This window comes from Prunus persica, chromosome G4, assembly GCF_000346465.2.
Source record: "Prunus persica cultivar Lovell chromosome G4, Prunus_persica_NCBIv2, whole genome shotgun sequence".
NCBI classification, from domain to species: Eukaryota; Viridiplantae; Streptophyta; class Magnoliopsida; order Rosales; family Rosaceae; genus Prunus; species Prunus persica.
In genome coordinates, this window is record NC_034012.1 from 6,488,752 (window position 1) to 6,555,307 (window position 66,556).

A 66,556-nucleotide genomic window follows, 5' to 3' on the forward strand; every position below is an offset into this window, starting at 1 on the left:
ATGCGGACGTCCGGATGAGAGAACAACTGTATATATCTAATCTAACACTTGAAAATGGAAAAGAGCAAAATAGTATTATCTAATTGATCATATTCATTGCCTATATACATCCAAAAATAAATATTGGGTGCAAGAGAGAAGCAAACTACAAAAATGAATAATAGCATAATGATGACCATGCAGAACATTACTACTTAAATATCATGTACATCCTGGTTATAATTGCAAAATGATTGTCTGAAGGTTCTGTCTAGAAAATTATAATAATAAAAATTAAAAATAACATATAATTAAGCTGTAGTGATATTACTGCACTATATATAAATCAAATGGCAGAAAACACAAACCACAAAGAAGGAGAAAATCAGAGACTATATGTTTTTTTTTTTCTTTTCCTTTCTTCATCATATATCTACTTCGATCACTTTGTTTTGCTAGCTTCCACAATACTCCTCACCTATTTGAAATGGGATTTGGACCACTTGGAACTTCATGTGCACCAGCATTGAACATATTTTCTTCCCATGGGAATGGCTGCCTCCCTGGACGAACCCGAAACCCTAGCCCTCTCCTTCGACTCGATTCGCCTGTAGATTCATCAGCCTTTGAATATCTGGAGCCATGTGATGATGATCTTCTTGTACCAAGCTCCATGACATTTTTCTTAATGGCTCCAACTCCATGTGATCTAGAGGTAGAGGAAGAAGTAGCAGATGGGATTGGGAAGCTATGATGTCTAGCCATGGAGATGTGGAATATCATAAGGAGGAAGAAGAAGAAGAGGGTTGCTAAAGTAGTAGGAGATGATTTTGCATTACAAGCCATGCAAAATGATTTTGTTTCTTTTTAATATTCAAATCATTCAACAAGTTCTAGTTGATAATCATGCAACAACAACTAGGTTGGTAGGTGCTAAAATGAAGGCTTGGCTTTGCAAACTAAGGCTGCTCCATAGCTCAAGATGGAAAAGAAAAAGAGACGCTACAAGATTTGAAATACCCTGTAGGGGTTTATATCATGAAAGTTCAAATGAGAGAGAGAGAGAGAAAGAAAGAGGTCTGAAAATAAAAAGGGGAAAGCAAGGTGTTTGTGGACTACTTTTACATGTCGTTGGGGATGATTCATTAAACAAGTATATAAATAAACAAAACAAAACCCCCCAAAAAAAAACAAAAAAAACAAATCAACTCCTGTGTTCTTTAAATTATTAAAAAAAAATTCGTAAGCATGTGTATTAAATTCACAAAAACTCATTAACAGGTAATCACTTTTATGAATTTTTGATAAACTTACAAAAATTAGATGTTAATATGATTGAAACATATTAATTTATTGAAGATATATAATATTTTGTTTTTGGAGGACATTTTCTATTGAGAGGGACGATAATATTAAATTCACACACACTACACGGATGCTAGAGCTCGAACCCAAGATCTTACCTGAATGAGCAATTACTCCAAATCACTACATTAGTAGCTCCTTGACAATTTTATTTAGATATTTGATGTCTTATAACAGTTTGAATAAGTAAGATTATTTAGATATTTGATGTCTTATAACAGTTTGAATAAGTAAGATTAGATTTAAAGAGAGAGTATGCTCCTTTTCTTTTTGGGGCAGGCCTGATAAAGTGACAGTTCGCTTGGTTTGACCTTTTTGACACAGTGAGGGCGCGCTTTGGAAAAATCCGTAGTTCCTTGAAAAGAAGACAAAATAGAGCCCACAGAGTATGAGTCACAGATGCTAACGCTTGAGGCAGATAAAGGTCTCAAAATATTCTTTTGATATATCATTTTAGGTCCACGATGGTGTTTCAATTAATATCAGGCCCTTCTTATATGATTTTTCAGATCCATAAAGTTTCTCACAACAGTGACCTTTCACCACTACCCAGCTAATAGATGAAGGGAAAGGAAAAGAGAAGAAGGGGCTTGAGAGAGAAGATTTCCTTTCTCATAGGCCCATTTTCTGTCTATTGAACATGAGTGAACAAGTAAATTCAATATCATATCAAGCCAGCTCTGTTAGCTGTAAGGTGGTGCATAAACATTCAAAAACAACAACAATTTCAAAGATACCATATGGTTAAGTAAAAAAAAAAGAGAACAAGGTAAGGATTTGAGGCTGCTTGTCATTAGAATTAAAAGGTCACTTAATAAGAGTTGACAAAATTGCAATTGGTTCGAATTTCGCCTTCGTTTTTCTCGGTGAGGACTTGAACATTCCCTAATTTGGCCATGGACACTCCAAACTGGTGGTAGAAGACTGATGGCTGGTAAGCAAAAGCCTTGATAAGAGGTGAAGTCCTTGGATCAGAATACAACAGTTGGTCTGTGGACAAAAGTCCCATCTTCTTCTGCAGATTGGTGTAATATCCAATGTCAAATTTATGTGGAGTTGCAGCATCAAGATCAACATAGTCCGATGCCCATCTGCATTTTCTTTCCAAGTAGTTCAAATACTGTGGATCAAGGGATGGATCAGGCTTGCCAGTTCCACTGAAGTTATAGAGCCTGTGTTGTACAGAACCGCATGAAGACCTTCCTATGGTGTGTGCCCCTGCAGATCAAAACCATTTATTGCAACAAAAGCAGTTAGATTCGTGTTCTAGTGACTAGTTGTAGGAAATTTTTGTTGTCGTCACACACTAGTTATGTTGTCACACTGTCAATTTGGACCTATAATTAAGTTGATTCATGTTTGAACATGCGGCCCAAATTGACGGTGTGACGATATAATATGCGAGCAAGATGCATGTGGACTAGATGGTTCACCTGAGAGAACGACCAAGTCAAGTACATTCAAGCCCTGTGATTGGAAAAACTCAACCAAAGCAGTGATGTTTTCGTGACCCATTGGCACCATTTCAGTTTCCTTGGCAATTGAAACTTTCCCATCTCTCCTCCCATAGGGGACGGCCCAGTATGGACCTCCAGCTTGAACAGTAGCATCTCTGGTAGCTGCAGTCAAAATGTCTGCACAAGATACTGTCTTTGGGCACTTCTTCTCAACCTCTGCTTTAATATCATCTATCAGTTCAAACCCTCTTAGTGTCTTGCTGGCCGCAGCTGTCCTCTCACTTCCCTCATGGTATAATAAGATGGAGGCATCACATCCCTACATATATTGCAAACCACAAATGAATATAAGGCACGTTGTGATATAAGGCATGTAATATTACTATATGAAATTGGTTTGTTAAGCAATGAAGCAAACTATTTTCCTCTTTTTCCCAACTTTGTCACATAAAGTGGATCGTTGAAATAATATCGCAGTATCATAGATCTCACTTTATGTAATTAGTTAAACGAGTTGAGAAAAGAGTTGAGTTATGAAGTATTTTCCAACTACTTATTATTAATCACGTGCGACGTACACATGTACGTGCAAGTATAACATGGTTAATATTCTTACCCTGATGGCACAGTCATGGAAATGCAACCTCATGAGGCTAGCAGCAAGGCTGAAATCCTGCTTAAGCCATTCCTTGACCTTCCTATTGATAATGCCTTCAAGGTCAGGACAACTCTTGCGGTAGAAACCAGAGGAAAGAAACTCTCCAAACGGCAAGTCGTCTGACAAACTTGGAAGTGTTAGAGTGGTGGCTCCCTCCCAAGACTCATGTGTTTCTTCTTTATGGTAATCATGTTCTGGGTCACATGAAGATGGATTTAACTGCACAACAACAAGAACAAGGAGCAAGGAAACTATGGAGTTCATGATTCTTGTGCAGCAATTATCTGCCTTGCCCAAAAATGAAGACTATATGCTGCTTTGCCTTCCAATGAAAGGGTTTTGACAAAGCTTTGATTTATATATGTCGCATGGTGTTGCTGATTAGAGAATCTAATTGGGATGTTAGTTAGGTTAATTATTAATTAGTTGCAGACTACGTGGGAAGCACCCCCTGCAAATGGAGAAGACATGCCAGCATGTAGAGCTTGAGAATGATATTGCTGCTTTATTTTTATTTATTTATTGAAAAAAATAACATTGACTTTCGTAAAATCTCAATGTACAAGCATTTGATTTGCATTGAATATTTAAAGATAATTATTGTACTTTTTTTGTCATGGAAACTACAAAAAGATATTAGTCCAGATTTCTTTTTTCTTTCTCCTCTTTTTTTCTTTTTGTGAGGTAGAAAATAGAAAAATGCTGAAAGAAGTAGGCAATTAGTTGGGTTGCACTTGGGCCCAAAAAAAAAAAGTTGTACTGCATATGGAGTTTGGGTCAACAAAATCTAGCCCAATTACGACTGAGTAAACAAGTACGGATTGGGTTTGATTGACCCAAATCCGAATCACTGTGCTCCAACTGAACAAATTTTAATGCATAAGAAAATATAAAATAGGAGGAAGTTTTTTAACCAATAAGGAAAAAGAAGAAAATGGGCAAAGTTGAGGTTGGTGAAGGTGCTCTGGTTAGCTCTTTCCCAAAGACCACAGATCATGCTTTTGGTCCATCGGCTCCATAATCACAGATGGCGGAGGCAAGCCTCACAAGTTGGGCTAGCTGTATACTTGTCATCTCATTACATTTGCCATGCATGTGATGAGAAGATATAATTATCTACTCGAATGGCAATTGATTTGGGGTTTATGTATCATTTTTTTGGTTTTTTTAATGAAGAAAAGTTTAGGGGGAGGGGAGGTTACTCTATCTTAGGGAAAGGGCATATCGAAGTCTCTTTGAGGACTTAAAGAGGGGGTCTTAGTCCTTTTTTTGTTTTTACATATTAACTATCAAGAGGAATTCTCAGCAGCTAGATTTGAACCTAAGCATGAATAGCAAAAAGAACGATTCTTACTAACTCAATCAACCCCCGTTAACTAGGTTTATGTATCTTTGAATTAGAACAAAATCAGACAAAAGTAAAGCTTGTCTATTCCATATACTTCAAAACAATGACATAAGGGAGGAATTGATATTACAACAGGAAGCGTTGGTCTTAGCTGTCCCTGCATCATGCAAGCAGGCTTATACGTATCCATCATTTTTTCTATAGCTATCTTCATCATTTGCCAATTAATTGAAATCCTCTAGGAAATCCAGTCTTTAATTAAAAACTAGACTGTTAATATGCGTATCGATATTGTATCTGTGTTGACAAAAATGTATCGATATAATCGTCATATTAGCTATATATATATATATATGTATGTATGTTCGGATTATATACAATAAATTAAACTTTGTGTGTGTATATATATATGTTATGGGTCAACAACAGAGGATATATATTGTGAATCAGGTGATCATGGTTTAAGTACTCTTTTTGTTATCGTTAAGTAGCATCAGAGAGATGTCGTATTCTCTTGGACAAAGCATATACATCAAATTCCACAATTAAATTATCTCAACCATTTTGTAATTGTCTAACCACTCATGAAATCCTCCAAGCTAGCCTTCACCCTCGTGGGGTCATGACTCTAGCGAATACACATACATTGCATAGCTTTGCTTAAACTAATTATAATGCTTATTATTATTAATCTATGGGGGAATCTTTGCATGCATATCCAGAGCCTTGTTTGATTTTAGAGATAATTAATCCATGAAAAGTTAATATTCCTCTGACCTTCACGTAATATGATTTAATTAGGGATCGATGATGGATAAAGTAAGCATTCTTTTTGTACTTATTACCTCAGCATATGATTCACGGGTAGACTTTAAACTCATTTGATTGACAAAGTGGCTAGTTGGTGTTGCAATCAACAAGCAAAACGACTATATAACTTTTGTGAAACTCAAGCATACACTTATATCAGCAATCAGTCCCACTATTTTGAGTAAACAAGAATCAAAGAAGAAAAAAATTCCTTAAAATTTTGTATTTATCTAGAATAATATATCCTAAAGAAAGAGGCTATATTGTTTAAATAAGGGTTGGTTTTGTTTAAGTTTTAGGAGTTTGGGGATGCGTTTGAAATTGCATTTCCATGTTTTGTAAGTGCAATCTTGAGAATGCAATTATAGATTCGTGAGAATGGACTTCTCATTAAGGCTGAATAATGTTGTCAATTTGGACCAAATATGTAATCCATAGTTTACACGATCAATATTCAACGGTTCAGAATTTTCATAATCTTACAATATAACATATAAGACATCTGATAAAAAAAACATATATTTATCCATTTTAGTAAAGTCTATATGAAATACAACAATCTCTTTCTCTTGTATATGTGGCAAAGTTTGGACAGGATTGGAATCCAATCCAAATGAGTTCACATGATTTTCAACTCTTAAGATGAAACTTGTAAAACACAATATGTTGAACTGTTTAATTTAATAAATTTAATTTTAGAATTTATAACAAATATTAATCTGATCTAATTGGAATAATTTAGTTCAAACCGAGTCATCCAACGAAGGATTTCGAATATCCCAAGCTTGGGATAAGGAAAAAAGTGATCACATGCATGGTTTACAGGCTTGGTCGTATATTTTATACAAGAATAAATATCTCAATGAATTGGAGTCCGAATTCTGACAATGGTTATTAAATGGGCTGAATTAGAATTAGTTGTCCATATCAACTATCACCTGTTGTTGAACGCTAAGGTGAAAGTAGGTAAGAGTTGAAGAGATATGTGCGTGTGAGCCTTCGAATCAGCAGCTTTTATTTAGGTTTGTACAAAGTATAGAGAGTGGTTGTTTACCAAATAATTAACACGTCTTATTAACTTCTAAGTTATAACTGCGTTTTCTTAATTAATTTTCAACCACATGGAATTAGTGATGTAAATTGGAGGCAGTGCCTACTGTGATGACGCTACATCTCTATGTTGAAGAGAAGAATTATGAAACCATTATCTTTGCCAATATAATTTGCAGAAGTAGGTTGGATTTAATTTGTTTGCATGCAGGAGTTTGAGGAAGAGTTTAGCAAAGTTTGCATCATTGAGTGGGGAAAAGAGAAACGAAGGATATACAATTTTGGAGTAAACATAGGGTTTACTTGCAAACCAATCAAAGCTTATCAAAACAACTTTGCATGGCCACAAAAAGACACGAGGATTTGGTATCTCAAACCCAATTAGCATGACATAAACCATATATTGTATTGAACTTTTAAAAGGGTATATGATACATGTAATCCTCAAGCTAGCGATAACCAAACGATCTGTTTGCGATTGATTCTAGAATGATTAAACGTTTTCTAACAACTTAAAGTACTATTTAGCATTAAAAAAGTGCTTCTTCCGGAAAAACTTATAAAATGCTTTTAATAAAAGTGCTTCTAACAAAAACACTCGTGAACAAAATTGCTTCCTCCATAATTAATCAAAAAGAGTTAGATGGATGGAATTTTAGAAGGTAAGTTGGGTTACGTAGGGAATGACAGGGGTTTGGGGGGACTGTGTTGACTTTGTAAAGCTTTTCAATTTTCTAGTGTAGAAATGTTCTTAGTTTGATTGATTTTAAAATGGGAAATTCAACCGCTCACTTTCAGAGTAGGGACTGAGTCATCTTGAGCTAATACACCAATTCTGTAAAACCCACAAACAACGTCCCTTGTCGGTCACCCAACTACTGTATCTTCTCCATGTAAGCCCATATCTTCTTTAACTTCATATTCAATCAAACAGAAACACCCCACTCTGTTTTTCTTCTCTCTGTTTTCTATATTTTCACTGCAACTTTGTGCCTTTCTTAAATACTCTTGACCTTTCGTGTACCTATTCTCATTTATGAATTGAATAATTTTCTTACTTTTATATATAAATTATTCTGATGTTGTTTCTCTGACCCAGTTTGACCTTCTCAATTCACAATCCAACTTTATCCCATTATTTAAACACAAAACTTGTCAATAGCACAGTGGAAACAGGGTGGTCTCATTGATGGGAATTGTTGCAGCTTGACAGCTGACAAAACTTGTGGCCTCATTGAAACTCTCTTATCTCTCTCTCTCTCTCTTGATGTGCACCAATTTTTAGGCATCATAAACACAGCCTGCAAAAACCCAACTTTTCAATGCATGCAATTTGCAGCAAAATTCAATCTTTGTACACTTCAAGAACCATATATTACATGCACACCCTCACATGGCAGCTCAAAACCACGCGTCTCTTCTCAACCCAAGACCAACATTCAACAACCACCGTCATATTGATCACTTCTCTCATAAAGATACAAGCTTTCGACTTGCCCATCAATGAAACAGTTGGTTTCAAGTTCATATAGCATTTCGTATATATCTTGAGCTGCTCTGTTTTTCTTTGTTGAAGAGAGAAATGGCTGCCGCGGCAACAAATATTGTTGTGCCATTTTTACTTGTTCTGTTCGTGCATCTTTCATTTGGTCTTGTGTTGTCTAAGGCAAAGCTTGGTGGCAACACAACTTTAAGTGTGCTTTTGGAGGTGAAGAGGTCATTTGTGGAAGACCCAGAAAAAGTGTTACATGCTTGGTCTGAAAGTAACCCAAATTTCTGTACTTGGAGAGGAGTGTCTTGTGGGCTTGACTCGGTTGATGGCTCAGTTCAAGTGGTGGGGCTCAACCTTTCCGACTCGTCACTCACCGGGTCAATATCACCCTCACTCGGTAGTTTGCAAAACCTGCTCCACCTTGATCTCTCTTCTAACGGCCTCACGGGTCCCATCCCACCAGCCCTCTCTAACCTGTCTTCCTTGGAATCTTTGCTTCTCTTTTCAAACCAACTTAGTGGGCCCATCCCGACTCAGCTTGGCTCGCTGTCGAGTCTCCGGGTCATGAGAATCGGTGACAATGAACTCACTGGGCATATTCCCGCCTCATTTGGCAATCTTGTCAATTTGGTCACTCTTGGTTTGGCCTCATGCAGTCTCAACGGTCCAATACCACCCCAAATCGGCCGACTCGGCCAACTCGAGAATTTAATCATGCAACTCAATCAACTCGAGGGACCAATTCCAGCCGAGTTGGGGAACTGCTCCAGCCTCACTGTCTTCACAGCTGCTCAAAACCATCTCAATGGATCGGTCCCTGAGGAATTGGGTCTTCTCCAGAATCTCCAACTACTGAATTTGGGCAACAATAGTCTCTCTGGGGAGATTCCGGGTCAACTCGGCAGACTGAGTCAACTCGGGTACCTGAATTTGGTGGGAAACCAGCTCGAAGGTCCTATACCCAAGTCCTTAGCTCAACTGGGTAATCTTCAAAGTCTTGATTTGTCCATGAATAAGCTCACAGGAGGAATTCCAGAGGAAATGGGCAACATGGCTCAACTGGTTTACTTGGTTTTATCAAACAACAATCTCTCTGGTGTCATACCAAGAACTCTATGTTCCAACACAACCAGTTTGGAGCACTTGATGATATCAGATGCTGCAATTTTTGGTGAAATCCCAGTCGAACTGAGCCAGTGCCAATCAATGAAGCAACTTGATTTGTCCAATAACTTGCTCAATGGATCAATACCAGTTGAGCTTCATGAGTTGGTGGGGTTAACTGATCTCTTGCTCCACAACAACAGCTTTGTTGGTTCAATTTCTCCTTACTTGGGCAACCTCAGCAACCTGCAGACACTTGTCTTGTATCACAACAACTTGCAGGGTCCTCTGCCAAGAGAGATTGGAATGCTTGGGAAGCTTGAGATTTTGTATCTCTATGATAATCAGCTCTCTGGAGAAATCCCAATTGAGATTGGGAATTGTTCAAGCTTGCAAATGATTGATTTCTTTGGAAACCGTCTCAGTGGGGAGATTCCAATCACCATTGGAAGGCTCAAGGATTTGAACTTACTTCATATCAGACAGAATGAACTGGTGGGTGAGCTTCCCGCCACATTGGGCAACTGTCATCAACTTACTATTCTGGACTTGGCAGACAACCGTTTATCTGGTGGCATTCCTATAACATTTGGATCTCTCCAAGCAATGGAACAGTTCATGCTCTACAACAATTCCCTTGAAGGTAATCTTCCTGATACATTAGCTAACATGGGAAATTTGACCAGAGTGAATCTGTCGAGAAACAAGTTGAATGGAAGCATTGCTGCATTGTGTAGCTCAAGTTCATTTCTTTCTTTTGATGTGACTGACAATGCATTTGATCATGAGATTCCTTCCCAGCTGGGAAACTCACCCTCTCTTGAGAGGTTGAGATTAGGGAACAATCAATTTACTGGTCCAATCCCACAGACACTGGGAAACATCAGTGAACTATCACTGTTAGATGTCTCGGGAAATTCACTCACTGGACCAATACCAGCTGAGCTTTCATCCTGCAAGAAACTGGCCCATATTGATTTGAATAACAACTTTCTTTCGGGTGCCATTCCGCGGTGGCTTGGAGGTTTGCCTCAGTTGGGAGAGTTGAAGCTCTCCTCAAATCAATTCACCGGGCCTCCTCCCCAAGAATTGTTCAATTGTTCTAAACTGCTAGTGCTTTCTCTGAATGACAATTCTCTCAATGGAACTCTCCCTGCTGAAATTGGTAACCTTGAATCCCTTAATGTCCTAAACCTCAACCATAACCTATTTTTGGGATCAATCCCTCCAGCCATTGGTAAGCTAGGAAAGCTGTATGAGCTTCGGCTCTCACAGAACGGATTTGATGGTGACATACCCTTTGAGCTTGGACAACTCCAAAATCTTCAGAGCATTTTAGACCTCAGTTACAACAATCTGAGTGGTCAGATCCCAGCCTCTATTGGGACACTGACAAAACTTGAAGCACTTGATCTATCGCACAATCAACTTGTCGGAGAAGTCCCTTCCCCAGTTGCTGGGATGATTAGTTTGGGAAAGCTTAATCTGTCTTACAACAATCTGCAAGGAAAATTGAGCAAGCAACTCTCACACTGGCCAGCTGAGGCCTTTGCAGGAAACTTGCATCTATGTGGAAGCCCTCTTGGTAAATGCGGTGTCAGAAGGCAACAGTCAGGCCCGAGCGAATCGGCAGTGGTAGTCATTGCTGCAATATGTACTTTATCTGCAATTGCTCTACTGATATTTGGAGCTGCTTCTCTCTTGCAACACAAGCAAGAAGTTTTTAGAAAAGCCAGTGAAGTGAACTGCTTGTACTCATCCAGCTCTTCCCATGCTCAGCGAAGACTGCTCTTCCCAAACGGTTCTGTCAAGCCAGATTTCAAATGGAAAGATATTATGGAAGCCACAAAAAATCTCAGCAATGAGTTCGTAATTGGCTCAGGAGGGTCAGGGATAATCTACAAAGCTGAGTTGTCCTCTGGAGAAACTGTGGCAGTCAAGAAGATTTTGTATAAAGATGACCTTATGGCAAATAAAAGCTTCACAAGAGAGATCAAGACACTTGGGAGGATAAGACACAGGCATCTGGTGAAGTTAATGGGGTATTGCAGCAACAAAGGAGCAGGCTCCAATCTGTTGATATATGAGTACATGGAGAACGGAAGCGTGTGGGACTGGATACACCAGCAACCAGCCACCAGCAAGAAGAAGAGCCTTGATTGGGAGGCCAGGCTAAAGATTGCAGTTGGATTAGCTCAAGGAGTGGAGTATCTCCACCATGACTGTGTGCCAAAGATCATTCATAGGGACATCAAGTCAAGCAATGTCTTGCTAGATTCCAACATGGAGGCACATCTTGGGGATTTTGGCCTTGCCAAGGCGATTAATGAGAATTACGAGTCTAACACAGAATCAAATACGTGGTTTGCTGGCTCCTTCGGTTACATAGCACCAGGTACTAAGCAGTTATGCTTTGATTTGTATTCTTTCTAACTACTTTGGATGCTGATTTAGCATTTGATTTCAACTTGAGTGTTTTATATGATTGATTGTTAACCGCATTTCATATGCTTTCAGAGTATGCTTATTCACTCAAGGCAACAGAAAAGAGTGATGTCTACAGCTTGGGGATTGTGCTAATGGAGCTTGTAAGCGGGAAAATGCCAACGGATGCATCTTTTGGCATGGAGATGGACATGGTGAGATGGGTCGAGACACATATTGAAATGCAGGATTCTAAGCGTGATGAGTTGATAGACTCTGCACTGAAACCACTCATATCTGGAGAAGAATGTGCAGCGTTCCAAGTGCTTGAAATAGCACTGCAGTGCACAAAAACCAGCCCAGCAGAGAGGCCTTCGTCCCGGCAAGCATGTGATCAACTATTACATGTTTTTAATCATAGGATGGCGGAGTTTGAGAAGACGAATATAGATTCTTATACTACATAACTAATCAAAACATGTTTCAGAAGTTTGATGAACATTTGATATCAGCATAAATATACCAGGTTTCATTTGGGCTAGCAACTATTGTTCAGCATTGAGAATAGGGTTTTGCTTGAGGCAAATGTCGATGGCATTGAAATCTATATAAGATTGTATTGTTAGAGCTTTGTTATTATTATCCGTGGATCAAAGGTTGTTGTGTTTCAACCATCATGACTTTCCATATATTGGATTTTTTAGTATTGCAGTGACATTGGAAGCTTAGGCTGAATGAAAAGAATCTAAATTTAATCAAACGTTCCTCTCCAGCAATTAACAACAATAACTTCGTATTCAATACACTGGTTATGTTGAATCAAAGAACTACAATTTAAGCTGTAGTCGCTCCAAATCACTGGAATTAGCCAATCACAACCAAAATTGAAAGGCTTGTGGAACTAGTATCTTTTCATCACAGTTCACAGTTTAAAACCAAAACCCAGAAACAAACAGAACAGTTGGTCCAACTGTTTCTGAAAGCTCTAACTAAGAGTGATCCATATTTTGAGATATATTTTGCTGGCCATACTTTTCTAGACTCGACATGCAGATTCGTTCAGCTCTGTGACCAAACCACTTCACAAAGAAGAAAGTTTGAAGATGCTTTCTTCACTCAGGCTATAACACCTACAAATACAATACCTGTAATAGCAATCAATACACCAACAACGAGCTCACAACCATGACATGTTGGGCTGAGAAACGGATGCATTTTATAAACATAATTTTCATAAAATACTGTTTGGGGGACAAGAATCCCATTTTTATTTGGTTTTCTACATAGAAATACTGCAACTGACTCTTCCAAAACACCATCTCAACCGAGGTCATTGCGGAATCAGTTAATAAACTTAAACAAAAATTACTAAAATTTAGACCCTAATATGCATGTTTAATAGAATACTAAAACTTAAACCCTAATAGATCCATGAAACTTAATAAAACACCAGTTTATAGGATTGTATTTATCACTAAAATGATCTAGGTGGGTAGTTGTCCATTCAGTAAGAGTACCGAGATGGTAATAACTTTTGGTTTGAGCTTTACCAATCATGGAAAGCACGACCACTCACCCATTGCCCAAAAGATGGCTTCATTTTTTAGATATCTTGCAGCTAGGACAACTATTGAATTCATTTCATTTATTAACAACGCACTAGACACAGCATTCAGCTTTGCAATATGAAAGCATTTCATTGCCAGAATCACAAAAAAAATACCAGAAAAATAGGAAAGTTTTGACAACCTTGCAAACATATCAACATTAAATTAAAAACAAAAAGTGCCTGCAACTTAGAAGGCCTAACACTCTCTTAAAACATGGATCCTGTCTGAGCATGCCACAACACACTGAGATGCAAGCTAATCATCATCTTCATCTGCAGATGAAAAAGAAATATTAATCAGGAAAAGGAACGAGTCCGATGAAAGATAAGTTTGCACACATTAAATCCCATAAATTAAATATTCGTTTTACTCAAGTGCTACACTAAACATGAAGTATGCAAATAAGTTACAAGCGCTTGGCATTTTCTAATATAGTTTTAATCATCAAAAAGAGAAACAAACAGGAATAAATGCATGTCCAAACACTATCCACAAACGATCATCACTCAGTAAGAGAAAAACACTTGTAACAAAGTTTTTCATTGCAAGCCACTTCCAAATGTTGTACTTTACACTGTGCTCTTGATTACAGTGATGAGTACATTACTTTTTATATTTGTTCCCGCTAAGATTTCCCAAAGAAAGTCTGGAAGCACAAGGATATAATTCAAAACTTATGGCTTCAGGTAAAATAAAAATCATATATGATGAATAGGGATCTGACTGATAAATGGTGTGGAAGAGCATGGAAGGCAAAATCGACATAATTTTGTGAGTACAGTATTTGAGGATTTCTTGTAGGAACCTCCCACAATGTTTTTAAAGGAAAACCAAACGAGTTTGGAAGCACAGGAAGCAAGAGGGCAATAAAGCAATTATGATAATACTAAAGGAAAATCTTAAAACCTGGTTCTCCAAGGCCAAAATGGCTTACAAGTAAGATCATAGCATTCAACCATAGTCTAATCAAACACAAGAAAGCTTAAAAGTAAGGACCAAACCTGAATCCAAACCATTGCATAACAATCGAAACGTCCTAATAAATAAAATAATCCCAGGGATCAGTACATTCTCTCACAAAATTTTGTTTTGGATCCATAACCATTTAATAACTCTGGACATTGGCAAAAGTAAAATGCTTATTATCCTTCTTCATGGTTTTGCCAGTTGGGGGGGCAGGGTGATGGGCTGATCAATAAATGAATTTTTTTTTTCACTTACAATATCTCAGATGTCATATCAGTTTGATCAAGAAAAAAGGCTCCAAAATTTCAGATTATTTCACACAAAATAGGTAATTAAGAGGAAGACACGACAATAAAAGAGAAAATATATAGCAACAGATGGCAAAGAAAAAAAATTAAGTAGGCAAGCTAATTAGGGTTCAAGGGACCAAAAATAATCTCTGAATGTAAAAGGACTATGTATACTAGGCCTTTCACATCCCTAAGATCCTAGCGCAGTGAACACATGCACAAATACTTAAATCTTTGTGTTTCAAGCATATAATAAGTAATTGAGAGAATAACCATTCACAGACTCCATAATCCGTCAGATTATCTAGTAGACCACAAGGCAGAGTCCAGATGACCCTCTATCAGGAAGAATGGGTTTTCCTGGTTTGAAATATCGAAATACTCTGCTTGATTCACATTTTCTATAAAGGATCCACCTTTATGAGGTGCAACCAATTTTGAGCTAGAGAGAGAAAGGAGGGAGGAGAACAAGATAGAAGAATGTGAGACAATATGTTATGTTTTAAAATTTTCACCTAAATATCCTCTGTACACATACAAAAGTTCTAATTCAGCGTTCCCTCAATGTCCAAACCAAACTTACAAACAATAACTAGCTAAAGAACAGTACTTTGATTCATCATATCACTCAAAAAGACATGGGTTCTTAAGATTACTTATAGCGTGTTTCAAAATTTCACAAATCATCTCAAAAATGACACTTAGCAAAGCTGAGCTAAAAATTGAGACACCAAAACACAAATGGGATTGATGGGTTGTCATAGAATACAATCATGAGGCATACGAAATTGAGAAATGAATTGAACTTGTGCGATTTTGATATTGGGTTGGATAAGTATACCAATGTATCGGCGCTCGTTGGCGGCCTTGGCCTTGTCGAGCATCTTATCAAGGTCCTCTTTCAGCTGTTCATCCCATTTCACAAGCTGGTTTACGAACACCACACCCAATCCCATGCCCAGCACGTGCTCCCAAGGATCTGAATCGGATCATTGGACAATTGGGTTTAGGGTTCATGAGTCAATGACCAGAGAAACGAATAATGATAAAAACGATAATTTGAAAGAAAAAGAGATGAAATTTACGGCGCATGTAAGGGAGCTTGCGGAGGGCATTGGAGTACATTTGTGTCCCCAGTCCCAGTAGGGCTCCGATCATCGTCGAACTTACCGGCATCTTCACAGGTTTGCTTACACTGTTCACTGTCTGTCTGTTTCTCCCTCTATCTTTATGTGCGAAGCTAAAATACACAGTAACTAAACATTTTACAACAATATATTATATACGCACATAAATAATGAAGGTGATATTATTGTGACCCCAAAATTTGCTCTTTGCACCCCACATTTTTTTTATATCTCACTGAATTTTAGTAAAATTTAAAATTACTCACTATACCTCATTTTTCTTACTAAATTGCTTTCATGAACCCTATTCCTTAACTTACATGTGTAAACCCCACCGAAATCATTACCTTGTTCAACGGTAGTTCACTGAATTTGTTTACATTTTTCAGTGGCTGTCTACCGAATGTGTTTCCGTTTTTCAATGGTAGTCTACCGTATCTGTTTCAGTTTTTCAGTGATAGTACATCGAATTTGTTTCAGTTTTTCAGTAGTAGTCTACTGAATTCGTTTCTTGTTTTAGTGATCATCTACCGAATTCGTTACTGAGTTTGTACTTTATATTGTTTTTTAGATATAAAGATGACTCGCAAAGGTACTACTGAGACTTTATCATCTCGACCTGATAGACAGCGTCTCATAGCCTCAAGGAGGAGACATAAAGCGGCGAGCTTAGGCCCTTAAGAGAACCAGCCCCAGCATAGTCCCCCAGACCACTTTGAAGATACTACAGAAGTTGAAGATGTAGCCGCTACTCATGATAGTAATGTTGACGCAGAGGTTGAAGATGTAGTTGCTACTTATGATAATAAAGTTGAGGTAGATGTCGAGCTTATTGAGTCATCTCGAGTAGGTCCCATTGATCTATCGTTACTTACGAGTTTTAAAACTCACATAACAGTTGCAATTTGGAATAACTAGGTAAGTCGTTTTACTGTAACAATAGAAAGCAGAATATAAGTCTGGTTCATGGTAATTAACCTAAATAATTTTTTTGTATTTGACTAGGAACGTGAGCACCTTAGGTGCATGTTGAAGACATCTACCCTTTTTTAGTGGAATTGGTGGGCTAATCCAAATAATGGTAGATTCAGATATTTGGATTATAGCAATTTATTAGGTGTTCTTATCAAAATGCATATAAGATTGTTGTATCTGCCTTCGTTGAAAGGTGGCATCCCGAAACAAACATCTTTTACATGCCTTTTGGTGAGATGACCATCACATTGGATGATGTGTCATCTATTTTAGGGGCATCGCCGTGTTTTGTTCTTTCAATAGGAGTAAGGTCAAAATAACTTACATTAAATTTGTGGTCGACAATAAGTTAATGAAAAAATAAATATATTTCGGTTTCTTGCCACTGAATTGTAGGTAAAATTTTGGTAATACACCACCGAACACCATTCCATGTTACCTTGGATCTCCGCTGCATCTTAAGTTAACGGACGGTCAAACACAACCGAAATAGGTGCAATGTTTCGATGGCATCCCACTGAATTTACCTGTCGCATTCGATACTGGTGTACTGAACTCAACCAGCGATCATCATGAAATCCTAAATTTGAAAAACGCCAAAAAATAAACTCATACCTCATTCGAAGCCTCTCTAACTTCAGTCTCACCCTTCATGAATAAATACAAGATATTTTTTCACCAATATAAGCGTCGTTAGGGTTGTAGGAACATGATGGTTTAAGAAAAAAGTCTAACTATGGTTGCAGGAACATATGTGGGGTGTAGTGAGCAAATTTAATTTTTATTTTAAATATTTTTTGTCCTTAACAGTAATTATGTACAAGGGTTAAATAGGTTATTCATGTTTAAAATTAGTATGGGGTGCAAAGAGCAAATAATTGGGTGCCAATAAAATTTCCCAAATAATAATAAAAATAACTTCTAAAAGATAAAACTTTTTCTAAACACATTTTGATAGGGTTAGTTATGGATTGAACTATATTCCAATTTGCATTTTGGCCCTTAAATTCAGTTATTAAATTATGTAGTCCTCAAACTTTGTCAACATTTTGGTCATCCTCCATATCTATTTATCAAGTTTTTCGTCCATTCAAGAGGTAAAATGGTCAATGCAAATCCTTTTTTTTTTGACAAAATTGAGTGATTGAGGTTTAATTTGTTACGAATGCTAGGATTGGGCATTGAGACCAAAAAATTGGAACACCGAGCCGCGACAAATGGAAAAATTCAGAAGAAAAAAATTGTGTTGACTAAAAAGTCAACAAATTGGCATCGAATCTGATGTAGGACAATCATAGGTTTGTTCCTATGAAGGAAATTTGGAAAATAGGATTCAAAATTAGAAAATTGAGCTTCAAATATGGAAAATCATGTCTGAGCATCAATTATGGCACAAGGAAAAGAAGAAATGCACATCATTGGGATTTTTGAGTTGCTTGATTTCTTGAGAAGATCTATATTGTATTCATATTTTTAGAATAAGTTATCAATCATGATATTATTTTCCTGATATAATTTTAATTAGGATTTAAATTATTTTCTTATTAGTTAAGTTTTAGGAATATTATGGAACCTAGGGTTTCCTACAGTTTTAGGGTTTCATTATTTTCTATTTAAGCCAACTCATGACGTTGTATTAATCAGTTTTATCATATTATTAATCAAATTTAAAGATTTTTTCTATTTTCTGGTGGATTCCAGTTGCTGATGGATTTCAATTTATCTTTTTGAGTTTAGACATTTGTCGATCCGTAAACCCGTGCTTACATGCTGCATCAAGTGGTATCAAAGCGGGTCATCATTCAGAGCAAGGATTTGCCTTCTCAATGATGAGCGGTGATGGGAGGTACACAAACCTCATAGACGATGGTCGTGGGGAAATATCAAATATTGAAAGGGAACACACTGGTGGATTTGCCCGAAGCCAACCCTATGTTGCAGATGTTCCATGTTTTATGGGAAGTGACTGCATTAAATGGTTTCTCGAATGGGTTGCAGATGTACAGGAAATATTTGATACAATAGTGATTCCATAAGAGAAGATGGTGATTTTTTATTATTATAATATATATATATATAAGTCCAATGCTAATTTTCTAATCTCATAACTAATATTTTTCCAAGCCCACCCTTCAAAGCACCTTTCTTTTGTAGGCCTAATCATCTTTCTTTACATGAAATTGGATCATTTGTGAATTTTTAAGTCCAAAAAATAAAATTTTAGTTGGAATTTGTATATATATATATATATATAAAGTATCCAGTTTGAAACCGAAAAAACCAAAATCGCACAGGAATCGATTTAAATTGGACCAGCCGGTTTTATAAAAATTTCACCAAAATCGGATCGAATCGCACCGATTCAATAGTACTGATTCTGATGTGATGTGAGGTGGAAACTGAACCAAATCGGACCGTGCACACTCGTACTAATTAAGGCTCGACTAGTTTAATTCATTTATTAGGGCTATGATTTGATTCACCTGACTCGAGGACCCTTGCAACATTTTAAGGAATAAGATGGTCATTTGGGCGAGATTAGTAACAATATTTATAGGGAAGCTATGTATTTAGAGGAAAACTATGGTCAAATCGTTGAAGGAATAAGATGACCTAAATTGATCATTTAACCCTTCAAATTAATAGTCGAATTAACAGAAGTGGCACAATATAATGACTAAAATGTCACTCGTGATAGAGTGTTAGGACTACATAATTCAATAAACGTATTTAAGGACCAAAATGCCGCTAGTAATAGACTCGTCTTTAAACATACAAAATTATTACATTAGAAAATGGAAGTATATTTATATGTAACTCAAAGCTGATAGATGATAGATCCACCACATATTGCAAGAACTTTCACCAAACGAGTTTTGATTACTCTTTTGCATTCTAGTAAAATCCACAAAATCAAAATTTGAATTCTCTATTACAGGCCTAAAATTTCTACACCACACTACCTCCCCATGTTTTGCTGACTACTGGGTCAAAACTTGTCTTGTCTATTTGTATATAAATATGCATGTGCTAAGTTAGTGTGTACCACGTTAACGAGTTATGTATTGAGTTGACCTTAATTATATAAGTCACTAACAATGAGTTTCTAAAATAATTAGCCTTTTTTCTTTTCTTTTTTTTGTGTGTGTGTTGGTTTTTGGATAGTTTACCAACAAGATGAACATGCAGAAGTTCATCTTAAGGTATCATTAGCTCTTCTAGTTTGCTTCGAGAAATCTGTTTATCTTTTTGACTTTCATGGCTTTGTAATGCGACTGGTAGCCAGCTTCTCCTAGTTTGTACTGATCAAACATCAAATATTGGCCTAAAATGGGGACTAATTAACCGCTATTGGATGTTGATTAATCGATATTATTAACCTAGTCTCTGTCATTATATGAAGTTAATTGAATTTTTACTTCTTGGGTACCTGTTAAACCTAAACTTTAACCTCTTTAAGATGGAACATAGCAAACAAAAAAAAAAAAAACTGTTGTAGAATAAGCACTTTACTTTTAACAGTGGTTGGCTTGGTTTGGCTTGTCCATAAATCAATATTTTATCTTTTCTCAACGCTGATTCGTCATTTAATGTCATTAGATTTTAAATTAAAGTTGTCACTCCAACTTTGTGCTTTTGGAATATTATGAATAGCCACCCACCACTTATCTATAATTACAGAGACAAACTTAGTTGTGATGAGGATAGTATTGTTTTGCTATTTCCGGCAAATAATGCTATGTATGGAAGTGTTATCACGCTTGCTATCTTCATTTCATAAAAGTCTTTCTCATAACTAGAGTCAATTGGATAACAATCCAATTAAGAGACAAGGCCTAACCCCCGTATTAGAATATTAATCCCTTCGTTTTATGGTTTGACAAACTACAAAATGAATAAAATCAACAAGAAAAAGAAAAAATCCGCAAAAAAAATAAGTATATGGAAATATTCTAATCCTCTGTGTTGTATATTTGCATTGGACGAGGTAAAAAATGTCACAAAATCCAAATCTTAAGGGTAACAAATGGGTAAGAATTGGAGGGACGTTGAACATGGACTCCAAAATTGGCATGAATGGCGGGGCAAACAGAATTCGGAGGTGTAAATAAGTCAATTCATAGACTGAAAATCAAAGGCCAGTGTGTCAATAGGGTAATGTAATGAATACGTTGCTGTATGTTATAACTAAAAAAATTAAAACCATTGACTGAAATCAAAGACTAGTTTGTCAATATGGTAACCCAATGAACTACAGTTGCAACTAATAAGGACAGGCATTGAGTGTTCTGGATTTACGTACTTGTTTTGCATTATTTAACTTTTAATCTGAGCCGTGCATTATAAATCCGATCGTTGTTTTTACGAGTTTTAAGGTTTGATGAAAAAAAAACTCAAATATATAAATATAAATCTTTGTTAGGGCCCAAAGAAATAACAAGGTTTTTCTAGATTGCTACAGAGGCGCTCTTAGGTCTTTGACAAGAAATTTGACCCCACATTCACAACGGACTAAAAACCAACGTCTCTCTCCCATTCAATCCTTACTTTTCCTCACCAAATTCTTGTTCACTGTTTTATTAGCACCCCCATTCTGGCCTCCTCTGTTTTCATCCTCTGTTTCATTCTCTGTTTCACCATCTTCAATATATATAGCTTCCTAGGATCTGAATCTTAGATTCTCCAATACAAAACACAACACACACTTTCCTCCAAGTTTAGCCACACCCAGCACAACCCACAAAACAATACACACAGAAAAGCTCAAATTTTCTTTCTTTTTCTATTTTTGTATATAGGTTTTTTTTATCAGAACACTACAGCAATAGGCCAACTCTCTGTTTATCTCTCTGTGTCTGTCTGTGTTTTGGTGGCAGTTACAAAATTGTTCTAAATATAGGCAGTCAATACGGGTATGAGGTAATATACTAGTGGGTGACAAATTGGTTTAGGCCTAAAAAAAGCTCCTCTGTTTTCGTGTTAAACCAGTGGCTTGTCTCTGTTCTATCTCAGAGTCTTTGGGCTTTCCAATCTCTAGAAGACAGATTCCTCTGTTGACATAATAGAATTTTTTTTTTGTGAGGTTGATTTTGTTTTCAATCTCCCCACCCATTTTCTTTCCGCTATGGGTTTTTCAATTCTTTTCGTTTGGTTTGGATTTCAGTCTCTCTACAATGATTAGGCATTGAAGGAATCTGTAATTCAGTAATTACAGTATTTTTCGACAACCATTTGCTTCAGAATTTGAATCGAAAGATGGCATCGTCACAGGTTGAAATGGCGGCTTCTGCTCCGTTCGGGTGCGTTCTGAGAGATCACAGCCGGCGAGACAGATGTAGAGAGAGCAATGCCAGAGCCACACAGGCCGCTTTTCAGAACAATCTGAAGAGCTTGGTGAGAGATCACCTTCATACCTGCATTTCAGTCTCTTCAAACTCTGCCTCCAATGGTGACTACAACAACAACAACAACAACTCCCAAGGCCATATCGAAAATGTTGATTCCTGGGCTCAAAACAAGGATGGCAACAACACCAACAGCAACAATGGTGGTGGTGAAAGAGATGACGGTTCGACTATGACCCCGAGGCAGTCTCGGGTTCTCGATCGATGCGCTGCTGGTAAACAAGGAAAAGAAACAATTGCAACGACGGAGAGGCAGAGCCAAGAGGCAGAGCTCTTGTCAATGCCCAATTCATTGCCTTCGTCTTCGAGGACATCGACTTCTATGAAGGATGAAACTCTGTCAAGAACAGAAAGCCTGGCTGAGATTTCCAATCTGGGAGTTGGAGCTTCTTCGTTGGTTCAAATTTGGGAGAAGAGGCTGAACCAATCAAACAGCTTGAAGATGAGTTCCAATGGCAATGACACAGAGACTAGCAGGTCGAACTCTGGATTGAGCTGTAATGAGAATGAGAATGAGAATATTTTCAATGCTTTCCCTGATTCCAATGCTTCGAATGAGTCCAATGCTTCCAATGCACCTTCTTTGGAGAAACAACCATCAAGAGGCTCTGAAGCAGGGGACTCTGTTTTTGTTGATGAAAGATATGACGCTGGGCCGGTTACTGAGGATTCATTTGAGGACTCGACTTCTGATGGAAGTGCTACCAGCGAGAGTCAGAGTAATTTGGATGCAAGAGAAAGAGAAAGAGAGAAGGTCCGTGTCGCCGATATTATTAAAAGGCTGAAAGCACAGTGTCCATTATCTTCTCCCAGTGAGGACAATGATCATGATCAACAACAACCTACTGTCATTGCATCTTCGTGTAGAGAACGCGATCGCGAGAGGTCCCTTGGGTTTGATCAGACAGAGCAGCAGCATAAAGGGTTCTGTCAGGTTATAAGTTCACCAAGGATGATCAGAGGCAGGCAGGCATTTACTGATTTGCTTATGCATTTGGAGCGTGACAGGCATAGGGAGCTTGAAACAATTGTAGACCGCAGAGCAGTTTCAAGATTTTCGCAAAGAGGCCGAATTCAGGTGGGTTAATTACTCATTCATTTCAACACAAATTTTCCAAAACAAGCTTAGTTATTAATTTACATTGTCTGAGTTGTATAACCCATTTTTTCTCTATATGCAAATTGCAATGCAGCCACATACTTACTTTGTATTATGTTTGTTTGCAGTCATTGCTTCGGATTAAACTGCTACAGCGAGGCATGGCAGTCATAGGTCAAGATGGACCGCGCCGGAAACCGGCAGCATCTCAAGTAAACAAAGTGCCACAAAGGTCTGCTATCATGCATCTCAGGTACCGTCCATGTGCATTACAATATGGGATTGGAATTTGGATTAGTTTATGTGACTTAGTGAACTGATGAACATCTATTTGCAAGTCTATGTAATTAAATTCTGTGGTATGTGGAAACAAAAAGATTAATGTGGCTTGTTCTTGGTTTAAATGTTATAATTATGAGGGAGGATAATTTAAGTCACCCCATTGAAACATGTTGATGCTAGGTTGGCTTGCTCCTATTGTAGCTTAGTTCTCTGAGTGCCATTTTTCTAATTAGCTAAACCTTTAAAATTAGCTGAAGTTAAAAGTCTTAATTGCACTGCTTTTATAGGATGGTGGAATGAAGCCAGAGTTTAAGCAACACATGATTGTTTGGTGGCTTTTTAAATGCTGAATAAATAGAGTTCAATCTGATATTGTATACGCTATGTGCCTTTCAATGAGCCAAGTTGGACTGAGTTATAGCTTACTCCAGATATCTGACTAATAAGGAAAATGAAAACTTTTTATGCTTTCATTATTGTTTTATGATGAAATATGGTCACTTCGGAATGTTAGTTGAAAGACAGATTGCTCACATAAGTCGTCGGTGCTCACATTAGTCAAACCAGAAATTCTAAAGCATACGTCATTGACGAGCAGAAGGAAGAGCAATAGAATCAAAACTAGTTCTAGTTAGTTCAATGAATGGGGTCAGTGAACATTACTCAGAAAGAAATCATTCTGATTTTAGAAATGCTTACTTGGTTAAGAATTCATGAGGTGCAGATATAGAAGGAATCTAGTCTTCTGTTTAAGCCCCAGAAAGTTAAAATTCTTGCAGCTGTCATCACTTTACTTGTTCCAGGCCATGAATATAAGGCTACACCAGATAAGCAGCTATCATAAAAGACTAGCCAGCCAGATTTGAGTGCTAGATTCAATCTTAAATATTCAGCATAATGACAGTAATGTGTATCATTGAAAAAGGAAACCATGTGGACACTTGCAGTTTTTTTTGTAGCCTAGCTGGCAACCATATTCATCTCTCTTTGGGCCATGATTAACATTGATATCATTTAATTTCAGGGAGAAATTTAGCACTGGTGTTGAGCAGGGCTCAACAGCTCAGAATGATGCAGCTTCCCAAAAAGGCCCTCATAGGGGATTAGTAAAGAACATCGGTGTGCATGTAGAAAGCTCCTCCACCTCAAATAGGTCTAGTGAAAGCACTCCTAACCATGAAGTTGATACTATTGAGCAGCAGAATACAACCCTGTTAAAGAACCCATTGTCACCTGCTTGTGAATATTTTCATGAAGAAGTTATCCCTAGTTCAAAGGTCAGTTGCCAAGGAACAAGTTTAGTGGCTAGAAACACCTTGCCACATGCTAGTGAAGATCTTCGTGATGAAGCCAGCTTGAGTTCAAAAGTCACCTTGCAAGTAACAAGTTCAGTGGCTAGAAATACCTTCCCACATGCTAGAGAAGATCTTCATGATGAAGCCAGTTCAAAATCCACCTTGCAAGGAACGAGTCCAATCGCTAGAAACACCTTACGTCATGATAGTGAAGATCTTCATGAAGAAGCAAACCCAAGTTCAGATGTCACCTGGCAAGGAACAACTTCAGTGGCTGGAAAAACCTTCACACATGCTAGTGAAGATCTTCATGAAGAAGTCAGTCCGAGTTCAGAAGTCACCTGGCAAGGAACAACTTCAGTGGCTAGAAACACCTTGCCACAAGTTTGTGAAGATCTTCCTGACAAACTTAGCCCGAGTTCAGAAGTTTCTTGGCAAGGTTCAACTTCAGCGGCTAGAAACCTTGATTTGCAAGAAACCACGGATACAACCACATCCTTGGTTTGTTGGGATGAGAATGATGTAGAAGAACAAGTAGAGGATGATTATGAGTACTATGGAGAATATAGTTACGACTGGATCACTGAGATTTCTCGCCCACGTAGTTACTGGGAAGACCTCAGGAAGGCATGGTACCAAGAGATGCTTGACTCCAACTCAGGAAAAGGGGACATACGCCAACTTATTGAAAGGTACACCGGCATTGCTTTTGCTTTATCTGTTTTGAATTTGATTTACAGATTTCAAGAACCTATTTCTAATATCACAGGAATGAAGAGAAGGGTAAATTGATGTGAATCTGAATATTGATTCATGTCCATTATAATTAAAAACTAAATGCTCTCTTTTTAGTTGGAAACCTTCCAAAAATGGTACAATCATAATGCTAAATTTACAAATCTGAATTTCCCCCTTATCTATGCAGAAGAACAGTATCAAATTTTCTTGCTAGTGATTTCCGAGACAAAATAGACCGATTGATGGTATCTCGAATAGAAAGACAAACATATCCAGTTGGAAGTGAAGAAGGAGAAGATGAGGAGATTAGCCAAGATAGAATGAATCAACTGGTGTCTTTCTTACAACAACGACAACAACAAATGCGTCCAGCGGACAATCAAGAACAAAAACAACAAGTGCAAGAACAAAAACACCAACAAGAAGAGGAGGATATGACAGAAGAAGAAGAAGATGATCATCATCATAATGATGAAGAAGAGGCAAGGAGCCTAATTAGCGCTCAATATCAAGAAGCCAGTGATGATTTTGATCAATGCACATCATTGCAGCCTTCTCCATCTCACATGACGGCATGGAGCTATCAAGATAATGAAGTGGGGGATGATTCTGATCGAGCTGCTTCTATATCTCCACCCCGACATTTGCCATCTCAATCTTATTATCCAAATAGTAGGGAATGTTCACCATCTCCATCCTACCATCGTCGACATTATTCTTCCTCCACAAATCATCCTTCAATTGTGAGTTTAACATTTTTTTTCTTCTCTAAAGTTACACCAGTATAAAGTTCTGAGGTTACTGGTCAGTGTAAATAACACTGCTGAACTTGCAGGAAATGGAACTCATATACGATATGAGAGGGCAGATGGAGCAACTCCATAATGAGATGTCAGAGCTACGAAAAGCTATAAAGGGTTGCGTAGACATGCAAATGATGATGCAACAATCCATTAAGCAGGAAGTTCATTCAGGTCTGTTTTGAATTCTCTTTCGGTTCGCCCTAAAATATCTCTTCAGTTCAATTTAAAAAGAATACCAGACAACTTGGTTCCAATGCACTATCAAGGAACCACTGAAGAGGCACTAATAACATCCTTACTCTTGTACTTGTTTTGACCCTTAAGATTTACTTCGGTCTTTTAGAACAGTTTTAATTACTCTTGCGAAGCTATGATACCGGGCTAAAACAGTGAGTTTCTGCATAAATTTTGCATCATTCCTTATGTTCTACCAGTTTCTTGACAGCAAACTGTGCAACTATATTACAGGTCAAGCAGAGAGGAAAAGGTCGTCTAATGGGTTACCAAAGAAAGGCAATTGCTGCATTTGCCATGAAGTGAAAGTCGACTCACTTTTGTACAGGTAACTTGCTTGTGAAGCTAAGGCTTCCCATCTGAATTTCAATTCTTCATTTTAATTTTGTGCTGGCTTTACTCATCTGTTGAGATATCATTTCTTATTTTGCAGGTGTGGGCACATGTGCACCTGCCTCAAGTGTGCTCATGAGTTGCAATGGAACAACGGAAAATGTCCGATATGTCGAGCTCCGATTGTGGATGTCGTGAGGGCACACTTGGATTATTAGACTGCTGGTGCCTGGTGAACGAGTTCTTGCTTCAGAGGACCGTCTTTCTTTCTGAAAATCAACATAGTGAAGCACACACTGGAAGAGGAAGCTAATTTATTTTTGATACTATTGTCTACTTTTCATTTTTGTAAATGTCATGGAACATCATACCTGGTTTCTCTTTTCCACATATACTCTTGTGTATGTTTTTTGAGGAGAGACCGGAACTAGCAAATTCTCTATTCATCTTTTTATATACAATTTGACAAACAAAAAAGGTGCCTCTTTTAGGAAACATGCTTTCTTTATATCTGTCTACATTAACAAACAGATTCTTGTTCTGAACTGACCATGATAAGAAATATGAACTATTGTCTACTTTTCATTTTTGTAAATTTTACTTTTTCTGCAGATCAAAATGGTACCTGACTGATACCGCATATACGTCAAGGTTGCTGTAATCAACCGATCTAACATGTATTTATAAATTTACATGAGACTCCCCCGTTGCAAGAGTTCATATTTCTTGTAGGGTAAAAGAGCATAAATAAACAAACCTTATGGAAGCAACTAATAACAAGCTCTATTTTTCATAATGCATGCCAAGCATTCAATCAAGACCAGTAAATCTTTTCCTTATCAACCTATCCAAGTACAATAGTTGGTGTAACTTTAATGTTCTAGTGTATGATTATTGTGGGGGCAAATTTCGTACCATAAGAATATTCGTTTAAGATTATGTCTTCCTCTTTGTTGTCTCTTTCTCTCTGCAAAATAAATCGAAATAAGAGACCACACCCAGGGAGTGTTGGCCAAAGGCTCTCCGATGCCTAAGTTAGTTCAAGTGTTTGTAGGAAAACAATAGCTAACAAAAAGGGTACAGAGATGTATGTATGGTGTGAACCGAGTAGCCGGAGCCGTGTGTGGTGGTCGAAGCCTTGTGTGAGAGGGAGAAAAAGTTATGGCGGTTAGGGTTTTGGAGATAGAGTTTCTACAGTATTTTGAGATAGAAGTTTAGACGTAATTAAGTTTAGAATTACCTCAAGCCTTGGTGTAGCCATGTATTTATAGGAGCCTCGGAGGCTAGGGTTTTGGAAGAATAATTCCATAGATGGAAAGGAATTATTCTTCCCCAATTTGGAGAGATTGACGTAATTAGGGAAAGAATCGAATAATTGCCAATTGAATCAAATAACTCCCAATTAGGCCAAATAATCCCCAAATGGAAGGAAATATTTGACCTAGGGTTTGGCTAAAATTCGGTTCCCACAATTATTATGTGAAGGGTTTGTTTACCAATTTGCAGAAACAAACAGAATAATAAAATTATAGGATCTTGCTGGGAACTTTCACCTTTTTACGTGCAAATAACCAAAGAAGATGCCTTATATTTTACATTCTCTTTTCTGTTGAAGAACAACCATTTCCAACCTCTAGCTGCTTCAAATGGTATAGCTATGAGCCCATGTTCGTTGTCTTTTTTTGCTGCATCTGCCCATGTTTGATCAAACTGTAAATATTTTAAATTACCTGTGGAACAGATATTTATTTATTTTCTTCTTCATGGATTGGTCTTATCTAAAAATTAAAATGCTGGCCCCTGGGAGATGCCAGCAGCCCAGAAAGCACCAAGGTCGACATCTTAGGAGGAGCACATACATGGGAGATAGACACAAAGACAAGGGCAACTAAGCCCCTTTCCTTTCATTGTAATTAAGAGTGCCTTCCTAACAACTCGTCATACAGGCCAAGGCATCCATTATTAATTTATTATAAATTTTTCTTGTCATTTTCTTCTCTATTTTTTCAACAGATTTCTTCACTGTTAGGCTACAGTAAGAAGAACCAAGTGGTCTCAAGTGATGACAATCTTCAGTTTTGAACATATTCTTTTGACACTTAGCAAGGAAACAAACTTGAAGTTGCCAGTTCTATTAAAAACAACATCATGGTTTTCAAATTGCTAGATTTGGCTATAATTTACGTGCTTATTGAACCAAATATTGGAGGGCACTTCAACATATTTAATGATCAACAGCTCTCTTTTCCTCTACCCTATCCCACACTCAGTACTAGAAACCCGGAAAGGGGTTTGATATGAATTATTATTGGTCCAATCCAATCATAGATGGGGTACATTGTGCGAGGTTTCTCGTGACAACATGCCTCTAAACCCTAGCTATTCCAAGCCAAGGGGTAAGACAACTTCACCATTTAATTTTCGTACGAACAATAATGCAATTTGGGTATTGATTTACTCCCTCCAAGACAATAAGGAAGATCCCATCCCAACCTTATCAGGATCCAATTGGATTTGGAAAAATGTCTGAAAGTGTTCCCTCTATCATTCTCAGAAATTAAAGAGGTCCAGCTATGGATCCTGGAGGCATGTTACATGTAGCCTTGACGTTTTACTGTTGTGTTCTTGCTTTATTTCGCTTTCTTACATTGCCTTACAATTGCCATTCACCCCCTACGACACTTCACCATAGCATGCCTAAAACCGCCTCTTTTGTCATGAACTTTTTTGTACGCATGCATTTTCTCCTATTGGATGGAACAGAGTGACTGTTAGGTATCGGTACCAATACACAGTAGTTATTACATTGTTCGATATATCAACAGTGTATCAAGTACTGTAGATTGATACCCAGTATCGCTCAATCATTGCCCTATACCATTTGGATTCATTTTTTAGTTGGATATGAGAGAGAACAGTCTAAATAAATTATTAAAGAAGAGAAAATAAAGAAGTATTGATAATGTTGGTTTCTGTCCTAATTAATAAGACAAAGAGGTGACTCAAGACAAATGTACATCATCCCTGTCTGTTTGCCTAATTTTTGTCGATTCACAAATCTCCATCATTATAGGTGACTCAAAACACATGGCTTGTTATCTTGTGATTGTGATTGAAGAATTTATATTGATTTAATTACTATAGAAAATTATTCTGTTACAAATATTCTAACTACCACCATCTAGTAAACCAAACCATCTAGTAATACTATACCATATAGTTCCTACACCTATATAGGTGGAAAATAATTTCAACCCTAAAAGCTAAGCCTATGATGAGTTACATCATTTTCTAAGCTCAACCCCCAACAAATAAATTTTGGCTACTTCTTTATTGGCCAGGGAAATTAATATAAAATAAAAGCAACAAAACTTTGATAGAAAAAAAAATTAGGAGTTCATGAGGGGTTCAATCTAGGATCATGTCAAGGGTGACTTTTTTCACATACCCTTTGTTTTTCCTTCCATTCTGCTGCCTCTGGTGTGAGAGAGATCCTTGCTTTTATTAATAAATATTATATGGTTACTTCTTCTCTTGAACAACCCTGCATGATTTCAGGTTTTCATATGCCACCCAAGTTTTTCACTTTGACAAAATTCTTCCAAAATCTTTGAAATATGTGTGATGGATTGAGAGAAGACACTTGATGGGGAATGTGTTTTAAGGCTCATCCAACAAGTTCAACTGCAGATGACATACATGTTGGGAACCACTTCAAATCCGCCTACGGATTCAAATGCCATAAAAATTCTTCAAAGTCAGCCAGTCTATGGCCATATTTACTACTATTAATTCAGTCATGTTGCAGATTGGATACAGTTGGAAGTTACTGAACTATTTGATGGCTATCATTCATCCTGCCCAAATGAGTAGGACCCAGTGCCTAATTATGCAAGTAATTTACTACTTCAAATCACTCAAGTAATTTTGTTGTCTACAACTACAGGTTGCAGGCACATCTTTGATCATACAAATTATTCTCTGAGTTCTTTTTATTTTCTGTGGAAAATCTGCACAACCCAATTTGCTGTGTTAATAATTAACTTCTGTCATTATGATGAGTTAGGTTTTGATTTAAAGTTTGAGATTAGGAATGAAAACCTACTTGATCCACAGACAAACAACCTGCTTGTATACTAATTACTATTTTTAAATCATATAATAAAAACTAAAAAGCCTTCAAAGAACTTTAAACTATTTTAGTTTGAAGAGCTCAAACTGACGTGTCTTAGTCAAGCCAGGCATTGTTGGTTACAGTTTGATTAGCATATCATAATCTTGAGATCTTTTCATCCAGCTCAAAAGAGAAGAGCAATGATTAGTTACTCTCATGGACCCCACTCCTTCAACTTGGGATTGAGGACGCATGGAGACTGAGCAGTAAAGGCACAAAATGTGGGGAAAAAAGAGGGTCCCCGAGAAGGCTGGCAACGCCACCACAAAACTATCCCCACAATTTCTTTTGCTTCATCAAAATTACAATTATAATCTCTAGACTTAGTTAGGATGGTGTCGTTTTCAAGCTTATGCTCTCACAGACCCCAAAAAGTTGTGCTGCCCCTGCCCCTCACAATAGGGTTGTGTATGGCAGACCCCAACCCCCCCATGTTACAACTTAGCCAAACTTGTGCCATGTCCCCACTTTGTCTTATAAAATCCCCCACTTCATTCCTAAGCTCTCCTTAAATTCTTGAGCTTCTTCATCTTCTCCTCCTCTCTTTCCTTCACCACCAAACTCATCATTTGTTCTTCATAGTCAACACAAAGATCAAATAAAATGTGTTCCTCTAAACCAAAGTTGCAGAGAACCACTAGTGTTCCTCCATCAACACCTAAGATGAATCGCCGTCCGGTTCTCCAGCCAACTGGTAATCAATTTCCAAGCCTGGAACAAAGGAAGTCTCTTAAAAAGAGCTCCCAAGAACCTCTTGCTCCAACTCCTCTGCCTTCACCTCTACCAAGTGCTAAAACTAAGGCCTCTCTTTCTCCTCCCATATCTCCCAAGTTGCCTTCACCTAGACCACCTGCATTCAAGAGAGGAAAAGATCCAAATGAGCTGAATTCTAGTGCTGAGAAGGTTGTGACACCTCGGTGCACAACCAAGTTTACAAGTTCTGTGAAAAAGTCAAAGAAGTCTAGTGGCTCTGTAGCTGCTGCACCTTCTGCTGAAAGTATATTGAAAAATATATCCTCTTTGATAGTGGAGGCACCAGGAAGCATAGCAGCTGCAAGGAGGGAGCAAGTTGCAACAATGCAAGAACAACGAAAGATGCGAATTGCCCATTATGGAAGAACCAAGTCTGCCAAAAATGAAGGGAAAGTGGTTCCTCTTGATGCTTCACCTACAACTGATTTTGGTAGAGACCAAAGGCGGTGTACTTTTATCACACCTAACTCAGGTATGCAGCTTAACAGACAAGGTTATGTTATTGACAGATTGTGGAAGTTTATAAGACATTTGAATAATGTGTTTGTGGTGTACTTGTTTGCAGACCCTATATATGTTGCTTACCATGATGAAGAATGGGGAGTTCCTGTCCATGATGACAAGTAAGTCTCTCTTTCTCTCTCATCCCTCTGTCTCTCACAAACACACATACATTTCTTAAGCTAAATAGCTAATTTGCTTCTGTCATATTTGCAGTCTGTTGCTTGAATTGCTGGTGTTAACTGGTGCTCAAGTTGGATCAGATTGGACTTCAGTCCTGAGGAAAAGGCAAGCTTTGAGGTGGGTGTGATTTCAAAATTCCATTACTCTTCTTAGTCCTAGAAATATTGAAAGAAACCAATAATATAGCTACTTTGTTCTTAATCTTACCAAATGCAGTATTTCTTTATGCAGGGAGTCCTTTTCAGGATTTGATGCAGATGGTGTGGCTAAATTTAGTGAAAGAAAGATAACATCAGTGAGTTCTGATTCTGGTATAGATATAAGCCTTGTTCGAGGAGCTGTTGACAATGCTAAACGAATTCTTCAGGTACTATAAGATAAAACTCAAACATAATCTCTATCAGATATATATTTGATAGATTTTACATTTACAGGTCATATGTTATAAGTTTTTTTTTTTTTTTTTATATAAATTGTGTTTTGCTTTATTTTTACTTTATTAATTTAACTCAATTTACAGATAAAGAGGGAAGTTGGATCATTTGACAAGTACTTGTGGGGATTTGTGAACCACAAGCCTATATCTACCCAATACAAGTCATGCCACAAGATCCCTGTGAAGAACTCCAAGTCAGAGAGCATAAGCAAAGACATGGTTAGAAGGGGTTTTAGGCTTGTTGGTCCCACAGTCATTCACTCATTCATGCAAGCAGCTGGCCTCACAAATGACCACTTGATCACCTGCCCACGGCACCTCCAATGTGCAGCTTCTTTGGCTTCAAGCCCTCCTGTTGCAGCCCCTGCTGCTTTATAATTTCACATCACAAAATAATCTACAAGAACAGACAGCTACAGATGAACATATATATATATGTGTGTGTGGCATAGACTAGGACCCAATAACCATAATAAGCTTATTATCTCTAACTCTAAAATCTAGAAGTTGCTATGTACTCTGGTTGTGTGTATTTATATTAGCCGTTGTAAAAGTCTTGGTGGGTGCCTGAGAGGGCTAAATTGGAATGAGATGCTTAGAGAAAAAAAAGTGTGTGGAAAGAGGGGCATAGGAAGACAAGCAGAGCATGTGCAGGTGGGCAGGCAATGGCAAGTGTATGGGATCAAATAGCTTTCACTTGCTTGTTGTGGCCACCACATCCCCTCTATTATTTGCTTTGCTTTTAACAGATTGTGAAGAATAATCAGTGCAGGTAGGACTGTTGGCCCAGCCCTGCCATGGACCATGACATATCCATCTCCATCTCTTTCAACTTGGTCTTTGGACTGGATAAGAATTGTCAGCTCTTCTATAAAGGCTTCATTACATCATTTTCTCAGCTTGTAGTTTTTTTTTTTCCCCTTTGCTTCTAGGTTCTAACCTTTTGGGAGATTTGTATCATAAATTAATGTCAAGTTTGGGTTTTTATTAATCTTTACCGAGTTGGTATTATCTTATCTGCATGGCTTTCTAAGATGGGTATTTGCTACAATCTCATTATACAGTTTTTTACATGTATACTTTTTCTTTCTCTTTGCCTTTAATCCCTTTTCAATCCTGAGCCAAGCTCAGGCATCTTCTCCATGTGATCTCTGATTATCTTTTCTACTTTTTATCTTGCTGTTACCTTTGTGCAGAACATATGCATATAGATGACAGTTAAGACATGGCTGTAATTCTATGCAGCTAAAGTTCCATGATTTGAGGGGAATCTTAGCCATGGGCTTGGTGGATCTAAAGTTTAGTTGACATTCCCAAGACTTGCACCATTCCATTACCAGAAAAAAGGAAAATTATACATATATATATATATAGAGAGAGAGAGAGAGAGAGAGAGAGAGAGAGAGAGAGGACTGAAGAATCTACTTCCAAAATAATGTCCCTGAAAATACAGAAAATGATATATTCCCAGCTTAGCCATATTTTTTAGGTTTAAGGTCAAACTTTCACCTCAAAACAGCTGGGTGGAAATTAAAAAAGAGATATCTCACTTAATATAGCTGGGTGAAAGGCCAAAAGCAGAGGATCCAAAACCAGTCATGAAGAAGTATTAAAGATTGGCAAAGGCCTACCATTTCACAATATCAAAAAGCGAACTAACTATGCAGAATCCTCCCAAGCACAAGCACACGAAGCACACGAAGCAAAATTAATATTTGCAACTTGCAACCAAAGCACACAAAATTTACAAATGAAATGAAATATGGGTGCAGCAAAACATGAAAATTTACCAAGACAAAACTAGCAGTATAAATATTGGCAAAATAAAACAAAACCAAACCACCCCAATTCCAAATTCCAATTCGTATGTAAGACTTCAGAAAAAATTATCACATTGCATCCTGTGCTTGTGTTAAACAAATCGAAACTCACCAGAGACTTTGCTCCTCTCTCTCTCTCTCTCTCTCTCTCTCTCTCTCTCTCTCTCTCTCTCTCTCTCTTTCTCTGTGTTTTGCTTTCTAATAAACTGTTTTGAAAAATAGGTTTTAAACTTGTCAACTAAGTAAGCTCCAACGTCCAATCTCCATAGAAGGATTTTTCTTTATGAAAGAGAAGAACATTACATACAAGGAAATAATACGTCTGTTTTCTAACCTTGAAGATTGTTGGTTGTCCACAAAGTCTAACCTTTAAACTTGTAAATACCACAACAAAGATTACGCTCTCGTTCCTCACTCTCAAGTAATGTTTGGGATTTGGAGGGTTTCTTGCCATCCATTGTATTTCTTAGTGTGATTCTATTGATATCAATAAATAACCTTTTTTAAAAATTAAACATTATTCATTCACAAACGTAGGTGCATGACCAGGAACACCTAGACACTATTCAAATGGCCAAGTAAAAGTTTACTTTAAAAGTAACATGAATTTAAAGTCCGGGTTGAAACAACTAAATTATTTGTATCAAGATGTGAAACGATAGACAAAATAAACAAGACAAAATTTGCATCATAAATTCCAATTGGTAAAGACTACAAGAATAAAAGTGAACATCGCCAAAATAAGTTCAAAGATTGTTTTTCACCCACGACCATTTAAGCTGTGGCTGTGGCTTGGGCTGCTTGCCTCTTCTTGGCCTCTTCAATAATGGTGAGCTTAATACCCTTACCCTTGGGAAGGCTTACCCACGGCTTGGTCCCCTTGCCTATTGTGAACACATTGCCCAACCGAGTGGCGAATTCATGTCCACTGGCATCCTGGACATGGATTGTCTCAAAGCTTCCCTTATGCTTCTCCCTGTTCTTGATTACTCCAACACGGCCTCTATTCCTTCCACCAGTCACCATGACGACATTACCAACATCGAACTTGATGAAGTCAGTGATCTTGTTGGTCTCCAAGTCCAGCTTAATGGTGTCATTAGCCTTGATGAGAGGGTCTGGGTAACGGATTGTTCTCCCATCATAGGTGTTAATATATGGGATACCTTTTTGTCCAAACTGCACAGACCGGACCTTGCAAAGCTTGAACTGCAAGAAATGCAGACTCCAATATCAGCACTCTACCTCATGAAATCCATAACTTTGATTAAAGACAAATAAAACGAGTATCATATTATCCTGGACAAGCAAGACTTTCAATATTTTCTGACAATGTATATATAGAGACTTGAAATGGCATGTACATGAGACAAAGTTCTCCAGATGGAGAACAGATATCCAGCCAGTGACCTTGAATGATTCCATACATTTCCATATTTAAAAACTTAAAAGAATGGCATACAGTGTTATAGCTGTGTTTGCTTATCTCAAATAAGTCTATCATGAACAATATTTAGGCAGGACAACTTGAATGATTCTATATCTGACAATAATGAATCATTCACATCCAGAGATTATATGACCTCAGAAAAGTAGAGCTACTCTAGTAAAGAACATCAACACACCTTTGCCTCTTCATCCCTGATTGAATGGAGACGGAACCGACCCTTGGTGTCATAGAGGAGACGGAAGTTCTCGTTTGTTTTGGGGATTGAAACAACATCTGTAAGAGTAAAGCAGAATGCCCAAAAAGTATTACATTTCATGTCAACCAAAAATACTACAATTACAAGCAATATGCACCGACTGCCTATTCCAGGACATGTATTGGTCATGCTCCAACCATCAAAAAGGCCACTTTGTGCCAAAAATGTGCACGAAGGACAAACATACAAACTTCCTATGATACTAGAAACATTCTCTAATTGATATTATATATGTAAACTTCCTAATATATGGAAGATAGGTCCAAATTAAAAGATTTTTCTTCCATAGTAGCCAACACTTGGTTACTACAGAGCAAGATTAAACAAGAAAATGCTTCTAATTAATTACCAATCATTGTATTGATGCAACATGAATAATGTTTAAGAACAGATGAAGCAGTAATATATCAAAGAATAAAGTGCTGTGCATACCCATAAAACCAGAAGGATAGGTCTTATCAGTCCTAACTTTCCCATCAACCAGAACATGTCGTTGCATCAAAATGGAAATGACCTCACGGTATGTTAGAGCATATTTCAATCGGTTTCTTAAGATGATGACCAATGGCAGGCATTCCCTGGATTTGTGAGGTCCAGACGAAGGCTTGGGAGCCTAAGAAAAAAGAAAACACATCATTTAAAATTCTCAACTAGCACATTGAATACGTTACATGAAATACCAAACACTGCACAGCTCAAAAGGAAACTTACAAATGCACCACCAAGTTTGTCAAGCATCCAATGCTTCGGGGCATTGAGCCTCTTCAGATGCTTCTTCAATCCTCGCGCCTGTTGTGGAAAGGAAATAAAATTAAGAAAATGAAACCCACATATAGGTCTACAAATCAAATTATCCCACTTCAAATGCATGACATTCAAAATGACATGAAGATCCAATAATTCACATACAGCCATACGGCTTTTCGATCAAATACAGTGCCCAAATTTCTTTTACAGTTACATCACTTGTCTTCGCCTACTCTCTCCTCTCACCTTTTAGAATACCATAATCAAACAATTTTCCATAATGGGCTAACCAGAACAAAAACAAATCAGCTCTAAACAAGGTATCAATTTTCGGACCCTAAAGAATTGCTACAACAAGAAGCAGCAGAACTGGGTTCACAAGCTTTATTCAACTTCTAAAAGTTTAATTGTACAAGCTCTAGAATTTATGGTATGCAAATTCAAAGAAAACCCATAGATGAAGGTGCCATAGAAAAATGAAATACGAACCATCTTGTCAGGTGAACTACGCCGGCTGCCGACCCTCCCTCGCTGCTCCTAAGTCCCAAGTCCGAAGCCGCTCTCTCTCTCTCTCTCTCTCTCTCTCTATGATCTATGTAAACTACGACCACTCACAGTCGCAGCTCTATATACCTCCACTTTATGACGAAACCCTAATGAGCTCCCGCTTTAGGGCTCGAAATTGGGCCTACTTTGGGCCTCAAAATTTTCTATTGTTTTTTCTTCTTTTTGGGTTTGGCTGGGCTAAGATTCCTTTTTGTTTTCTGGTTTTGAAACTCGTGCTGGCCCATTAGTTTGGGCCTAACTACAGAAAAACTGATCCAGTAGGGAATATGAAAGCACAAAAGTCAACGTAAAACTTCCAAGTTTTCGAAAACTATCTTAGACTTCTTTGCAAGTTGAATTTTTTTTTTAATACAAATGATAGTCTAAACTATATGGTGGAGGGGGCTTCTCACCTATACACTACTAAGGTGTCATAGGGATTCTAACTTAAGACCACTGGTCTGCAAGTCATTGTCATTTTTCACTAGGCTAGACTCCTTTGGCTATGCACGTTGAAATTTTAATTAGAAATGAAAGTGGTTTTTGGAAAAAGTAACTACTTCTTAATTTTTTCTTTTTGGGTCAAAGTAAGTTATTTTTAAAGAAGCATCTATCATGTGTTTCTTAAATACAATACGTAGTAAAAGGTGTTTTTATGATTCAAGCTTTTAAAGTTTTATATCAAACAGTATTAGAAGTGTTTTTGATTATTTAGAAACATTTCAATCCACTCCATAAACAAACCTAATATTCCCTAAGGTTGCATTTGATAAGTACGAAAAAGGGCTTCAGCATCTTTGGTAAGTCCATTCATGAAAAACGGTTTGCTAGTTTATGAGAAAATAGGAGGGGGAATGAAACCCTCAAACTACTTTGGGTTTCATTTTCCATTCTAATGAGAAAATCAAGATAAGCATTACCAAATATGAGAAAGGAATGAGAAAATACATAAGGATTGATTTCTCGTCAATTTCTTTAGTAAACCAAACAAAACCTAAATGTTAAATGTTACCATTATGAAAAAAAGAACCAAAAGGAGGGGACCATTTCTTCTCGACTCTTCTTCTCCCCCCAACCCAAAACCAACTCCAAATCTGTAAATCTCCTAGGTTCCAGGGGATCTCCCCTGGAACCACCCCCTTCAGTTAATAATTCGGGCCTCTTCCCTCCCCCCCCGGGCATTATGTTGTGGAGAGGTTTTTCCTCCCAACTTTTGTAGGGTTTGTCTGCTCCTTGCTTTTGCAAGGTTTTGTTTCTTCCCTTTTTCTTGAGGGTTTGTATCCCAGCCTTTTGTGGTTGGTTATTGGATGATCTTGCTAGATCTGCTGCTTTTGTGGTAGATCTAGTGTAGATCTCTCTGTATTGGAGGTGGAGCTGCTGATTTTGGTGGATCTACTCTTATTATGCTTGGGGATCAAGGAGGATTAGGAGATGCTGTGATATTCTTTGGAATGTCCTGGTGAAAGTTGAGCAGTTATGCCCTCCACTCTTAGGGTGTTTCTTGGCCCATGAAGTTTGAGAGATTGTTCTTTATCTTGTTCGTATTAAAGCACTGGTTGTTGCATAATTAGGGTCCTCCTCATCTGTAACTCTTTGTTAGCTGAGTTTCAAGTTGTATATTTGTTTTCTAACTATCTTGTAATACTTGTGCTTGGTTAGTGTTATTGTTACAGTCTCTGTATTGCAAAAATCTCCTCCCGAAGCTGTATTCTTACTGTGTGTATCTTGAGTTTGTGCCCAGTTATTGTAACGAATCTCTACTATACGATTTGCATTTATGATAAATTATTTAATCCGATCATCGTCATGACCATGTCGATCGTCTGTCCAATCTCACAATCAAGCGACGGTCTATTTATTGGAGTCACACCTTGTCCACGCAACCCACCCTGGTGGGGGGATCTCAATAAAAGGAGACCCCTAGTCTAGCGGGAAGGGTGACTTGATTGGACTGTCGGCCAAATAATTTGGTGCGTAGCTGTGCCTGTGATTGTTGTGAATGGACAACAACATGCATGGGCAGGATGACCTGTTAACAAAAATAAACACACGCACAAATTTATGTAAATAAAGTTCCAAAGGACATAGCCGATGTGAAAGGTGGACTTGGACACAATGCTGGGCTCCTCCTCTCCTCTGAATATTCGTGGCTTATTCTTCGTAGTTAAAATGGCATTGCCATGATTAATCTTTATATTTACCAAAGGAGAAAAAAAAAAATATCATATGATCATAATGATTATCATCTGGGGCATTTCATTTTCATTTTAGATTCCTATCTAAGATTTCATATGTTTAATTATACATGTCAATCCTAATTTTATGACGAGACACACTCGACAAAATATTTGATATCGTTTAGTGACTTTACCTAAATTGAATTCTCCACGCACAAATCATTTTTCATTTTTTTTCATTTAACCACCCGAACTTAACCAATATTTATGTTGTGCCATAGCCTTGACTTTTTACTTTTCGTACCCAAAATTGTAGGAAAGCAAAGTTAGGCACGATAGTTCTTTTGATAGCCTAAAAAACTATGCAAAACACCAATCCTCATTCATTCACGTTCTAAACCATCAAAATAAAAATAAAAACAAAATAGCTCTCCCTAAAAATACGTTCCATACTCTAAAATTAATAATGTGAACAGAATCTTCATAACCTGTTGTTGTAATGGTTCACGTAATACGTTAAACTGCATGCTTTTGTCTCCATTATTGATCTTATTATTAGAAAATTTATTTCGTTACTTGTAAATTGATATGACTTGACCTTATATTTAGGTCAATTAACTTTCTCCAACGCGATTAAGGTATTTAAGTATGTTGATCAATTATAACTAATGCAGGTTTGTAGATAAACAAATATAGAGACACATACACCTATATGTAACACATAATGCTCACGCGCGTATATCAATTGGTTTTCTCTGTCCAATAAAAAATAGGTGTACTTGTGTCCAATGAAAATATGAATATTTTTTTTGGTCATTCCATAGGAAGGAGGATGGGGGAGTATTAATCTAAAAACTATTACAGTGCGTTTGGATGAGGAAATTTAAAAGTATAAAGGATTACATAAATGACGGAATTTAAAATGACAGAAATTAATGTTCTAGAATTTGTAAAGTTTCTTGTTTGGGTGACTGATTTAAAACACGGAATTTAACCTTTATTTGTAAAGTTATCTTTTTCTTAAACTCAATCTCTCTTGGGATTTTAGAAATGACGACTTTTAGATAGAATTTAAACTTGGGATTTATGATCTCCAAATTCCATGTTTTTTTCCACGCGGAATTTCTAAATTTCTATGTTTTTTAATCCAAACACCGGAATTGGTTCATGTCAATTTAGAAATTCTGAGTTTTGTCAAAATTCCAAGTTTTTTTCCCTCATCCAAACGCACCATTAATCTACTATATAATGCTCATTTAATGAATGATTCGTTTCTTAATACTTTCACTCACTAGTTGCATTTTTTTTTGAAATTATGAATGTTTCATCTTTTTAAGCACTTCCCCTTTAAAAACTTTTTCTTAAGATATCTTCCAAACTATTGGAGTTGTTGCTCTGGATATTTATTTTTTTTGGTGTGAAATTAATTGGTTTTGTATATATAATAACTTTTTTGATTATCAATAACAATTTTATAAATGAGCGAGTTTTTTTTTTCCTGAAAGAAAAATCGCTTCGTTTTCCTTAAAAAACTTGAACAAATTTTTTTCATAATATAATAAGAACCTTATACAAAATGATTTTGTATATTGTTATATTTAGAAGAGTCTTATCGTCACCTTCAAAACCAATAACAGCAAAAGTCACAAAACTCAAGAACAACCTCTCCCAGATAGCCTTATCATAAAAATAAATAAATAAATAAAAACTTCAAACTGATCAGTGAAGGAAACTTGGACGTTCTTTCTCGACCCGCACGGCAGTTTTTGCCACGCGTTACGCCAAATCGATACAAATATTTATAATTGGGAAAAAACACCGCGGCCCCACAAGCTGATGTCGTCTATCGGCGGTGGCTTTTTGACAGCGTCGACACACTTATTTAACAGAAGAATCCTACACATGTCACTCCCTTACATCCCTCGCCATCCCTTCGCACCGACGCCCCATCTTGTATTTTTCCTTGCTGATTCCCCCCTCGGCCCGACACAACATATTTTTTCAGACCATTTCCTCCATGGCCCTACTACTACTAACAAGGTAATATTCATAATTTTGGACTTGCGTTTCAATAATAAAAAGTAGGGGTGGGCACGGTTCGGTTTGGACCGGTTTTTGCCTCAAATTAGAACCGATCCAATACTATTCATCCGGTTTGGTTCGGTTCGGTTTTAATAAAAAAAATTTCAAAAACTGTCCGGTTCGGTTTGAACCGGTTTCGGTCCGGTTCCGGTTCGGTTCGGTTTTGAACCGGATTATAAAAATTATTTTTTTAAATTACTTTTTAATACAATTCTCAACTGAAATATTATTTTTTTACTTGAAAATTAACAAATTATTCAATTTCATATAAAAAATAAATATTAAAGTGAGAAAATAGAGATATTTTGACATTGAACTTGGATAAATATTATGTTTTTTTTAGTGAAATTAAAAATATAGCATTAAATATAAATATATATATTGAAATTATATATTTTTTTAGTTTCACCGGTTCGGTTCGGCCCGGTTCGGTTTTTGAAGACATGGAACCGGATCCGGAACCGGTCCAAACCGGTCCGGTTCGGTTTTTGACCGGTTTTTGACTTTTTGGTCAACTCGGTTTTTTTCCGGTTTGGTTCGGTGCGGTTTGGTTTGGATTTCCGGTTCGCCGGTTTGAGTGCCCACCCCTAATAAAAAGTCAAAACCTTGTGAATCACAATTTTTTTTTTTAAGTGCAAATTTTGTGTGCTTTTTAAAGTATTTATATCCATTTGCCAATAACAAATAAGGGTGATTACTGTTCACATGAATAGTATCTGTCCTCGCCATTTTTTGTTACTTTTTCACTCATTGCCAAAGCAACCCAAAAGTAATTACTATTCACACAGAATTAACTTTATTTATATGTATGAAATTATTAATAATATTATGGTAATTTTTTTTTATTTTTTAAAAATTATTTTATTTGCTGACGTTAGAGCTCCCGGGCAACAACTCGGATTGTTTTCACTTTCGGACCTCATAGAACTTGGTGGAGTCCACGCTTTGTCTGGGCTGTTTTGGACCGCTGGAGCTCCATTTCTCTGTATGGGCAGCCTTTTGCTGGGGAAGGGGTTGCCGCTTGAACTGCTCTTATTAAAAAAAATAAAAATAAAAAAAGGTTTATAGGAGAACTTGGCCAGTTGGCCGAATTACAAAGTAAAAGCAAAAGCAAATATAACATGGACTATCATTTCATTAGGGTGCTACCAATAATTAAAAATGAAATGTGTCACCACAATTTAAGTAATACGTTAGAAAGACATAATTGCATGGCTTGCTGTCCGATAATGAAGGATGTTTTTTGGAGCGAAAAATAAGGTAAAAGATACTGACAAGACTATGAGTCTCCTAGTAATATATGAGGGATAAATATAACTCTTGGGTTACAAGTTACAACACACAAATAATCAAATCGATTTTTTCATTATTAAGATAAATACGCAGGGATGATTAGATTAGAAGGCAGATATGTGTATATGAGAAGAGTTGTAAATTTAAGGGTGTGTGAATGTTCAAATTTTACTGATATATACGACTTACGGATAATCTAACATAATACTAAATTCACTATTATTATTATTTTAGAAAAACATAAAGATGCAATTTTTCAGTTGACATTTTATGGCGTGGGACAAGAAAGGGATTTTCATCTCATGGAGAAAAGTTAACAAAATTACACAAGGGTTCAAGAGCCATACTTGGCGCAAGAAGAGGCACCAAGCTAGTTTTGAATATTTGTGAGCTACTTGAATGCTGCTTGAAGCTTTTTATTCTTAAGGAGTGTTAGGTATTTTTGTTGGTTTGAAGAAGAGTTTAGGTTTTTGGTACTTTGGTGTTTTCTTTGCCCTGCCCATTAGTATTTGGTTTGTTTTTCCTAATAGATTGATGATTTTTCTTTATAGTTCATTTGTTAATTAGTCATTTCAATTCCGAATAGAATTTGTTCAGTTATAATTTTCCATTCCAATTAAAACTTGGATTTGATATCAATTAAAACTTGGATTTGATGTAAATTAAAACCAATTAAAATTTGAATTTGATGTCAATTAAAATCAACTCAAACTTGGATTTGATGTGAATTAAACTCGAGAATTTTATCAACGATCGTTTGTATTTAAAATGAAAATGCAAAAAAGAAGAGAGAAAAGTAATAAAAACATCTCTCTAGTTTCCAATTCAACAATCATTTGATCCATTTGTTTCAAAATGGAGACCGGCCATGGAGTTTGGGCACTCAAATAAAGCACCTAAAAACCATAATTAAGAGAAATTTGGCGATCCAGGGAGCCGTTGCGATTCCTAATCCCCTAAAACCGGGAGTGTTCCTGCTTGGTTTTGGTTGCCCTCTGCAAAGCGAAAAAATTACACCTTAGCGGCAAAAGCCTCCGCGCTTTCCCTGTCCAACAATGATCACGTATTCACAGCATATAGAAAATAAAAAATTAAAAAAATCACCGCTTATTACAAAAATTCAGAAATGAATTAAGTAAATAATAAAAAATAAACTTTTCACACATCAATTACAGCTGGGAAACACACGCATATATATATAACACTGAAAAATAAGAATTGCAAGCGACGGAGAGAGGGAGAAAGAGAAATTCTCTTGTTGCTTTTCTCCAGAGGTGTAAACTTTCTGCTTCTTCTTCTTCTTTCTCTCTCTGGTTTTCAATAGAAAACAAAGTACATATCAATGGCTAAAGAGAAAGCTGAGAAAGAGAAGAAGCTGTTTGTGGGAGTTGTATGGAACTACGCAGCAGAGCTGAAGCTACTGCTAACAGCTCTGTTGATCCTCTGCACATTAGCCACTCTTCTCCAGTTCATTCCGTCAAGGTTCACCATCTCCACCTCTGATCTCCGCTTCTGCATCTCCCGGGTTCTTACTCCAGCCCAAGCACAGTCCCAGGCCCAAGCCCCGGCCAACGAAGTCATAGCAGCAGAGCTAGTCTCAGCACCAGCACCTTCTTTCCCACCACCACCGCCCCCGCCGACGCCACCGCCGCCACCGCCGCCTTCTGTTGAGCTAGACCAGGTGCTCAGCAATGGCGTCATTAAAAGAGCTTTCAACCCATACGGGTCGGCGGCTTACAGCTTCGTCACCATGGGTGCTTACAGAGGAGGCCTCAACACTTTTGCCATTGTGGGTTTGGCCTCTAAGCCTCTTCACGTCTTCTCAAATCCCAAATACCAATGCCAGTGGGTGCCCAATCTCAATTCAAGCCAACCCATTTCCACAGTTGGGTACAAGATGCTCCCAGATTGGGGCTATGGCCGAGTCTACACAGTCGTGATTGTGAACTGCACTTTTTCTCAGCCCATCAATGTCGACAACTCCGGCGGAAAACTGCTCCTTCTCGCCTCCACCGCCGGCGGCGGTGACCGGAGCTTCAACACCACCGACACAATTGAGGCCTTGACTGAAGCACCGGGAAGTTTAAACGCTGGTTTGTTCACTTCAAGGCCCAAGTATGATTATTTGTATTGTGGGTCTTCTTTGTATGGGAATTTAAGTCCTCAGAGAGTGAGGGAGTGGATTGCTTACCATGTGAGGCTGTTTGGACCTAGATCTCACTTTGTGATTCATGATGCTGGTGGGATTCATGAGGAGGTTTTGGAGGTGTTGAAGCCATGGATGGAGCTGGGCTATGTGACCATGCAGGACATTAGAGAGCAGGAGAGATTTGATGGATATTATCACAACCAGTTCATGGTGGTGAATGATTGCTTGCATAGATATAAGTTCATGGCTAAGTGGATGTTCTTCTTTGATGTTGATGAGTACATCTACATGCCACCCAAGAGCAATATTAAGTCGGTGCTTGATTCTCTCTCTGATTACACCCAGTTCACCATTGAACAGATGCCCATGAGCAATAAGCTCTGCCTCTCTTCAGATTATGGAAAAACTTACAGGTACACATCTTCTGCTCTGAAAGTTCTCTGTTTTTACTTTCTATGAATTGGGTTTTGTCAAATTTTTGCATTTAATTTGCTTAGATTTAGCCACAGTAAGTGTTGCATATAATTTTGCTCATAAAGAATGGATTTTTAGTTAACGATTTTGACATGTGGAGCTTTTTTCAATTACTTCTAAGGATAGACATTTGGATTGATCACACTGGTGTTAAAATGAAGCCAAATTTCCACAATTCCATTCATTGTGATGCTAGTTTCTGATCTTTTTTATTTATTTATTTGGCGATTGGGCATTGGATTCCTAGCATAAAAAAAGACTGCATGAATGATAATGTCACCTTGGCTCTATGCAGCATCATTATGGGGCTTCTGTAAATTACATTTTTTTGGCTCATTGTTTTTCTTTGGTGGTTGAGTGTTTTGGAACTTTTTTACATTGATGTTGAAATTGTAGTTTGATCAAGTGGTCGTACGCATGAAATTTTTTGGCACATTCCTCTGCTTTTGCTGAAGTGTCCTCTTCATTTTACTAGGGCAGGTGGTAGTGGGGTGGGCTTCAGCTTTGTTCTAAAGTGACTGTTTTTTTATTATTCATGACTAAGACCTAATATATTCTTTTAATAGTATTTTCACCCATCTATATGATACTGTTCCTTTATGTTGTAAGCATACATCTGAACCAATCTTCAATAATTGATGTTCTTTTCCTCTATAAGAAAAATGATCCCTATTATCAAAATCATGTTAATTCTGGCGATGGAAAATTATTGGTGCAATGTTTGAACTTGAATAGTTAATCTCTGCAAATTTTCAAGTGGTAAAGAATTAGAACCATCCTCCAATCTCCAGTTTTCCTTCTTCTACAAGATGTTTGGAAAGTTTCAATAACCAAATGATGATACATGGAAATGAAGGATTGGAGTGTTGAAATGAATCATCAGAAGGACAACGAGAAAATCATGTATGATGATGTTATTTAAGGGAGATTAAGACTGATGCTGATGCTGACCAGAAAACAATAAATAAAAATCTAAGAAGATTAGGATTTTTTTGTTGGGACTTGAGAAAGAAGGTGTGTTAAGTTTTTAACCCCATTGGGTCAATTTCTTTGTCTGTCCGCCAGCTTGATAATATATTTAGGAGTTAGATCTAGAATCCAGTATAGAACTCAGTCAATATTTTGCCAAAAACCAACATGAAAACAACAAGAAGTTGTTTCCAAATAAACAAGTCAAAATCTACCAGTTGCTTTGCTGCTGCTACAGAAGCAAAATATTCTGTGTTTAGATGCGTGGTCTTCTTATTCTTCTTCGTCATGCGTTCACATTCTGATGTGAAATTGTGAAACTGCGCAGGAAATGGGGATTTGAGAAACTTGTGTACAAAGATGTGAAAAGAGGAATTAGAAGGGACAGAAAATACGCAGTGCAACCGCGTAATGTGTATGCCACAGGAGTGCACATGTCACAGAACGTAGCAGGGAAGACGACCCACAAGACAGAGAACAGGATCAAATACTTCCATTACCATGGAACCATTGCCAACAGGCGTGAGCCATGCAGGCAGCTAGTCAACTCGACTGAGACAAACGTTGACAAAATCCCTTATGTTATGGACACCACCATGAGAGATGTTGCTGGCTCTGTCAAGAGGTTCGAGCTCAGAATGATTGGAAACAGGTTACAAAAGACCAGGCAATGAGAGCACATAAATTTTTTTCACTTTTCTTTTTCTTTTTCTTTTTTCTTTTGCATTGTTCTTTTTCTTTTTTCTGTTATTTTTTTGGTAATTTAATGTTTAATTACAGTTGTAGAACAGGAAATTCTTTGGTTTAGGGTTCAGAGTTCTTCCTTGTATAATAGTTTTCAGTAAAGGTATATATAAATACAAGTGGTGGTGGTATATGGACATGTCACATGCTTTTGAGGCAAATATTAGTTTTTTTCTCTTCATTTTCTTTTTCATTTTATTATTCTGATTCTTTTTTAATTTAATAATAATAATAATAATATTTTTAAAAAGTTGATTAAATTGGATTGTCGGTCTGGAGGGACCACATGAACTGCACCCATTGAAGGTGGCTTTGGTGTCAAATGAGCTTTATTTGGCTATCTCACTTTTCATTTCTGTGTCGTCCTGGATTTATCATTGCTTTTCCTCTCTCTTCTCCTTTCCTTTTTCTTTTCTTTTTCTTCTTGACCAAACAGACAAATCCACAGCTTAAAACAAAGTGAACAGAATAAACCTTGGAGCTTTTTACATTTCCAAGCATATTACATTTTCTGAGGCATCCGATGTTAAAGCATCACATAATAATATATGCTAATCACCAATAAATTAAAGAAGGAAAAAAAGATGTTTTGCACCTTTTTAGAAAAAAAATATTATTAGCTTTTATCAAATGCGGCCCCCGAAGATTAATCTTGAAGTTTTGCATCAATCAATACCTGGAGAGCACCCTTGCTGCCAAGACAAGATTTGAGCTTGCTTTGCCGATTAGAAAAGAAAGACTGCATATCATATGTGATTTTGATGATGAACATGGACCATATGGGTTTTGGAATGATTCAAAAAAATCATAAAAGGGTTAGCTTTATCCAATATGAGACGAAGTCAAAAGGAGCTGGTGGGTGTGTCATTTGGAATGTCGCATCCTGTAACTAACACATGGACAAAATTAGGAAAGAAAGAAAGCGTGTCCTATCTCTGGAGGGTTCCTCATAATTCTATTATAGCTAGCTATTTAGGACTTTTCTTAACTTTCTCATCACCTTGATAGTTTAAGTCGAGTTTTAGATAATAACGGAACTACACTATTATGCTCGAAAAAACTTACGTTGTCGGAAAATGAGTCAATAATGTATATTACGTGAAGAAGTGCATCGAGTTTTCATACAATGTTACCACCCCCCACCCCCCCTCCCCAAGAGTTATGAAGACCCGTGAAGCCAGCAACAGAAGAGAGGGTGCCAATTGAAGACCTCTCCATCTTCGTAATGAAAAAATTTAATGCAAATATAAATGAGAGTGGTTCTAAACATCAGTCCAAGATTGAATGAGAACGTGGCAGATTTAAAGGGCAGCAACTAAAAATAATAATTGGGGTAGGTGGCTTGTGGGTCCCAATGGCCCCAACCAATCCTTGCACGCCTTTTTGAAATTTTAATTAATGTGACCAGTAACGTAGTATTTAATAGTTGGTATGTTTACTATGATATATGTTGGAGGTGCAAAAAGTGTCTTTATGAGACAAAAGAGTTACTTGGTCTTTTATTATACTTCTGACTGAGGCTGCCTCTGCATCACTCAAGCTCCCACAGAAACGGCGATGAAAACTGATACACCATTTTCTTTTCTAAAGTACAAAGTCCCATGCCTTGGTTTATTTGTTTGCAGATTCTCCGGCATTGATTGTTATTGTTGCACATTAAATTGTGGTGCAGTTTTATAATTTAACTCCGTAACAAGAACTTATTATGTGGTGTGAATATGAGTTAGGTTAGTCGATCAATGTAATATTTTGTATTTGAGTTTCAACATTCTTCCGTGTATGAAAATAATTTAGAATATCATTATTGTAAAAGATAAATACCTTATTGTAGGATATTCCCATCCCATTCTATACTATAATTCGTCCATATGTTATAATATGAATAAAAGACATAGTTTATATTTTCCACTCATAAGCTCTTAATTAAATTCTTTGCAACTTAGTTTTTTTCTCCTCACATGATGATTAGCCAAGCTTAAAGTCCTAACTTTACTGGTGATTGTTTGTGAAGAAAGATAATAATATATATATATATAAAATATTCGACTTTTTCTTAGTTAAGTTGGCTCAAGTAGATATCCTCCCTATTCAGTACCCGACTTCAAATTTCCTTCATGTAATTTAGATTAGTTTAAAATAGAATATTACTGTTTTTAAAAAAAATAATAATAACAGACAAAAGACTCATTTGGGAAAAATTAGATTGTCGATTCCATAAAATTATTGCATATATATATCAGTTTTTGGGTTGATTGCTGACATAGAGTCAGAGCTGGAGGGCGTGTGAGCCTCGACAGGGTTTTGTGTTTTTTGGTTGGCTAGCTGTGCTTCTTTCGCCGTTTGCGTCAGTTCAATAATTTAGAAAGAAATAGGAGGCCCATGAGCAGCGGTGGAAGTCTGGATTGTATAGCAGCTGGCACTGCCAGACTTTCGCTTTCTACTTTCATCATCTTGTTAATATTAAGTACCCTATTAAAAAAGAAAAAAAATGGTAATACAATAATTAAATGTTGTGAGTTAGGTAAATAATAAAATGTCAATTAATGATGAATTTTATTTAATTTCATGAAATAATGTTTAACAGCTAACTGAAAACTGAACCACTCATCACCTTACAATTATAGTTTTTAAAAAAATTAATTTGTGATGGTCGCACAAACATATACTCCTATCATATTTGTATACAACATTCTCATATCACGTAGCAGATGAGATAGACATCCACATCAATTATAATTTAATTAAAAATACGATAAGTGTAGCATTATTCATATAAATATTGTCCAAAATTTCAAATATATTTAATTTTTGCATAACCAAGAATAATGAATTCATGGTCCAGCTAGAGCTAGAGCTAGAGCTAGTAGTACTATATTACAGTTAATAATTGTCAAAAATGGTGGGGGCACACATCACATGAACACATGTGGCCTAGGAATTCTTCTTCAAATGCCTCACCCTCACCAAACCCATTTCTTATTTTCCATCTGGGTGATCTTACCCTTTTGCCAGGCTTCAACTGCAAACCCATGCTTGAGGGCGTAGGGCACGAGACCTTGTCCAACACTCCAAAGATCCTCTATGGTGATAATTGAAAAGGTTTCAATGTCAAAGCATTTGAACATGGGATTTAGGAAGTCTAAGGCCTCATTTACTTCGCGGAATAAGATGTTTGACAAGTGATTAACTTTTATACGTTATCGTTCATTTTTGCGGAATAAACGGCGTAGAAATAAAAAATAATATTAGAGATTGTTCATAGTAAATAAAAAGGGCCCATTTCTCTGTCTAAATGTCCAACTTTTCTCTTTGGGTAGTGGACTTATGTTTACATTACTATTGACGTGATACAGATTGATGTAGCTTTGATTAGTTGCATTACAGGAAGCAAATCATTTCATATTCCAAGTGTTCGGATGCAAAATGTGAACCTGTGAATGTGATAGAGAAACAATGCAAGGGCCGAACTAGGAAATTTCATAAGGGTAGCTAACTGAGTTTTGTCTTTGTCGAGTGATGGGATGGAGGGCCTCAGTTTTTGTTGAGGTTAGTTTATGGAATAACATGATTAGTAAGTACGTCACTGAACACTATTTATAAAAGCAAAATGCTACTCATCCAAACCTAAATGATACAGTCACAATGTACAATGAAATTGGCTTTTACTAAAATTGATGGGATTAGAGATGACTTCTATTTGACAAGAACTCAAATTGACATGATTCAAATACCACATAACGAGTTGTTGCAACCTTGTCTAGTCCATCGCCTAGGGCTCAAATGAGGGAGCCTCTATAATGAAGGGTTATATTGAGGGGTTACAACGAGGGAGTTTAATCTAACAGTTCAATAATAATTCTACACTGAATCGAATGGCTATTAAAGACCAACTCATTATAGCCTCCTTGCTTGAGTGAAGGCTTTGGGTAGCTTGGGGGTCAAATTTTTTTTGTTTCTATCGGCCCAATCTTTTGGGGTTAACCCAGTCTTTTCCTTCAGCAAGAATTCTATGTAGTGAGGACATTATATATGCCCACCCTCACTGTAGAATGACTCTTTTGTTCAGTTGACTAAAAGAACGTCCATAGTCCTAAACTTCCAAATAGAAGGATCCAATCAGCCCAACCCACTTCAGAATCCAACCCGAGCCCAGTCAGGGGTCCAATGCCAACCCGACCTGCACAAACGTGCAGCATTGTAATATAACTATCGTAACAAAACAGCTCCAGTTAGGTGCATGTTATTTCATATCAGATCAAAGACCCCAAAAAAAAAAAAATCCACAATCATTATACCAAAAAACATAGGAAGTTATGTACTCTGTGCTTCTAAGAAAGCTTTGAAATCATTCCTAGCCTTGCGCAGTCGAGGTGTAACGCAAACGGTCGGTGATGTAGGAGACGATGATGTCGAAAACCGAACATGGCGTGAGGCTTCATGTGATTTCCGGCCTTGTGTTCTTGAGGAGCCATTCTTCAGAACTCCTTTTCTATCAGTGTCAAACACAAAAGATGTAGAAATTGGTGAATCTGTGTCGTTGATGCTGCTTCGTATTAGCTCCAGTGGAAGATCAAAGTAGTGACTAACAGAGTCATCATCATGCTCATTGATCATAGCTGATGCCCAAGAGCCACATTCAAATTTTTCCAAGGAAACTGTCCTGGAGATGACATTTCCCAGCTCATCAGGTTCTACCTTCCTTGCTCTCACTGGCTTTGCCTTGCCAAAGCCTGGAATGAACAAGCACAGGGCTCCACATGTGAACTTATCATCACATGGGTCCATTTTCTTGCCATTTTTATGAGCAACTTTGTGGGGCTCAGTTCTAGGGAGGCTGCTGTAATGCGTGGTGACCTTTTCAGTGGCATTTGGTTGGATCAGCCAAAGATCAAAGTCATCTGAAGGGGCATATGGTCTTCCTTGACCACATGACTTGCTCCTCCTAAATTGAATTTCTTGTTGCAAGTGGGTCAGATTCTCCATTTGCTGCCGGGGAGATGCTAGGCTTTCATCTTTCCATTTCTTCTTCAACCGCGGCGAGGAGGTTGCTGAGTTCGGGAGACTGAAGCTTAAGAATTTTGGCTTTGCAGGCAGTAGGGGTGGCAGTTGGTCAAGTACATTGGCTTTTGGAGCTGTCACAACAGGGGGAGCAGTAACAACAGGCTTCACCACCACTGGGTCAACAATCACTTCTCTGTGAGATGATTCTTTCAGTGAAATTGGATCTACAGAAATCTGCTTTTCTAGATCTCCAAGAGAAAAGCACTCACTCATTTCAAATGAAACTGGATAATCCATTGTAGAGAAGGGCAGAAATTCTGAGGATGAGGTGTGGGATTGGAGTCTACTTAAAAAGGAGGGAAAAAGAGACTTATGGGACCTTAGACGTGAGCAGCATATCCTCCACTAATCCACATCTAGTAGTGATATCCATGTTCTCTATTTGCTCCATATTCTATTTTTAACGAGTTAACTGCTAATCCCTACAATAACTCTGTTTTCATCATATAATCTAATATGAAAGAGAGTTGACTTGTAACAGGTTGGAGTTGTTACTATATTCAATAATGAACTCCTAGGTACCAAGGGGATGGGATGCCTGCATTAGGTAAATAATATATAAGCTCTGATGTGCTTGCAACAACAGCATATATAAGATTCATACATGGGGAAGACACGAAATATAAAGTAAATAATTGATGGCATGGCAATGCATCTTCATGTCATAGGTACAAGCCAATGGTCAGCCAAACCCCACCAGACCCTCAACAGAATACACAAAAACATGAGATTTCTCATTAGCCATTCTCATTACGATGTACAAACTCATGTTAGGATCAGAAAATTATATTGCAAGGCATAGATATTTATACATTGAAATATGACAATGAGGCAAGAATTTTACTGTAGTGAATTATAAAATAAAATTAATACCACTGATACACCAATAATGACTGGGAAAGCCGTCACTAAGTACAGTGCTCCATAACCCTGCAAGATAATAATGACCAAAGATTAGCTAAACCAGAAAATTATGAACCTGTCTTTTTAAAATAAAATCAAGTAAAGGTTTCAATGTATTTTAGTTCTAAATGATACGTATTGCAAATTCTAAACATTGATTAATTATTGTAATGATGATATACTTTTCCTTTTTACTTTTCTGTTGAAAGGAATAATAAATTAGAGAACATCATCTCATTTAGTGTAAAATCAAAGCATACTCAGCAGCAGATATCTAATAGTTATTATTCCTGGTTTTCCTTAATCTGACAATTGCAAGAACATAATAACATCATTTTATCACGAGAAAGCCAAGGAAACTAACCAAAACTGGAGGCACTTCTGATTCATCACTGAGTTCAGCATCATCAATCTCGGCAGCTGTATCCCAATCAATATTCAGTCTCTTAGCAGCCTCTTGAAGATCAATACCAGTGTCTGTCACTCTCGCGTATAGGGACTTGCCAGGCTTTTTCTTCGCTGGTTTAATCTGAACCTATACCAGAAAAAAAAAAACAAAACATATAGGAACAACTAAGCAAATTGATATCCAGTGTCAGTTAGAAACTTGGATAAAAATGAAAGAACAGTGGTGAGTCATCTCATGAAAATAATTCCTTATATTTGTTTTCAGAAATAGAAAATAGGGGATGAAAAAGAAAATTTTTTTATCACCAAAAATTTGAGACATCAATATTGGAACAAAAGTATACCACATTTACGCTGGAATGGTTTCAAAATCACATTTTTCTACGGTTTACAAACTTTTTTCTTATTGTAATTCAGAGCTTGGCTCTTTATCCTAGTCTCCTTGTCTAGTGCTTCATGTTGTTCTAAATTAATCATCCCCTGCATTAGTAACTAATAGTTGGAACAATTGATAAAATGACAGTCTTCCAATATAGATCAGAGTTCAAAACCATTTTGATTTTAATTTCCATGGCTGCATGCAGATAGGTCAACTATTAAATCATGATGAGCAATTTGTATTACCATAATTTGGCAAGCAGTACCACCTTTATCCCTATCATGAAGGAATTATAGGCATATTAACAAGTCTTTGTCAGAGGAAACAACGTGGACCATTCCATGAATTAAGGCAAACATGGAAAGCCAATCAATTATGATAATCTACCCATTACACATTAAAAAGCATCTCTAAAATCAATCATTAATGTACTTGAATTACAATAATACCTCGAGATTAGGCCATTGATTCATTTCCTCAGCCAGCAGTTTAAGAGCAAGTCGATTTCTTGGGATTTTTCCTTCATTCACCTAAATCAATAATCACAAATTACTGTCCCAATAAATTGAATTAATTTTGAACAATTTACAGATGTCAAAGATATTTTTTCCTCTCTCTTATGATTTCAGAAGGTTATGAACACCAAAGCAAAGAGTTGTAATGACATAACATACAATTTATTCAAATTAGTGTCACTCAACCATCAATTCATATTTTTGAACATTCCTTCATCGTTATACTAATGATGCCAAGGATTTTATCCAACCATTATCAGTAATACGAATCTCTTTTTCTCACACTTACATAAGCTATTATTGAATAGTTCCCACTTAGAGAGAGAAATTTAATGCCATATTATAAAACAAACATCTGATAATATACTGTTTGTAACAAAATAAGTTTTGATATTAAAACACAATGATATAGACCAATTTATCAAACTCAAGATTGAGCTATGATACCCACAATTCCTGCTACATCAGTTGTTACAGGTCCATTAGTAGTTGAACTAGCTTTGTTTATTCTTTAGAGGAAATGTATTGCTTCCTCAAATGCTGATTATCTATCTTACAACTTCCCCAACACTTGCCAACTTATTTTCGAAAAGCATATATCTAACTACAGTAATCTTGAAAAACAATAAAATATATCAAGAAAGGAAATGTTTTTTCGATCCAATTTTTCCACCTTAATACCATTTTCAGAAACCTTCACAACAGCCATGAAAATTTGGTTTTCCTTCGTATCATGTAAAAAAATATGAAGCAAAGGCTAAACTACAGAAGCGCCATATAATGTATAATATGGGTTGATAACTTAATGACTGCACCTATCTGAATAATCAAACTCAAAATTTCCAATATAGCTGGAGAACATTTATGCATCAACGATAATATATTTCATGACTTGCGTAAACCAGAGAGAGATTTTCTCTTAGAACATGTGTGCTTTTGACATATCAAAAGATGCATATGTAGTTAATGGCAATTCATCATCCAGTCATTTTTCAGTAAATGTTCGTCACTCACACCAGTGATGGAAGAAATACGGCAGCAGTCAGCCAGCACTCTACAAATGCCGCTATTCCGTTCTGATTGCAATTACTAGGAGATTTAAGATGCATCTACTAGAGGTTGTTCTATTAAAATGGTCAACTACAAGGTTGCAATTTGTGCATGTCAATGTGGGAATTTGTCCTCTAAAAAAGGGAATATTGAATGAATTGATTGTAAAGTATAAGATTTCAAACCAAGTGAAGGACTTTATTAATGGTTTGGGTGAACATAATAAGCAAATTGCTTATGAGGCCTCTCCAATTGTGCAGTAGTTCCTTGAATCCATATAAGTGGCTCATCCTTATTTGGATTCATTGAATTCATGAATTCTTTGTTTGAATTAATAATACTACTGTGATACCTAGTAATTTCGGCTGTTTCATGAATCATGGCACTGAAAATTCCTCTAGCATAATGTAGCTGTAGCACAATGGGCAGGAACCCAACTCCAAATAATTAAGAATATATGAAAGTAGTGTAGTAGCGAGGGAATTAAAAGAAGGGGCTTACTTCTTCAAGAACCTCACCCAATTCCTCCCTGGTAGGGGCATCAGGATCTTCGATGCCAAGGAGTCTCCTGCGCTCAACTTCCCGTAGGTCCTCAATCATGACAGTGAGCTTAACCTATCATATTGCATACCATCACAAAGTTGATTAAGATTCAAAATAACGAAATGGTAAAGCACATAAAGAAAGGGGTTCACTGAATTATACTTATTACTCTACCTCACTGAAAATCATGTCTCTGTTTTTGCGGAGAAGCTCCAACACCTATCAACAACAAGAGTGACTGAAAGAGTGAAACGCTTAGAAACCCATTAAAGAATGAACGAAAGCAACATACCCTTTTGATTTGGCTGACGTATTCGAGGTCTTCAGGGTCGGGGTCGGATTCATCTTCGTCATTTTCTTCTTCGTCTTCCTCTTCATCATCATCCTGGTCTTGTTGGGTAGTTGAAGAAGAAGATGACGAAGCTTGCAATTTCCTATCTTTCTTGGCAACGAGTAAAAGTGTAGCTCTTTTATACGAGTGGCGGTGCTGTAGAGCAAGGTGAGGCCGAGAATGGTGGCAGCGGTGTTGGCCGAACCAGAGTGGGAGAGTTTGGACCCAAAAAGAAGAAGAAGAAGAAGAAGATGAGGAGGAGGAAGTGGGTGGTGCCAGTGGCGCCACTTGGAGCATTTGCAAAGCCATCATCACCACTCTCACTCTAATGGCAGTTGAAAGTTGAAATCTTTCATAAGCTTCTTGGAATTTCAAATGATGTGATTAAACATGCTTCGCCAAATTCTATCCTCAATCTCTTTGCTTTACTACCCACTGCATGATGAAATTGAGATGGTTAAAATAATAAAATGTGACAAAGATGTCATCTTCACTTATCATTCCAGTAGCAGAAAAGAACCACTCGATGGTGTAATTTTGTTTAAAAAGAAAGAAGAAGGGAAAAAAACCCTTTGGAAAACCAAATTAGTTTTGGGTGTCTGGTCCAACTACAGCCAATATTCAAAAGCCCAACCTTGCTTAGCCCATTTGCTGTAATAGATTTAGTTTTTGGAGGGAAGGACATCGGTAGGATTTAGGACTTCTAAAGGAAATGAAGAAATTGTACCTATTCAACAAACCCAAACTAGCCCAACGAGTTCACATTTGGCCCATGCCATCTCTCTGAAATATTAGACCAAATTTTTTGATACAAACAGTATTCAATTTTAATATAGTCTAGAGGAATTCGAATTCGGGGCGCAAAGTAAGGAGCTTATTCGCTATAGTCAACTTGAGTAAGCCAATGTCTGCAGATTAGATCAAATTTAATTCAGCACCAGATGCAGGATTCATTTACTGCTTGGGACCCAATACTTGTCTGATTTAAACTTTGTTTTCCTTAATTTTCAACTGTAGTCTTAGGTCATTTCACTGCATATAGATGGAGATGATATTTTTCCTAATTGTAAACTCTATTTATTGGCCTGATTTTATAGTCCCTTTTGTTGACCATTCCTAGTCTTAGGGCCATACATTTGCTTACATAATAGGACAAAATAATGTATTCTCATGTGGGAATTGTCCATTCACAAGGACAACATCTATACATATATATATGTGGAAAGTACAAGATTGCTCAATTTAGATCGATGATTGCATGATGACCGTACGCAGCACATGCAGTGAAACTGTGTGGAACAAATTCAAAGGAATTATTCCTACTTGCCATTCTATATGCACTCATTTGGAATCCAACTAACAGCTATTTTTTCAACAAAGACAACCCAATTCCACATTCTTGTTTCCCCCAAATCTTAAAAGTCTCGTATGTAGAGAAGAGCATAGCATGAAAGAATTTCTGACAATTATATTTATTCGTCCTACCTGCCTTGCAATTGCAGAAGTTATCTTGGCCATTGGCTACGAGGAGGATATATAGTCAGTGACAACAAACTCTGCAGATAGAGAACTAAAGCAATACTATTTCTGTATTCTTTGGCTTCCACCAGACGAATTGGATCCACCTGAGCTGTTATGCAAGTCTGCAACTTTTGCATATCTTTTTGTTTGTACAATATGTACAGTCCGTAAGTATGAATACATATTTACAATGTTATGAAACTTAAAGGGTTGTAAGTAAATTCTCGTTCTTTATCAATTATAAGATCTTAAGGTAAATTCTGAATACATGTAACTATCTGCAAAACTACACTAATCAGGTAAGCACGGATGATATTTTTTGCCCTTACTTAGTACCAAATCCTCGAAGATTTTAATTATTGCCGTCATATGATGATAATGTGCGGACATCATATATATTCATATGGGACTTTTTTTCTCTCTCTCTCTCCCCCACGCACTTAGTTGTTTGGTGTATGTGAATGATGCGATTGAGAGAGAATAAAAATGCAAAGACACAGATCATATCATGCAAACAAAGCAACGTGCAAGTTAATCAGAGATTCACATCTAGAAAAAAGTATGCTTTCGTTGACCTTTTGATTATCATTGGCTTCTCGTACTTTAAAAATATATATTATCTTTATAACTTACTTTGTTAATCTTCAAAAGTAGACATATGGACGGACCACCTTGCCTCTCCATTTATTCATGCTTGTTCTCTTCTCCATCTGCATAAAAACATAAAACGTAACAAAAAAGAGCAGTTTGTTGGTTGGAATGGAAAAGGAAAATTAAATTATACGTAAAGAATAAGGGCTGCGCCCTATCTTTGTTTTGTTTTGTTTTGTTTTATTAGCCGAATCAAATCATTTATATAAAGATTGGCTATGAGGAATCAAAGTATCGTGACCAAATTCATCAAATTAATCGATATGTTTTCGAAAGAAAAATATAATAGAAAAAGATCCACAGTTTTCATGAGGTACACTTTAAAGCAATGATTAAAACTGTATTATAGATGTGATTAAATTATAAGAAAAAAGGAAGATCCACCTCTATCTCTAATCTCACTCTGTCTTTTTTCTTTTCTCAAAATAATTTTATATTTGTAGTCTTTTCTACTTTTATTATGACCCACCACCTAGCACTAAAGAAATGGCTCTAAAAGCTAGGAGGAACAAAACAAAAGACAGCCCATGAAAATGAGAGGGACTAGCTTGTTTTCACTTGAAAATTATGAGACAAGTCAATTAGCTAGTCACCTCCACAGTAATGTCCAGCAATATCATTAAATTGCAGTAAATATGGTAGATGCTAAATAGTAAAATTCTGGAATCCAAGAAAAACACAACTACTTGTGGAAAAATTAAACTTTCAGTTTGCTAATCTTCAGGCTTTCTAGTTATCAGATTTTTTTATATGAAATTATATTGGAAACCAAACCCCGACATCTTGAATGATATCGGGCGACTCTCTACGCTAAGAAGAAGGGTTGACAATGAATAAAAAAAAAAAAACTGTGGTTGATATATACTCCTTATCGTTATGATTTATCTATGGAAAGGGTAAGTGATAAGGATTAGTTCGGTTTCAGATTGTGACAAGAAAAAGACACAAAATTCATTCATCAATTAATAATTTTTTTTTTTCCTTTTTTCTAATAGGCCTTTTTAATATGCATATATTTTGTGTTTATCTCTGGAAGAATTACCACTATTAGTGTTAAACATTTTCTTTGGCAAGTGGGAGTCCCAAAAAGCCAAGTCGTCCAACAAGAAATCTCCTTCATGCAAACAAACAACACCACAAAAGACATAGCAACATCTTGAGCGTACAAAGATATTTTTAAAAGCTTAGTGAAAAACACTGCATAATCTAATCCCGCGTGTTCTTACAAAGATTTTGCACCATTTTTTGCCTACACTGTACATGAAAGGAACCGCATTATGTATGGACAAAAACGAAAACTACATCTCTCTCTCAATTTGTTTTATTCATTCCTCAACTCACTGCCGTCATGAACCAAATAAACTTTGTATCTATTCAATTTTAATAGTATAGAGACCTTTAAATGGATTAGATTTTCATTCGAGTCAAGTTATTCTTGAATATATGTGGATAATGCGTGATTTATAGTTGCATTTGAATTTCATGGCTTATGTGGCAATTTGACGCTTCGGAAAATATTTAACTCCACTCAAAATGCCAAATATCATATTATTTTATTATATTGTTAAAAGCAAATAGGGTTCATATGATGCATAAAGTTTTAAAAGATCCTACCAAAAAAAAAAAAAGTTTTAAAAGAGAGTAAATGATAGTGGGATCCATGGCTAAAAAAATATTAAAATAATATCTGACATCAAACTTTTTGATATGTTATTTTTGACATATCTCTTTCATACTTAAAATCTATGTATGATTTGACTACTCGATTGGAGCAACTTTAACCTTCAAATTTTGCCATTTCATGTTCATATGACAATTTGACATATCGATCGGATATGCTCTTAGTAACTAATTGTCATCAACTTTAATTTCATAAAAATAGCTTAAATATATCCACATTACAAAAATATTGGAAAACAAAAAGTAGCAAAATATGCTCATGATCACTTCCATTTTTCAGAAAGGTGGGTGTGATGAGGTGATCAACTTAGTGCCCCATAAAGATTCATTAATTGCTCTAATTAAGGTATATGTGAATGAGTGAATCCCATTATATATATATTTGATTTGGTAAGCAATTCCAACCATATAATATGAGCAGCAGCATTGAGGGCTATATAATTAATAAATTGTCCTACATCATACATGTGAGATTGGAATAATGTCCTCATATGCACCATTACCCCTTGTATATTCATAATGTCCTCATAGGTGATTGATTCAGATTTAGTTTTTCCTTTTTTAGTAGAAAGAACACAACTATAATATTTCTAGCATATAAAAGTGGAAAAAAATAGTGGGGGAAGACATAATTATAGCAATGAATGTACATCCATCATACTAAACTTTGATATGGGATAAATTTTAAATCTTTTTGATTAGTTCCTAGATTTTGTGAGAACAATGTCCATTTAAACGTGGTAATTGATTTAGGTAGATTCTAGAGCATGCCTTATAAATTTAGCATGCGCTTGTGAATGATTGTTAACAATGAATGTATGTAAGTCTTGAACATAAGTAAGTGGAAATGTTGTTGATGTATGTGCACTAACGATTGATAATCATTCATTATCGAAACCAAATCAAAATCCTCAATGGATAATTGATCATTTTTAGTGGTGTTATAGTGTTAAAGTGACAAGGCAAATTGACAATGATGTACTTAAGCAATTAGGCAATGATTTCAAACTTCCATTTTTTTTCCCCTAAAAAAAAAAGTACAAATTCACCAAAATCTATCATCTCATGGTTCAAATCAAACACTACTATCATTTACACTACGCACACCCATCGCCATCCCTTGGTGGGTGTCCTCTTTGTCTTTATCTCCATCATCTTCTTTACCTAGTTTGGTATTCATGTAAATCCCATACGCATAAGAACAGAACCCCCACCCACACAACAAAGTAGACACCACCTTCACTCCCCCAAACTCATCCCCATACACCAAAACCCCTCCCAACACATTCATCCCCATCAAAGCCGTCATGCAAATTCCCCCGGTCAACGATGAGGTCAAGAACACCATCCCAGCCGTCCCCATGAAGCACAGCTGCCACGTCACCACGTTGCACAGCACGGTCACCCAGTAAATACTCTGCCCTTTATCAAACACCCTCATGCTCTCTACCTTCATCTCCCGAAACGCACCGTTGAGGGCCATCCCGAGCGTGGCCAGCGCCGTGGCCGAGACCTGCATCACCAGTTGCATTTCTATCACCATGGCGTAGCAGTAAACCTTTCTGTAGATCTTCTCCATGACTGGGAGATAGAGAGCAAACAGCAAGCCTGCGCCAATGGTGGAGAAGAAGCCCAAGAAGTACTTGCCACGGGTCAAGCCAGGAGGCTTGTCATGGCTGGACCCCAAGGCCAAGAGCACTGAGCTTATTGTTAGGAGGATCACACAGTTGAGATTTGAAAATGTGATTTTCTGTTTGACTATGATGACTGAGAGAATGAGGTTGAAGACAAGCTGGGATGAGAGGAGGAGGGAGGAGGTGGAGACTGGGAGATAGGAGTTGCCCCAAGAGAAGAGGAAGTTGTTGAGGCCCAACATGAGGCCTATGAAAATGGAGAGGGTTAAGATTTTTGGGGTGAAGTGAGAGAAGGGTTTTCTTTGGGTGCTATTGAGGAGATAATAAGGAGTGAAAACAAAAGGGAGGAGGAGAGGGAAGCCAGCACATTGAACCCATGTAGAAACCCAAATGCTCGAGCCTTTGTGGATGAAATAGTACTTGGAGAGTAGGCTTGAAGAGACTGAGCCTATGAAGAGACACAAGTAATTGATCACTAGAAGGGGCATAGAGCGCTTGTCTTTGTTGCTCAGTTGGGTTGATGGGTTGTTGTTGATGGTGATGAGGGTGGGGCAGTTTTGGTCATGGTGGTGGCCACCATGGTGGTGGGTTTTTGGGGAGTTTTTGGGTGAGGCTTGGACTAAGCTCTCCATTAATTGTAATTAGAAAGGGATAGATAGAGAGACTGAGGGGGAGATGAATCTCTCACTCTAAAAATAGAAGATATATAGTGCCATGAGTTGTAATTTATTCAATGGTAAATAGTATTTATCTTCACCACCTAATTCAAATAGAGACTTTCATGCTCTATTTTTTTAAAAATAAAAAAATTGTACATGGTAATAAATCCGGATTCATTTTCTAGATTTTTTTTTGCTAGAACTTCCTTATTTGCTTTCATTATAAGACTGTCACCTCATTTTGACTTTCATTATAAGACTGTCACTTCATTAAAATCTAATCTAAAGGTGTAAAACTTTTTAGAACTTTCTTCTTTTTTATGAAAATAAAGTCACCTAAAGTCGTTTTTATGGTAACTAATGAAAATTGAGCCATACGAGATTATATGAAGAGGTAGGTATAGCCATAAAAAAAAATGAAAAGAAAAAGAAGATGGGTTAACGGCCTCTCTATAAAATATTGGTCAATATGTGTTGAATTCTTTGTTGAATAATAGAACTCTTGGAAATTAAAAGTGGTTATATATATATATATCATATTTTATTCAACATATAAAGTTGTGTTATAGTTTCTTTCTTACCTATTTCTTCGACTATTCTTAGTCCTAGTTGAACATTTGTGGTTGAAAATGAATAGGTTATTTTCTTATTATTCGAATAGACAATGGATTCTACCTTCATCATTTCATCAACAATTGCCAACACAACAGCAAACTTACCAAAACAAAAGTCTCAAGAACCCAACAACAAATAATAAAGAGTAAGTTCAAACAGACGAATGAGAGAAAAAGATTTAAGACAGGGTGCGTGTGCTTTTTGTAGTGAACTTATGACTCGAAACGGCTACATATTAATTGCCTGCTTCTCCTCATGACCTCCACTTAGCATATTCAAGGGACTCTCTCTCTCTCTCTCTCTCTCTCTCTCTCTCCCTCTCTCTCACAGAGTACATTGGAAGAAATGAGTCAAAGAGAAAAGGTGGCATTGGCAACTGCCTAGAGTTTCAGTTATAGGCTTTGGTGTGGGTCTTGAACACGTGGCCCTACTCTTAAGCATGCGTTTCTTACATGCCTAAGAACCCTAGACCTCATTTCGGATAAGCATTGCATTGCAAAAGAGATTAGTTAATTGGGATTTGAATGTGGTTAGAAGATAGCAGCACCATTAAAAGTTTCTCAATCATGAACAATGATGCTTCCCAAAAAGGACCATAAAGGAAAAAAGCCCTCATGATTCTCGCTCAAGTGATATTGAAATGCATTGATTCGATGAACTTCGGGCGGCAGAAAACTAGGTTAATGTTAGTCCATTGACCAAACACACGAAACAAAATAAACTAGTTTAGTCATAACTTGAGATAAGATTAAGTTAGGGTGTCAATGTGTCATGGAAAAGTAGATAGAAGGTTCGGTTCACATGTAAAGTTGTAGAAAGCTACTTGAGGAAGAAATGCTGCATTTATGCTTGTTTGGCGGTTTGGGCACTTCAGAATGAATATGGTATAACGTTACATATAATCTAACACTTCGTCTAGTGATATTCAATTTTCGTTTCACGAAACGAGTTATGAACTATAGTTATTGTTTTAAAAAATAATGATTATGATTATGAAGGATTAGGCCCGTGGTTTCACAATATTGTGGGATTTCATTGTCATTCTATATATACCTCAAACTTTAAAATTAATTCATTATTATTTTGGAATAATTAAACTACAAAAGGGAGGAGAGTTTTTCTCACATACATACACCACCAAAGTGCCATAGATTTTCGAACTTAAGATCACTAATTTACAAATTATGATTCTTTTTCACAGCGATAAAAAAGGCTACTTAATAGTTCATTTTGAAGAAATAAACTTCCAAGTTTCAGCCTCTCCTTTAAAACAACTATAAAAAAGAAAGAAAAAAGTTCGTTTTTGTTTTGACAGCACAATTTTGAAATTGTGAAAAAGGAATTGCATGGATTTCCAAATAACGAGTATCAGATTCATAGAATTATTATTCCGCAAAACAAACACTACCTTATCGGTGCATGTATGGACACCACCAAGGTGTTTGTCAGGTACTTGTTGTTATACCTTAATTTAGTTTAGTCTGAAATGATTGACTTATTTCTGAATCATTTTCAAAGGTAATTAAGACCAACTCCAGCGGCACCGCCCAGCCCGAGGCTAGGGGAGAAAAAAAAAAAAAAGGTGTTTCAGCGCATAGCCCAGGCCCGAGTGCAAGGTGGGATCCAGCAACTTGGGCTGGCCCGAGGGCAAGGTTGGCCCGAGCTCCAGCTCTCGTTTTAGTGCTGACGTCATCGCTACAGTGCCGCTACAGTGCCGCAGCGCTACAGTGATGCTACAGTGTCTAGCGCTACAGTACCACTAAAAGTCCACGTGTCGCACTCTGGGCTCTCCGATCAGATTTTTTTCTCCAATCCAACGGCAGCCAATTTTTGTGCAATAAAAAAATGAAAAAAATACCAAAAAAATACTCTCTTTTTTTTTTTTTCTATAAATACCAAAATTTTATCCGATTGAGATATGAATTTTATAATAAATATTGATATGTACGAACCCAAAAATATTATCTAAATTAATTATTTTTATTAAAAAATTTGTGAAAAAAATAAAAAAATGAATAGTAATTGCCCTTAGCCATGACAATGGGTGGAAACACAAAATACTATTTGCAAGGGTGAATAGTGGCTGCCCTAGCTCCACCCTTGCCATGGCTAAGGGCAAATGGGTGGAGTTGCTCTAAACAAGAAACCAAAAACTATTTGGCAGATTTTGGACGATGTTGTCGGCCCATTGAGAAGATTTGGCATGACCTTGTCTAAACAATTATAAAAACATAAGGTATGGATTGTATTTAAAGCAGCGACGTATGATTTTTTTAGAGTGACAATAACGACTCTCTTTTATAATAATAAATTTGTTATTTTCAATTTCCTCAAGGAGCTTAACGTACCCGGCAGCTAATCTAAATTATCCAGCAATGACTGATAAGCTTTGAACCCCGTAATTACAATTGAGAAGTGGAAGTTGATCATAAATATATAATACAATACAACCTCTACTTACTTTGCATATGGCAGGCCGGCTACGTACCACTAGGTTAATTAGCACTGCGCATGATGAGAAGCCTACTTGGGCTATTTGTATTTTGGTTCCCCGTATAGCCTTTTGCCTTCTTCCATCTCATCCTTGGTTCCTGCCATAGCTAGTTTTCCAGTCGATGGGACATTTCAGTCCTCTTCATTTCCCGACAACTATCAACAAATACTCTTTTTTATTTGTTTATTTTATTTTATTGGGTAAGTGAATGAATTAGGGAGGAATTGCCTTCATTCCAGATAACCAAGCCAAGTATACTCAAAACTCTTTAGTTCTATCAGTCGAGTTTAGTATGTAAGTTTTATTTACACGACTTTCGAATTCTGGAACTACTGTTGACTACATTGATCTTATGACCGAACATTTAAAAAAAAAAGAAAAAAAAAAGTCTTTTCCTTTTATAGAGAAGTAAGTTGTATGATTAAAATGGTTAAAAGTAATTACTTCTGCTTTGATGTCCTGTGTTTGAATCTTTTATATTCCAATATTGCTTGTATAAGGAAAAAAAAAACTG

At 37.0% G+C, this 66,556-nt stretch overlaps 10 protein-coding genes across 11 annotated transcripts; 4 read left to right on the forward strand and 6 right to left on the reverse strand.

Annotated features, from left to right (window-relative positions):
• LOC18780772 (peroxidase 7) lies at window positions 1,923-3,727 on the reverse strand. The gene is made up of 3 exons (XM_007214715.2): window positions 3,418-3,727; window positions 2,778-3,120; window positions 1,923-2,562 (listed from the first exon to the last, which is right to left on the reverse strand). The coding sequence occupies exons 1-3, from the start codon at window positions 3,721-3,723 to the stop codon at window positions 2,156-2,158; spliced, it is 1,056 nt and encodes a 351-aa protein (XP_007214777.1). The 5' UTR covers window positions 3,724-3,727; the 3' UTR covers window positions 1,923-2,155.
• On the forward strand, window positions 7,796-12,428 carry LOC18781504 (LRR receptor-like serine/threonine-protein kinase GSO1). Its single transcript, XM_020563026.1, has 2 exons — window positions 7,796-11,658; window positions 11,781-12,428. The coding sequence occupies exons 1-2, from the start codon at window positions 8,250-8,252 to the stop codon at window positions 12,152-12,154; spliced, it is 3,783 nt and encodes a 1,260-aa protein (XP_020418615.1). The 5' UTR covers window positions 7,796-8,249; the 3' UTR covers window positions 12,155-12,428.
• On the reverse strand, window positions 13,307-15,831 carry LOC18780798. The gene is made up of 3 exons (XM_007213938.2): window positions 15,639-15,831; window positions 15,395-15,532; window positions 13,307-13,569 (listed from the first exon to the last, which is right to left on the reverse strand). The coding sequence occupies exons 1-3, from the start codon at window positions 15,727-15,729 to the stop codon at window positions 13,553-13,555; spliced, it is 246 nt and encodes an 81-aa protein (XP_007214000.1). The 5' UTR covers window positions 15,730-15,831; the 3' UTR covers window positions 13,307-13,552.
• On the forward strand, window positions 21,050-27,384 carry LOC18780731 (uncharacterized protein DDB_G0287625). Its single transcript, XM_020563027.1, has 7 exons — window positions 21,050-23,138; window positions 23,288-23,412; window positions 24,466-25,428; window positions 25,662-26,217; window positions 26,310-26,448; window positions 26,746-26,839; window positions 26,945-27,384. Exons 1-7 carry the CDS (start codon window positions 21,912-21,914, stop codon window positions 27,060-27,062), a joined length of 3,222 nt encoding a protein of 1,073 aa, XP_020418616.1. The 5' UTR covers window positions 21,050-21,911; the 3' UTR covers window positions 27,063-27,384.
• On the forward strand, window positions 31,492-33,968 carry LOC18781509 (probable GMP synthase [glutamine-hydrolyzing]). The gene is made up of 5 exons (XM_007212249.2): window positions 31,492-32,243; window positions 32,337-32,394; window positions 32,489-32,572; window positions 32,687-32,822; window positions 32,976-33,968. Exons 1-5 carry the CDS (start codon window positions 31,622-31,624, stop codon window positions 33,267-33,269), a joined length of 1,194 nt encoding a protein of 397 aa, XP_007212311.1. The 5' UTR covers window positions 31,492-31,621; the 3' UTR covers window positions 33,270-33,968.
• On the reverse strand, window positions 35,283-37,760 carry LOC18779064 (40S ribosomal protein S4). Its single transcript, XM_007211805.2, has 5 exons — window positions 37,654-37,760; window positions 37,129-37,206; window positions 36,850-37,030; window positions 36,337-36,434; window positions 35,283-35,920 (listed from the first exon to the last, which is right to left on the reverse strand). The coding sequence occupies exons 1-5, from the start codon at window positions 37,654-37,656 to the stop codon at window positions 35,486-35,488; spliced, it is 795 nt and encodes a 264-aa protein (XP_007211867.1). The 5' UTR covers window positions 37,657-37,760; the 3' UTR covers window positions 35,283-35,485.
• On the forward strand, window positions 44,125-47,742 carry LOC18778650 (galactan beta-1,4-galactosyltransferase GALS3). The gene is made up of 2 exons (XM_007211757.2): window positions 44,125-45,824; window positions 47,183-47,742. The coding sequence occupies exons 1-2, from the start codon at window positions 44,605-44,607 to the stop codon at window positions 47,526-47,528; spliced, it is 1,566 nt and encodes a 521-aa protein (XP_007211819.1). The 5' UTR covers window positions 44,125-44,604; the 3' UTR covers window positions 47,529-47,742.
• Window positions 51,278-53,275, reverse strand: LOC18778602. 2 transcript variants are annotated; one of them, XM_020562993.1, is made up of 2 exons: window positions 51,918-53,275; window positions 51,278-51,775 (listed from the first exon to the last, which is right to left on the reverse strand). In XM_020562993.1, exons 1-2 carry the CDS (start codon window positions 52,894-52,896, stop codon window positions 51,669-51,671), a joined length of 1,086 nt encoding a protein of 361 aa, XP_020418582.1. In that variant the 5' UTR covers window positions 52,897-53,275; the 3' UTR covers window positions 51,278-51,668. The 2 variants fall into 2 exon arrangements, with proteins under 2 accessions (XP_020418582.1, XP_020418583.1); XM_020562994.1 differs by having other exon boundaries at window positions 51,690-51,775; window positions 51,894-53,275.
• LOC18781009 (ycf3-interacting protein 1, chloroplastic) lies at window positions 53,375-57,294 on the reverse strand. Its single transcript, XM_007211705.2, has 6 exons — window positions 56,750-57,294; window positions 56,632-56,676; window positions 56,416-56,529; window positions 54,799-54,879; window positions 53,927-54,097; window positions 53,375-53,589 (listed from the first exon to the last, which is right to left on the reverse strand). The coding sequence occupies exons 1-6, from the start codon at window positions 57,098-57,100 to the stop codon at window positions 53,500-53,502; spliced, it is 852 nt and encodes a 283-aa protein (XP_007211767.1). The 5' UTR covers window positions 57,101-57,294; the 3' UTR covers window positions 53,375-53,499.
• Window positions 61,631-63,054, reverse strand: LOC18778551 (probable purine permease 4). The gene has a single exon (XM_007213426.2). It carries the CDS (start codon window positions 62,904-62,906, stop codon window positions 61,716-61,718), a length of 1,191 nt encoding a protein of 396 aa, XP_007213488.2. The 5' UTR covers window positions 62,907-63,054; the 3' UTR covers window positions 61,631-61,715.

Excerpts from the sequence above, each read along its gene's own strand:
- LOC18779064 (XM_007211805.2), bottom strand. Across the intron at positions 37,031-37,128 it reads ACAAACTTGGTGGTGCATTT|GCTCCCAAGCCTTCGTCTGG; the intron begins GTAAGTTTCCTT and ends CTTTTTTCTTAG. Across the intron at positions 35,921-36,336 it reads TCAGGGATGAAGAGGCAAAG|TTCAAGCTTTGCAAGGTCCG; the intron begins GTGTGTTGATGT and ends CATTTCTTGCAG.
- LOC18781504 (XM_020563026.1), top strand. The coding sequence starts at position 8,250 with ATGGCTGCCGCGGCAACAAATATTGTTGTGCCATTTTTACTTGTTCTG. Across the intron at positions 11,659-11,780 it reads CTTCGGTTACATAGCACCAG|AGTATGCTTATTCACTCAAG; the intron begins GTACTAAGCAGT and ends ATATGCTTTCAG.
- LOC18781009 (XM_007211705.2), bottom strand. The coding sequence starts at position 57,100 with ATGATGGCTTTGCAAATGCTCCAAGTGGCGCCACTGGCACCACCCACT. Across the intron at positions 56,530-56,631 it reads GAGACATGATTTTCAGTGAG|GTTAAGCTCACTGTCATGAT; the intron begins GTAGAGTAATAA and ends GCAATATGATAG. Across the intron at positions 53,590-53,926 it reads CAGAAGTGCCTCCAGTTTTG|GGTTATGGAGCACTGTACTT; the intron begins GTTAGTTTCCTT and ends ATTATCTTGCAG.
- LOC18778650 (XM_007211757.2), top strand. The coding sequence starts at position 44,605 with ATGGCTAAAGAGAAAGCTGAGAAAGAGAAGAAGCTGTTTGTGGGAGTT. Across the intron at positions 45,825-47,182 it reads GATTATGGAAAAACTTACAG|GAAATGGGGATTTGAGAAAC; the intron begins GTACACATCTTC and ends GAAACTGCGCAG.
- LOC18780731 (XM_020563027.1), top strand. The coding sequence starts at position 21,912 with ATGGCATCGTCACAGGTTGAAATGGCGGCTTCTGCTCCGTTCGGGTGC. Across the intron at positions 26,449-26,745 it reads TAAGCAGGAAGTTCATTCAG|GTCAAGCAGAGAGGAAAAGG; the intron begins GTCTGTTTTGAA and ends ACTATATTACAG. Across the intron at positions 26,840-26,944 it reads GTCGACTCACTTTTGTACAG|GTGTGGGCACATGTGCACCT; the intron begins GTAACTTGCTTG and ends CTTATTTTGCAG.
- LOC18781509 (XM_007212249.2), top strand. The coding sequence starts at position 31,622 with ATGTGTTCCTCTAAACCAAAGTTGCAGAGAACCACTAGTGTTCCTCCA. Across the intron at positions 32,244-32,336 it reads TTTTATCACACCTAACTCAG|ACCCTATATATGTTGCTTAC; the intron begins GTATGCAGCTTA and ends ACTTGTTTGCAG. Across the intron at positions 32,573-32,686 it reads AGGAAAAGGCAAGCTTTGAG|GGAGTCCTTTTCAGGATTTG; the intron begins GTGGGTGTGATT and ends TTCTTTATGCAG.
- LOC18780772 (XM_007214715.2), bottom strand. The coding sequence starts at position 3,723 with ATGAACTCCATAGTTTCCTTGCTCCTTGTTCTTGTTGTTGTGCAGTTA. Across the intron at positions 3,121-3,417 it reads TCCATGACTGTGCCATCAGG|GGATGTGATGCCTCCATCTT; the intron begins GTAAGAATATTA and ends CAATATATGTAG. Across the intron at positions 2,563-2,777 it reads TGACTTGGTCGTTCTCTCAG|GGGCACACACCATAGGAAGG; the intron begins GTGAACCATCTA and ends TTTGATCTGCAG.
- LOC18780798 (XM_007213938.2), bottom strand. The coding sequence starts at position 15,729 with ATGCCGGTAAGTTCGACGATGATCGGAGCCCTACTGGGACTGGGGACA. Across the intron at positions 15,533-15,638 it reads CAAGCTCCCTTACATGCGCC|ATCCTTGGGAGCACGTGCTG; the intron begins GTAAATTTCATC and ends GATCCGATTCAG.
- LOC18778602 (XM_020562993.1), bottom strand. The coding sequence starts at position 52,896 with ATGGATTATCCAGTTTCATTTGAAATGAGTGAGTGCTTTTCTCTTGGA. Across the intron at positions 51,776-51,917 it reads AGCTTTCTTAGAAGCACAGA|GTCGGGTTGGCATTGGACCC; the intron begins GTACATAACTTC and ends ACGTTTGTGCAG.
- LOC18778551 (XM_007213426.2), bottom strand. The coding sequence starts at position 62,906 with ATGGAGAGCTTAGTCCAAGCCTCACCCAAAAACTCCCCAAAAACCCAC.